Here is a 63,205-nt window from a genome sequence, read left to right on the forward strand (position 1 = left end):
ACACTTAGAGTACAATCTCGCAAACAAAATAGTTCCTCTTCAGACATCTTTTTCACACTTGCAGTACAATATCGCAAACAAAATAGTTCCTTTTCTGACCTCTTTTTTCACACTTGTAGTACAATCTCGCAAACAAAATAGTTCCTTTTCAGACATCTTTTTCACACTTGCAGTACAATCTCGCAAAAAAATAGTTCCTCTTCCGACCTCTTTTTTCACACTTGTAGTACAATCTCGCAAACAAAATAGTTCCTCTTCAGACATCTTTTTCACAATTGCAGTACAATATCGCAAATAAAACAGTTCCTCTTCACACATCTTTTTTCACACTTGCAGTACAATCTCGCAAACAAAATAGTTCTTCTTCCGTCCTCTTTTTCACACTTACAGTACAATCTCGGAAACAAAATAGTTCGTCTTCCGACCTCTTTTTTTACACTTAGTGTGCAATCTCGCAAACAAAATAGTTCCACTTCCCAATATTGCAGCTATTATCCAATATTTTAGTGGGTTGCAGAGCACCACACGATGAATCTCTATCCCTAGGATGCCCGATATCATAGTTATTCAGTTGGACAAACATGTTAAAAACATTGCGAAAGCTATCTTCTGTCATCCACCTTCTTGACCGAAGACCAATCCATACTGAGCTTGGTAAACCTAAAATACTCATTTCACGATGTATCACATATATCGAAGACAAATTTTCTTGTCTTACAAAAAATCCTGTACTTGTATAATGATCAAATTTGCTATATGTATCACATATTCTCGATATTTTATTTAATTTATGATGTAGAATTTTTATCTTTTAATGAATGTAAATTTGAATTGTAAGGATATGTGATATGAACTCCAATGAGAAAATTATCCACAACAGCCAAGAATGTTTTTGAAATAATCTTATCATAAACCCCTTAGGCCATTTTTTTGTTCCTAAGAACAGAACACTCATTTGTTATATGTCTATTAATAAACTCAAAAATATTTCCGTATACCTTACAACACAGTTGTTTATTTTTAACTGTGAACATTGTCTTATTTGGCTGGATATTGTCCAAAGGTATGGTTCTTTCTGATGTCGTTTAACATCTCACCTCTTGTTTTATTAATTTTGTATTTACATTGTATCATAGATAAAATTGATGCGTTCAGTGTATGTTCACTTGTTTGTGTTAATATGTCGTTTGTTTGAGTCAAGCCATTTTAATTGATATTTAATGTCTTTCTATGTTGTGATGTTACACTATTGTTTCAGGTAAGGATGAAGGTTGGTACATATCAAAGCGTTTGAATCTGGTGCATTTGTTTGCACCTGTCCTAAGTCAGGAACCTGATTTTTCACTGGTTTTCGTTTGTTGGTGTCGTTAATAAAAATGGACGACAGATACCAGAGAGACAGTAAAGTTCATAGATCGAAAATAAACTGACAACGCATTGGCTAAAACATATAAAGACAAACAAACAAATAATAGTATACAAGACACAACATGGCAAAACTAAAGAATAAGCAACACGAACCCCACCAAAACTGGGGGTTATCTCAGGATAAGTAATTACTGCTCCACATGTTGCACGCTTCGTGTTGCTCATGTTATTACAAACCCGGTAAATAGTCTTATTCGGTAGGTCACATTCGTGTTGAAAAGGGAAGTGAATTAGAGTTACGATATAAGGAACATATCCGATATCATCTGTGACACGGTTATTCCATAACGGTCAACCAACTCATGAAAGCATAAGTAAAATTTACGAAGGTCTAATTTTAACTTCACCATTTGAAACTCTTGGTTTAAAAGCTTTCTTGTGAGTAGCAACCCTATCAACAAAATCATGATAACAAATACAAGCCCGGGAATTTCGTATCAATTGGGAGATATATGCTTCGTATGCAGCCGCTGCAGGAATGTTGCTACATAGAAATGGAAATGGAAAGTTCACAATTGGGAAGCTGAAATCATCTTTTTTGTCATTAAGTTTTGATTTCAACGGACCCTCATTGAGAATTTTTTATTTGAATCAGAGTAAACACATATGGTTCTCGTTTTTTATATAGATTAGAGAGGGCCCTCATGGGGTTTTTGATTATGTGATTACTTGGCCGTTTTTTTAATGATTATTTGATTATTAAGCCAAATATTTCATGATTATTTGATTACTAAAGATAAGCAAATATTTAATGATTATGTGATTATATTGGCAAAAAATGGTGATTATGTGATTACTAGGACCCCCCCCCCCCCATGAGGGGCCTCATTAGACGGTTGGTTTTCCTATTGGAATGGGTTTACACTAGTCATTTTTGGGGCCCTATATAACTTGCTGTTTATTGTGAGCCAAGGATCCGTGTTGAAGACCGTACTTTGACTTATAATAATTTACTTTTACAAATTGTTACTTGGATGGAGAGTTGTATCATTGGCACTCATGACACATCTTCTTATATCTATAGTCTTCAACAGACCAAATGTGATATTGTTTCATTTCAATGCCTGTATGCATATATTCACAATGCAAAAAAATTTAACATTAATTACCGTTAATAAGATTCAATATAACATTCATTTTCTCCAACGTTGTTATACTGACAAGATCCGCACCTTCATTCAGACATACTGTCCTTGCACCTGTCCATGTTATACCTGATGTTGAAACCAACCTCAGACATGAATTTGCCTTTGTAGAATATATATATCCGCAATGTCCACACTCTGAAATGTATATTGTTTTCAAATTGAAGATTTGTAGAGTTCAAAAGCAACATCGCACACACATTATATTTTTTTTTAAATGTAGAGCACATGGTGGTTTTCAGCACACTACACAAAGCTGTTTTAAACGCTGATTCGATCTGTCATAAACTATAACTTATCTATCTTGGGCACCAGAGATTTTTCATGCATCACAGCAGAACAGAAGCGTGTCATTCGATTCTACACGAGGAAAAATACCCCAAATGATGCTGTGTAAGGTGATATGGGTTGGAAGCCATCTTATGTTATCCAGTAGACACATATATTTAGACACTGGTCAAGATGAACTTATATGGATATATTAGAATACATTATATTGTTTTAAAATGGACGTCAGTGATGAAAAGAAGTTGTAAATTGAAAAAAAGTGTTGCAAAGATATAGAAACGTCAGGAGCGGATCCAGCCATTTTAAAAAGAGGTTCCCAACCCAGAGTAAAAAGGGGGGGTTCCAGCTATATGCTCCCATTCAAATGCATTGATCGGCCAAAAAAAGGGGGTTCCAACCCCCGGAACCCCCCCCCCTGGATTCGCCAATGAACGTTGAAATCATTTGATAATTATCTTATTACAAGCATTAACACGTTTGTATTAAAAAATGTTTAATAGAGTACAACATTTAAAATGTTCCAACTATTCACTTACATATATAAGTAAGCAATGAATGTGTTGTTAAATTTAATAGATGCTTTTTATGCTTCTTTGTTAAATATTTGTTTGTTTTTGTTCTTATTGATATTGTGACACAGTGATTACTGTTGTACCCCGTATTTTGACAATTTTACCTATTTTGTCTGTTTTGTTCACGCATCGTTGTAAATATAATGGAACTTGATGCGTCTGTCACACAAGTGAGAGGTTAAGCGCTATAAAACAATGTTGATCCACCGTCTTCTACATTCAAAAATCACTGTACCAAGTCAGGAATATGACAGTTGTTTGGTGTGATTTATCATTTGATTTTGCCATTTGATTAGGGATTTTGCGTTTTGAATTCAGTATTTTTGTGATTTTACTTTTTAAGAAATAGTTGATACAAGCTATACTTAATTGTAGTTTTAACATGGGTAGGCATTATATTCGTGATTATTTTTGCCAGAGCGATATGGAGGGCTAAAATAACACGAATATAATGCCTACCCATGTTAAAACTACAGTAAAGTATAGCTTGCATCAATTATTTCGATTCTTGATAGGACAATTTAGGTGTAAGGTAAAGTATAAGTGTAAAAGCGTTTGTGTAGGCTCTTCCATGAACCTCCCTTTTTTGTTTGTAAAGAATCAAACGGCTGGCACTGTGATTTTTTAGAGGGAGGAGTTTGAACAGCCAACATGAACGGTTGTCGTATCTAGGTCAAATATGTCGATTTCGGAATGCAACACATTACTGTAAATGAATTAGTTACATCATGTACACCATTTAAGAGTTTGAAAGTGTTTTAAAGTTAAGGAAATATCCTAAGTTCACGATAATTTGATAAAATTTATTATTCTGAAAAAGTCAACATACGCATGTGCAAACACATTTTATTTGATTTAGAGCATGGGTTTGTTCACAAAGCGAATGACGCACGTCATATTAGTATTATTAATAAAACATTTACACAATGTTATGATGGGACTTAACAGACTGTAATGAGAAAACATTTGATGGATGACGTATCAATCGATTTAATACACAAATCCATTAAAATAATTTTTGGTTCATTTGGCAATTTTATAGATTGATTGAAGCAGAAATAAATCAGCTTTTTAACTTTACGTTCAACTTGGCGAAACATGTATAATAAATCGCAAGTTCACTTCCCTGCAATTTTATTGAAATTTATTTTCAATTAATCTAGTTTCTACTACTATCTTTAGAATATGAAACGTTGTAGTCTCAAAATCTCTTTATTATTCTATTTGATTTATTATGAATACAAATAGAAATCTGTGGGAAACTGAAATAATCTGAGGATATTTCATGTATGCAGTGACTTTCTTTGTTGTATTGTTGTTACCTGTCCTGAGATATCTTTTCAGTAGCATTTCTCATTTACTGTTTGATTGATAGTTTAAACGATACATATTGTAATATAATTTCCTCAGTTGGTGTTATATTGCGACCACGACAATTTGAATTACCATATTCATTGTATGGATGATTCTCTTACTTTTCAAAAAAAAATACCATATATCATAAAAGTGTATTGAAACACAAATATAACTTGCATTGCACTTAATTATTTGTGTGATATACCGACGAACAAGCTATGTATAAAAAAGAAGATGTGGTATGATTGCTAATTAGACAACTCTCCATTAGAGACAAAAATGACACAGAAATTAACAACTATAGATCACCGTACGGCCTTCAACAATGAGCAAAGCCCATACCGCATAGTCAGCTATAGAAGGCCCCGAAGTGACAATGTAAAACAATTCAAACGAGAAAACTAACGGCCTTATTGATATAAAAAATGAATGAAAAGCAAAAATGTAACACATAAACAAACGACAACCACTGAATTACATGCTCCTGACTTGGGACAGGCACATACTTACATAATGTGGCGGAGTTAAGCATGTTAGCGGGATCCGAACCCTCCCCTAACATTGGGACAGTGATAAAACAGTACAACATAAGAACGAGATATAACAATCAGTTGAAAAAGGCTTAACTCATCAGATGGGCAAACATACAAGAGGACGTGACCGGGCACTTGTACATCCCAACAACAAAAAGACACTAGGAACAGACCAGAGAGTAAATGTCAATGCAGCGAGGAAGTCATTGCACTAATCAGACAATCATTATCTTTTTATACAACATTCATGAACAATTTTTATGGGAAAGTCATTTCGAAAATATGGTACTATTCTTTGTAATCGTTTACAGTTTAAATAATAAAAAAAGACAAACATCGAGCTTTCAAGCAATCATATCTATTGTTTTCAGAACAGAAACACAGGAATCACATTTACATGATTGAGGAACAGACATATTTATGAATTTCAATGGCGCATCCACAACTTTACAACTTTTTGTTAGGGATACCAACTGAATGACCTAAAAAAGGGGAGGTTACTCCAGTCATGCTTTAGTGATTCCCTATATAATTAACCAGAATTTTCCGAAAAAAAGGGGAGGATGCCCCAGCGCACCTGTGATCCGCCTATGGAATAACACGACGAATGATTCAACACTGCATGTATATATACTCTATAATTCTATTTAGTTATTATAAGGAAACATGTGTATGATGCACCTAAATTTTATCCATCTGATGAGTTAAGCCTATTTCAACTGATTTTTATAGTTCGTTCTTATGTTGTACTTTTATACCGTTGTCCAAGGTGAGGGGGAGGGTTGGGATCCCGCTGTCCTAAGTCAGGAACCTGTAATGTAGTAGTTGTCGTTTGTTTATGTGTTACATATTTGTTTTTCGTTCATATTTTTGTACATACATTAGGCCGTTAGTTTTCTTGTTTGAATTGTTTTACATTTGTTATTCCGGGGCCTTTTATAGCTGACTATACGGTATGGGATTTGCCCATTGTTGAAGGCTATACGATGACCTATAGTTGTTAAATGCTGCGTCATGTTGGTCTCTTGTGGAGAGCTGTCTCATTGGCAATCATACCACATATTTTTTTTTTTTTTTTATAGTATACCATTTTGTAATGTTGCTTAGTTTCATATGTTTGTAGATGGTATATTTAATAATATGTTATCTTCTTTATATAAATTTTCTGTTACAAAACTTTGATTTTTTTGAAAAACTAAGGATTTTCTTATCCCAGGAATAGATTACCTTAGCCGTATTTTGCACAACATTTTTGGAATTTTGGGTCCTCAATGCTCTTCAACTTTGTACTTGTTTGGCTTTACAACTATTTTGATCTGAGCGTCACTGATGAGTCTTATGTAGACGAAACGCGCGTCTGGCGTACTAAATTATAATCCTAGTACCTTTGATAACTATTTACACCACTGGGTCGATGCCACTGCTGGTGGACGTTTCGTCCCCGAGGATATCACCAGCCCAGTAGTCAACACTTCGGTGTTGACATGGATATCAATCATGTGGTCATTTTTATAAATTTTCTGTTACAAAACTTTGAATATTTTGAAAAACTAAGGATTTTCTTATCCCAGGAATAGATTACCTTAGCCGTATTTAGCACAACGTTTTGGAATTTTGGGTCCTCAATGCTCTTCCACTTTGTACTTGTTTGGCTTTAAAACTTTTTTGATCTGAGCGTCACTGATGAGTCTTAGGGACCGTTCAATATTTATCAGATGGATGGGCCGGTGCAAAATGGGGCGGGGCAAGCACTTTTTTTGTGGAAATATATGGATGGGCAAGAACTTTTTTTTAAATATTTAGTGGATGGGCCAGAACATATTTTATAGGAAAAATTTTGCTATCAATTTTATTGGTGTGTAGGATATTTTTTATGCGGGCACTCAAGACATTTCTCAACAAACTGGTAGCTTGGCTCATTTCTGTCAATTTTAAGGATTTAATTAAGGAATAAAAAGCTAGAATTTTCTGTTCATACTATCTTTTAGATTATTTTGACCTTATAGAATACCAAATTGTTTAATAGTTTGGTGTATTGCTGTAAAATTTATGGATTTAATTAATAGGTAAGAAAAAAAAGCTCAAATTTTCAGTTTAGGCTAAATCCAGATAGTCATCTTTAAATTTTTTTATAACTTTTTCAAATCAACATGGATTTTCATAAAACTTTACAGCTATTTCATTTATATACTGATCTTATAGAATGCCAAGTTTTTTGGTAGTTTGGTGTATTGCTGTCATTCTTATGGATTTAATAAAAAGGTTAAACAAAGCTCAAATTTTCAGTTTAGGCTAAATCCAGATAGTCATCTTTAAATTTTTTTACAACTTTTTTAAATCAACATGCATTTTTCGTAAAACTCTACTGCTATATCATTTGTATATTGATCTTACTGAATGCCAGGCTGTTTAGTACTTTGGTTTTTTGCTGTCATTTAAAGGATTTAGTTAATAGGTTGAAAAAAAGCTACACTTTTAAGTTTCGACTAAGTTCAGATGGTCACCTTTCATTTTTTTTATAACTTTTTTCAAATCAACTTAGATTTTCATATAACTGTACAGCTATCTCATTTATATATTGATCTTAAAGAATGCCAGGTTGTTTTATAGTTTGGTGTTAAGCTGTCAAATTTAGGGAATTAATTAATAGGCGAAAAAGGCTGCATCAAAGTCAAAAACATGTCTGCCTATATTTGCTTAAAAAGACCATAATAAATTTCTTTTTTGAAAAGTAGAATAGATAAAGGGACATTGATATTTGAACTATAAACATGTTCTGTTATTAGGACAATAATTAGTAATTCAGTATATGATAATATGTTTACTAGTCCAAGAGTTATTGTCCCTTAATTTGAATTATTTCCTTTATTTTAAATCAATATTGTATTTGAGGCTACACATATAAAATCAAATCTGTACATGTATATTCATACTGGTTTTCAAAATCAATAAAATGTATGGTTCTGATACACACATAGATATATACATATATAATTAACTAGCACATTTTAAATTTTGTATAAAGTCTATTCTTTGATTTCCAGACATAAAAATTTAAAAACTTTAAAATAGAAAAAGAACCTAAATCATTTTTGAATGTCTTAGAATTTTAGAGGGGCAAGGACTTTTTTTATAGATTTTTTTAGATGGGCAAGGACTTTTTTTTCACAATTTAAAAGGATGGGCAATAACTTTTTTAATAAAACAATATTAAGAATGCACCGGCCCATCCATCTGATAAATATTGAACGGTCCCTTATGTAGACGAAAAGCGCGTCTGGCGTACTAAATTATAATCCTGGTACCTTTGATAACTAATTATATAAAGTATGTAAGTATAGATGTGTGTATGAATAAACCCACCATAGATGTTTTAAGGTTTTATTATCATATTTTGCTACAGTCAATTTCAGATACTTTTTATTGTTAGTTTTACTTTAAAATTATAAAATCACAGTGTATTTTTTATGATAGGAGGCATATGGGATAAGCCAGAAAATATAGTTAAAACTGAAAACATCCCTGTATGCACTGATGTCTTTAATAAATGCCGTATCATTTGTTTTGGACACAATTTGAATTTCTATATACAGCAACAAACGACAACCATTTAAGGTGTCGTGGTTAAACCATGTTTTTTTGGCGCCCAAACTCTTCTCAAACTTGTACACTTGTGTAAAAGCACAGCATATGAGCAAACTTTAAAAATCAGTTAATAATATGCTGAACTCATCAGACCAATAAAAGCAGAAAACAAGTAACAGTAACACATTCTAGATGTGTCGGTATTTTAAGCCAATGACAACTAATAAAAGAAGTAAAATATCTTAGACTGACAAATCAATCAAAAGCTATTTAAATGGCACCATGTATCTACAAATTAAGAGCAAACATGATGAAATGTGATAAAATATCAGAAACAAAGAAATAAACTTACAACAAAATGGCAAAGACGGATTTTTGTTTTATTTTACGGTGCTTAACATAATGATGATTTCTTAAAATTAGGGATAATGTTTGGAAATTTCGAGACAGTAGTATTGGAATATACAATTTTGAATGTCTTTCTTTTGTTTTAATTTGACACGCTTTTACAAGGCGAACGTTAATTTACATGTAAATTTGAATTGTAACAGGGATAAAGATAAACAAAAATTATTTTGTCTTTAATTTGTTTTTATATCCCACAATAAAAATTTCCTCGGAGTTCGGTACTTTTGTTATTTTACTTTTTACAATAGAAACAATCATTAAAATCAAGAACAAATATCATAATTCATTTGTATTTGAAACTCAGTAGACAAATATAACAATACATGTCAACTCGGATTTTTGTTATTGTCAAACATTAGCGCCTATAATCTAGCATAAACTACATAAATTGTCATTTTACTTATCAATATAAAGTGCGAAACTGCAGCTACCCCAAGAATACAATCTCTCGTACACTATGTTGAGGAAATACACAAAAAATGAAGCCAAAAATTTGGATAAACACAAGTTTGTTCAAGCAGTTTTCAAAAATTGTGAGATAAAGTAAGTACATTAAAATAAACAAGTCAGTTTTTATGTTAACGTTTGTTTAGGAAAATATTTTAACTTTAAATTTCTTGTATAAATCACCTTCCTTCTGAAAAATAAATCATAGAACACACGTGCACCAATATATTAAACTAAGTTTGTTATAATAAGGTGTATTTCGGAGGGCTACACATCATAACAAAAAATGATGTGTTGCTCCATGTATGTGTCCTATATTGTTTGAAGAAAAACAACTTAGCGAAGTTAAGATTTTCATCATGAGAGTGAGGAATTCTTAAGTCATTATATTATCACTGAAATAAAATGTTTTGAAAAAAATCGAATTGCACGTTATATCTATTTACCGACTTAAAAAAAAACGTATTGCATTTAAGGACAAAGAAAAACAATTTAAAAGAATGAAAAAGTAGCATAAAAACTCAATACCTGATATTCTGACAAGTGTCGTTGAATTCGTCAAATTTTCCGTTCCAGATGGACAAACGTCGCTTAAAATGCAGGACATGCTTTCCTCATTGTAGCTAGCAGACCAATATATATCACCGATAGTAAACAAAATTGCACATTCTACTTTTGACTTGGCCTTTGAAGATACCTTACTCGAAGCTATTCCTTTATTCTTCTCAACTTTAAAAGCAACTCCATTGACACGAAGGAATATAGTAGAAACTGAAAGTGTTTTTGTCAATAAATACAAAACTATCGTCAAATACGGTTTGAACATTTTATTCCCGTTTTGAAGATATGCGATATTCGAAATGTCAACTGATAATAGTGTGACGTTCGAGGATATAATTTACATTTTTTATAAAAGATACTGTAATTCTACCTGATTGACATACTGCAGTTACAAGATCAATTAACCAATCAGATTTGTATTATTTATTTCTGAGTTGTCTTATAGTTTCAAATATATTCTATTCCACGTTGGAAAACGGGCATACACTTAAATTTTTACTTCTAAGTTACATCATTATATTTTGGTCAAAAGTTAGTTCAAATAAGACCTTTATTGCACCATTTTACTTATACATCATGCATTAACATCACTAAAACTACTACGGTTTACGTCGGAATTACATTCCCCTTACATTTCATAAATGTGACCTACCGAATTAGACTATTTACCGGATTTGTTGTAACATGATCAACACGACGGGTGCCACATGTGAAACAGAATCTGCTTACCCTTCCGGAGCACCTGAGATCACCCCTAGTATTTGGTTGGGTTCCTGTTGCATAATCTTTAGTTTTATATGTTGTGTCATGTATACTATTGTTTGTCTGTTGTTTTTTTTTCATTTTTAGCCATGTCGTTGTCAGTTTAATTTTCGATTTATGAGTTTTACTGTCCCTCTGGTATCTTTCTTCTCTATTGGGAGAACAAAATCATTCTTTTTTTAAGACTAAATATAATTGGGTTGCCCGCTAGTTTTTGTGAAATGATGAGTAAATATACTTTGAACATACGAATTAATGCTTAAAGGATGAACTATACAATTAAAAACAAATCAAGACATTATAGTTGATACTTTAAGAGCTTTAGTTTAGAAACAAAATAAACTAAAAAAAATATTGAAAGGATATAGAACTTCTTTTCGAGAATTTGGATTTGAAAGAATGGCGGGAAAAGGTTTATATTTGAATTAGTATTATTTGGGTCTCAATCGAAAGAAAAGAAATGTAGAATCTGCTTAAATTATATTATAATATGAAATTTTATGAGTTATTGAAGTCTTACACGACAAGAAAAATGGGTAAAATGGGGCAATATATTTTGCCCTGATATAAAGAAGAAAATAACCCCAAGAATTCCGAACATCGGACACAAACGCCCAAACATCACCTACTGCCATCCTTAACAACATAAAAGATGGATATATTTTATATTGTATTTTCATAGTAATGACAGCCGTGTTGGTTGAAGGACCAAAAAAACTATTTACTATTATGAGGACCAATCATTACAAGTTATGTATGAAGTAGTAAGGACGATGATTTCACTCGATAAAACACTTTAAAATGTTATAGCTTGTAGACGTTTTTAGTCACGGCATTGCGAGTTTTTTTTTCGATATATTAGTTCAATGTCCATCTGGTATCTTTCGCCACTTTTTTTTGTAGCAAAGATAAAATGTTACATTTGTTTACAATTTACGCTTGTTCAATAGTCACACAATTTAAGAAGAGTGTGGTAAGTACCCGTATGATTCTCTGATTAGTATTAGAATGCTTGACAGTGTTGTCTTCAACTGATTTATGAATGGTGGTGAATCCTCCAAATTGTTTTTCCTGACAAAAGGCTTGTTTATGGCGTTCTCATGGGATCCTGTGGTAAGCTATGCTTTATCCATCTGAAATTCAAAACAATGCTGTCCATCATTGTTTCCGACACATCCTCAAAAAACAACCTTAGGTTCATTTGTAAAGCTTTCACTTTTTGAAATTATTCTTTTAATTTAAAAAAACCGACATAATTTTCATTATAAGTTTTGGTTTGTACTGCAATTAATCGGGCGGCAATTTCCATGTGTTCTTTCTATTAATTTACTATAAACTCATAAACACATCATATATATATCAGAAATACATTTTGTATTTACACCAGACGTGCGTTTTGTCTACAAAAGACATCATTGACGCACAAATCCAAAAAAGTTAAAAAGACCAAATAAAGTACAAAGTTGAAGAGCATTTTTGAAATTGGCACTTATAACAACATGGATGACATTGACAACTTTCCAACATTTCAATTAAAAGGATTTGCAAACGTAGAAAAACATATCTGGTATTATTAACGGATAAACCGTACCTTGTAAAAACCACACTAATATATAAGAAAACTACAAGAGCATCATTAAGAATCTTGATTTTCTTAACCACTTTTTGTGACCTTTTAATGACGTGTTTTTCAAGAAATAATCGGCATTCCGAAACAACAATTTAGCTCTGCTTGAAAACTTGTGCATTTATTCATAAGAGGCATATATCACAGAAAGGAAGCAAGGAAGTTAGCATTGCAATTTACAAATGTATTTCACGTTCATCTATATGAATATATAATGTTCTTGTATTAAATAATTCGAAATTTGTTGACTTTGTTAAACACATTTATCCCATCGAATGTGCAATAATGTACATTTCAGGTACTGTTAAGTATGCCCCATAATAAAATACATTGACTGAAATATTGAAATTGACTAAAAGGATAATCTGAGTACAATACATTACAACAAAAGACATGGTTTTATCCCTCCAATTCTGAACATCCTTTTCTCAGTAGAACTGCCTGCATTAAGAGTACTATAATATATATATATATACCACCTAGAAAAAAAAATATTCCGGGGCTTGTGTTTTCATATGGATAGCATTGCTTTAGGTTTGCTGCTTTAAAGAAAGCTGTTGAATCAAGGGTTTTAAGTGGTGAAGCTGATGTCTTTCCATTTTTTTATAAGATTTTGTCTCAAAAGAGGGACGAAAGATACCAAAGGGACAGTCAAACTCATAAATCTAAAACAAACTGACAACGCCATGGCTAAAACTGAAAAAGACAAACAAACAACAGCACACACGACACAACATAGAAAAACTAAAGAAGAAACAACACGAACCCCAACAAAAAACTAGGGGGGATCTCAGGTGCTCCGGAAGCGTAAGCAGATCCTGCTCCACATGCGGCACCCGTCGTGTTGCTTATGTGATAACAAATCCGGTAAATAGTCTAATTCGGTAGGTCACATTCATGAAAGGGAAGGGGATTTTAGTTACGACGTAATGAACATATTCAATATCATTTGTGAAACGGTTATTCCATAACAGTCAACCAACTCGTGATGGCGTCCGTAAAATTTACGAAGGGATGATTTCAACTTCACCATTTGGAACTCTTGGTTTAATAGCTTCCTTGTGAGCAGCAACCCTCTATCAAGAAAATCATGATAGGAAATGCAAGCACGGGAATATCGTATCAATTGGGAGATATATACCCCGTATGCAGGTACTGCTGGAATGTTGCTACTTAGAAATGGAAAGTTCACAATTGGAAAGCTGAAATCATCTCTTTTGTAGTAAAGTTTTGTTTTCAACCGACCCTCATTGTCAATTTCTAGATGTAAGTCAAGATATGAGGCCGACTTAACTGTATCTGTAGTATCCTTTATCTCTAGCTCGATTGGATAGATGCGTTCCACATAGTCACCAAATTTTGAATTATTTAGTGAAAGAACAACTTGAACATGGATATGTATCAATATTTTTTCATGGAGTTGATAACATGTATATATATATATAAATATTTTATTCATTTTGATACAATACATATTTATTCTGAAACAAGCAAAAATTACATGAAAAATTGGGAAAGAAGACTGTTTTATAACAATTCTATACTGTCTTTTGTACATCAGAAATCATTGAATTTACGGATTCGTCTTGTCGATCTTCCAAATCTTCCCGTATATTGTTCTGTAAATCTTAGGTTGTCCACCACTTGTTCTGATTACAAAACTGCGATCAGTTCTTTCACTTCGACAGACGTCATTATCCCTTGTACTATCAGCAATAGAAAAAACACACAAGGTTTGGCGACCTATTCCAGTTTTAATTCTAACGTATGTGTAAGGTGCGATTTCTCGTGTATAAGTATTTGTACCCTGCACCAACTCAATCTTTATAGTATTACCGGTTCCGTTTGCAATATGTGTGTAATGGTAAGCTTTAAGGAAAAAAATATTAAAAAAGATGTAAAAAGTCTTCAATGTGGACAAAAGTATTCTTTTTTTCTTCATATCTACATGACAAGAGTAAGTAGTAATAGACCTTCTTTACAGTTACTTTTTTGCCAGATTTTTGGATCAAGCATGAATTATGAGACAATGTCGAAATGCGCATTTGGAACTGTATAATTGATATGGTATATTGTATCATGTTTAACATATCATATTTTGTTTATCATATACTCTTATTATATAAAGTAGTTGGAATTCTATACAATTGATATTTGCTTTATTTACGCTTCTCAGAGGAGTTTAAGAGTACCAAAGATTCATTATTCGGAGACATACTGTCTAGATATGGTGACCTGTCGTCTTGTTTCTTTTATTTTATTCCTGTTTTATTCTTGTTTTGGAATATCTGTTTCATTTTTATTATCTTCGATAAATCTTGAAAAAATATGTTTATGTTCATTTTAAACTCGTTCTTTTATTCATCCGGAATAAGACCGAATTGTAACCCTCGTTGTATCATAAATAGATATATCGTCATTATGAAACAGACCATCTTTTATTACCTCGTGCTTATTTTTCTCCTGATCGATTATGATTGTTTTACCACATATTGTGTCATTTCTAGGTAATTGACAAATTGCTTTTCAACCATTGAAGTACATTAAATGTGGCCAATTGGTTACCAGTCGAGTAGTTTTGTTGACACAAAGTATCAGTTATTTTTTGTGTGTTATAATTTTTATGATTTTTACTTACAATCTGCTCCAAGACATAAAAAGCTTAATAGAAAAATAAAGGATATGGGATTTAAGCCGTGTTTTTGGAACGAAGATTTTTGAAAATGATGGATTTCAATGCTTTTTCAAATCAATATTTGATTTTTATTTTAATTGAGGGCGACATAGATGAGTCTTGATTAAACGACACGCGCGATTGACATAAAAATTAAAAAAGATAATATTGTATCTTTTATCAGTGTTTTCAGGAAGTAGTTCCTACGGATGACAAGAAATTATGACACAATTGTTGGTATGGAATATTTAGATTTATTTGATCGCACCCATTACAATATGAGTTGACCACGTTCAGTATCAAAACATAATAAAATAGACCACATAATGATCAAAAGATGGAGCACACCATTTTTATTTTAACTTTCAAAAACAAGGAAACTTTCTATCAATCGACTTACCTCTCCACCAGGCCCATACATCAGCAAACATTATACAACATATCAACAACAGTATTTGTGGTTTCTTTTGTAACATCCTTCTTGATATCGATATTTCCTGAAACAGTTATGGTGTCCTTTTTTTATCTATAGTGTAGTATAGGTTTTGCTATAAAACGTTTTTATGAAAATGATCTTACAATTTTTTTATTTGAAATAGGCCAACTAATATGCAAAAGTCCGCACCAGCAGTCTTTGTTTTCAAATCATTAATAGTTAATAGTTCGTCACTTATCAATATTGTTTCAAAAAAATAAATAAACATAATTCCTCCTCCCCAAAAAGCAAATCAAAACAAAGAATATAACAATGATAATACTTATAATTAACTAGACTGTAATGTTCGCATGTCTTTATGTCTAATTGTCTTAATGAGATTAAGACCGTTAAAAGTGTAAATAGAAATATTGTTACTAAGTATTTACCTTGAATCAGTCTTGTGAATTTTGACTGGCCTCATTGATAATCTACCCACTTTGCATTCATTTAAATAGTCGTAAAAAGTTGTCATTGTCCTTTTCTAATTATATTTTTAATCTTGTTTTGTTCGTTAAAGATGTTACAGATCAATAAGACAGATACTTATTACTATTGTTTTGTCAACAGCTTACGTTTTAATTTGCATAAGGAGTTTATTTGAAGATCGGTGTGTCAATTTTGGTGAATTTATTGCGACTGTTATACAAGTGAGAGGTTAGGCTAGCTATGGAAATAGGTTCAATCAACTATTTTCTACACAAGAAGATGCCTGTACCAAGTAAGGAATATGACAGTTGTTATCCGTTCATTTGGTGTGTTTGAGCTTTTGAATTTGCCGTTTGATTACGGACTTTCCGTTTTAAATGGTCTTCGAAGTTCGATATTTTTGTTTTTTTTACTTTTTGAAGTTGTGTGGGTTAAGATTGATTGCCGTTGTAAATATTATTACTGATTTATAATCACATATTATTGTTACCAAACGGATATACAAAGAACTGATTTTATGATATGAGACAAATATTCGTTTAAAATATAAAGCAATTATATGTTCTAAAGCCAAATATTTTAAAGTATAGACAACTGTATAACCCTGTTTTAAACATTATTTATGGTTAGACTAAAAGTGATTTGTAAAAAATAAAATAAATGGATAAATGGAATGAAATATTCAAAACTTATTTTTCATACCTGCTTTTTCGGTTTAATTGTTCTGAACCATGACAACCAGAGCGCAAGAAGATAATTTTCATTTCACTGGTAGACTACGCAACCGACGACAACTTAGATAAAAAGGTTTACAGAGAGAACTTCAGAAACGAACCTAGTCAGCGTGGTTAATATAAAGAGAATTATCGGCGCTTCATCCCCACAAAAAATATACATTCGGAATAGAAGTAGGAAAATATTTATATCAAAACGTTATAGATAAACAACCTATATACATATTTTTCAACTGCCGTCGTCTAAGTTATACTGTTATAACTTAATTTTGGATGTAACGCGTCTTCTGATTATTGGCTGACGTTATTCTGTTATGAGCCCATAGACATAATTTAGTCATGTGACCGTGACGTCATCAACTTTTTTCATGGTTTTCTACGGTTTAAAATGGAATTTAGAATTAAATTATAAGAAATGACTGTAATATTTTTTCTGTCTATTCGAAATAACATAAGAAATGTGGTGCACACTGTTAAATAACCCGCTGCGCGCGTTATTCAGTGTGCACCAAATTTTTTATGTTATTTCTTCATAGACAGAAAACATATTACAGTCATTCCTTAAATATCAACAATTTCCAAAATGTGACAATTTTGACATATTTTAAACTCAAATAGTTAATGGATGTGTTTCACTATTTACATTGCGAAATACATATAAAGTGTTTAATATTTTAACCGGATCAATGACAATATCTTGACACTTTATTGATGAGTCTATCCCAAAACACCTGTCTATAGATGAATTTGTCTATGATAAGCGAACCTTTTGAACCCTACCCAGTCAAGGGAAATAAATTAGTTAATACTGTATAGTAAACCTTTTACTAAAAATACCATAACATAAAACGCCTTTATTAAATTAAATCCAAAGAGTCAACTTGATTCAACCCTATACATTTATAAATACAATTCTTACCAACCGTGGATCCAGTAATATGAAATGTGTAAGTGTATTAGTTTCATAATTGCAGTTTGTAATTCAAAGAATTTTTCCTTTGTTTCATTTTGCATCTCTTCTATAGCAATTTTTATTTGATAACTTAAACAGATGTAATTTTTACTGCACCAGTTAACATCACAGTATTTGTATTTTTGTTCGTTCAACTGTTTACACTTTTAGATCATTTAAACAAATCAGCAGATAAATGAGCTTCGGTTAGTTCTAACTCATTTATTGAACTTGGAGCTTTCCAAAACAATACGTCATGGTTTAATACTCAGTCCTCACAAGTAAGATAAACCAAACCAAAAGTAACATTTTAACATTTTAGGATTACATTATTTTTTTGTTTAATGTTGAAACGAATTAACGAGTTGGATTCAATTTGAATTGGAATTTCAACAGATAAAAGATAATAAAAGGTTTTTATCCAGCTTGTTATTTGTTTTAAATTCTAACAATTATACACATAAGGAACCGAACCAAGAAAATCGAAATTCATTCACATAAATTTTGCATCTGCATAGTGCTATAGATGTACACAATACTTCTCAACTCGTATTAATTCAAGTCAACTCGTATTAATTTAAGTCAACTCATATTAACTCAAGTCAACTCGTATTAATTCAAGTCAACGCGTATTAATTCAAATCAACTCGTATTAATTCAAGTCAACTCGTATTAATTCAAGTCAACGCGTATTAACTCAAATCAAATAGATGCGCATATCATCTAGCATAACCTATAAACAATGCCATCAAACTCAAAACTTCAGTGATACAAATGTATGATCCTTTATATAATATGTCGAAGCGATACATTTGTTTTAATACCATAGGTGTAACATCCTCGAGGGTTACTGAAATATGGTCACTTGGTCTTCTTCCGACCGGCAATACAACTCTTGCGAAAGTGTGGTGTCCGTTTTGCTGTGCGGGATCAAGTTTGCGGTCACGTCCGGTCAGAATTGACGTTAAATCCAATGTCTCGTGTACAAAGAGTTCCAAGGTCTTTGCACGTTAAAAACCCTTGCAACAACTCGTCGAGGGGTTCATAGGTGACCTATTGCAAGGCAAAATGTTCTGTCCAGATCCAATATACTCTCAATTTCCAGTGACAGTCCAAATTTCCCCGACCATCATACCGGATTACCTCTATTATTACAAGACCTACCTATTATATTTATTGTTAACTTGTTCTCGTCGTATGCATTTGCTACTGGACGTTTAGAAACCAACAGTCAATTAATCAACCATAGGTGTAGTACCAGAAAGATTAAGATAATATTTATAAGCTCGATATTTGCCGCATTTTGTTCGTCATAGTTTCTTTTAAAACACAAATAAGTGAAAAATTGAGCATACAAAACTTAATTTTGTCTTGATGAACACTGCATATATATGCATAATTTACATACCAATAAACTTTAGTATAAACCCAGTCAAGGACATACGTAAATTCTTCAGTAGTTAGTACTTCGGTACTGACATGATAATAAAAAATCTTTGTAAAATTGTCCGTTGATTAATTATGAAATTATTAAAAAACTAAGATTTCAACTTCCTCAGGCAAAGGTGACCTTAGATGGATTTGGCCTTTTTTATGTATTTTTTGTCATATAGCTCTTCAACTGTTTCGGTACTTATAAATCCTCGGTTTACAAATATTTGGCTTTGAGCGTTCCTTATGAAGGAAAATCCAGAAAAGCACTTTGGACGCATGAACTTATAAACGCGTTGCTTTCTTTTTTTTTTCTTTAACTCAGACTTCACGTGGTTTATTAGTATGATACATGTGTAAATGGACCACTTTCGAGTTCGTCGCATTTCCGTCAAAATCTTTGGTTTAAACGAACATTATTCGTGTGTGTAGGTTCACTTAGGTCACCCCCTTCCGATGTTGCGCGAACGATTCAAACCTATTGAAAAAATACTTCTGGATACTCCTGTATAATGAAGATCACGAAGACGCTTGATTAACCCAATATCTAATTGCTACTGTGAAATTATAACCTACACACATTTATTTATTTAGAAAAATAAGTTTTTGTCAAAGTTTGAGGATAGGAAAATTCCACATCGATAAATTTTTATTTAAACAAATTGAAAATTTGAATTGGTCCAAACAGGAGCAAACTCAAACTTCCAATGCGAAAAAATCGGCTGTACCTGTGAGTTTAATTATTCTTGGGTGTAAAATTGAAAAATAATAATAATAATTTGTAATTTTCAAACTTTAATAAATATGCATCTTGTATTATGGCAGATCATTTATGCTGGTCGGGGTTTCTGTATATCTTTTTAAGTTTGAAAGTTACAAATTTAAACTAAAAATTTAAAACTTACGATTATTTTTTTTTTTTGCTTTCTTTGTGTTCAAATCAAGTAAAATGGGTTCAAATCAGGTATCAAGGTTTTAAATCAGGTAACACGTGTTAGAATCAGGTAACACGGGTTCAAATAAGATATCACTGGTTCAAATCAAGTAACATCGGTTTAAAATCAGCTTAAAGCAAAAACATGATTGCTGTATTCCGAAGAGACCAGTATTTCAAGTAAAACAAGTTCACAATGACACTTCAGTAAAGTGAATGAAATCGGGATGAAGGGCGGGAATATAATATTTGTTTGTCACTTTGAAAAGGTGTATGTTGATTAGGGAATATTATTCCCTGAAAAAAGACAGTTAAGTGTAATGCGATGGGTACATCATACAACGCAGTCATACTTGCCATGTTACAAAAGCATTACTTCATATTCTCCAAGAGGAACACAATCACATCAACTATAAGAGGAAACAAGGAAACAACAAAAACACTTAACTGCAAGGAAACAAAACAAACGCCAACATATATAAAAACGGACTATTTGCTAACAACAGCTATTTTTCTGAATTGGTGCAGGATATTTAAAGAAAAATGGTGATTTGAACCTACATTGTATTTCTATTGCTAGTCAAACCTTCAACTTAGATGGCACTGTAATAATTTCAGCAAAAATGACAACATTACATGACTGGGATGCAATTTAGATAAATACAAGGACACTCAGGGCAGACAAATAAATAAACAAAGACGAACCGCGCGTCTGGCGTAGATGTAAAATTTTGATCGTGGTATCTATGATGAGTTTATCTACAACCACTGGGTCGATGCCACTTCTGCTGGAGATTTATTTCCCCGAGGGTATCACCAGCCCAGTAGTCAGCACTTCTGTGTTGACAAAAGTTATCATTGCTATGTTCATAATTATAAATTAACTGTTAACAAAACTGAGGCTTTTTCACCTCCGGAATAGATTATCTTAGCTGTATTTGGCAAAATTTTTTTGGAACTTTTGGTCCCCACAGCTCTTCAACTTTGTACTCTATTTGGCCTTTTAAACATTTTTTGATTCGAGCGTCACTGATGAGTCTTTTTTAGACAAAACGCGCGTCTGGCGTAGATATAAAATTAGGATCCTGGTATCTATGATGAGTTTATTTGTAATAAGAATTTTCAATATGTAAACTAAAAAATAACACTGGTCATGTCCAATGCATTCACGACAGTAAACCAGGACATCAGTTATTACAGCTTACAAGTTTTACCTTTAAAATTTGTAAATCCGGTTATTGGTTATTGGAAGTAATGAAGGTATTCAGCCGGACAGTTCCGTGTGTTTTCTATGTTAACTGACGAACTATTGCATATTTTTAAAATCATAAAGTTGTGTTACGTATGACAAATGGAGTCAAGTTTCTTTATTACATATGACTAGGCTCTGTACTAATACATCCCGTCATTGTGTTATTGTCTACGATACATATTGTATTCTTTTCTCTTATATTTGTTAATATGATTTGTTTGTGTGCCTTTTAGTGCTTTTTTTCACACATGACGTGGCTTTGTACATCCTGTTATGTATTGTGTAATTGTTTTATGATAAGTTTTGTAGTTTTGCCTTTATTTTTGCTAATGTGCTGTGTCTGCATGCCTTGTGTTTCTTTGCTGCATGTGACGTAGATCTGTGCTGATACATCTTGTCATTGTGTTATTGTTCCATGGTAAATGTGTTTTTTTACATATTTGTTTGTTTTATATTGATTTGGTTATAACACAATGTTGACTGCTATACCCCTATTTTTGACATCTCCACCTATTATATCAGTTTGTTTTGTTCACACGTCGTCGTCAATATAATGGAACATTTCTGTGAATTTCATACAAGTGAAAGGTTTAGCTAGCTATAAAACCAGGTTTTATCCACCATTTCCACATAAGAAAATGTCTATACCAAGTCAGGAATATGACGGCTGTTGTCCATTCATTTGATATGTTTGAGCTTTTGATTTTGCCATTTGATTAGGGACCTTCTGTTTTAATTTTCCTCGAAGTTCAGCATTTTCGTGATTTTACATTTTATAATGTAATATATTTTTATTCAGTCTGATAACAGAAATATTTATTCTGAAACAATACAAAATTTGAATGAAAAAAATCTGGAAGAAGGTAGTTTTAAAACAACTTTATATTGTCTTTTCAACATCAGAATTCATAAAATTTACGGATTTTTCTTGTCGATCTTCCAAATCTTCCCGTATAATGTTCTGTAAATCTTAGGTTGTCCGAGCCTTGTTCTGATTACAAAACTACGATCACTTCTTTCACCGCGACAGACTTCATTATCCCTGGTGATATCATCGACAGCAAAAACACACAAGGTTTGGCGACCGATTCCAGTTTTGATTCTAGCGTATGTGTTAGGTGCGATGTCTGGTGTATACGTATTTGTACCCTGAACCAATTCAATCTTTATGGTATCCCGTGTACCGTTAGCAATATGCGTGATATGGTAAGCTGTAATGAAAAACATAGATTGAAAAGGATGTTACAACTCTCCTTGTATGTCCTCAATGTGGAAAAATTATCTATTTATCCTATATGACTTGACATATCAATGAGTATGTAGTTAGAGACCTTCTTTACAAATGATTTTATCAAGTTATTCTTGTTGGCATTTTTTTTTTTACAAATGGAAGTATGTTCTTAATACTAACGGTATTTAAAGACTTAATCACTTACTAGGTCACTATTTTGAATTCCTCATGTCGGTGAGATAAATTCGTTACATAGTGTACTAGCGACATAATACAATATATGGGGTCAATAAATTGCATATGTGGATTAGAGCTTCCGTCTCACCCCATATGGAAATCACTGACCCCGTATTTATCGTGTTAGGTAACTTGTACACATTGTAACCTAATTTTATATTATGTGTATTATATGTATACATTTCATTTATATAAAGAAGCGGAAATACAATATTCCTAGACGATTTAAATCAAAGACTTGAAAATTGATATTCGCTCCTTTTCCGCTTTGCAAGTAAGTTTGACTGTTCCTCTGGTAACTTTCGTCCCTATTTTAAAGGTACATCAAATACTCGTTATACAAAGACATGATGTCTAGATAGGTTGACATGTCTACTTATACATTATATCTGAACAAGCGCTATATATATTCGAAGTATTGCATCAGTGTACAGCTAAGTAGGGATCACTATCATATATACGCGGATTAATCTTCAAATTTATGTTTTATTTGTCACTTTATGTTAAACATCAATCAATCAACATACTGTCTGTGTATATTAAAAGATAAAAATGAATAAGGGCTGTGTTTTAATTGGACAGTTGAGCATTGATAGCGCGATCCAATTGTGTTTGTTATTCAAAGAGTAAACACAAAGTCACCAATCCGAATTGACTTTTTGTATTCCTTTTGAAAAATATCTGTATTTTATTGACTATCTTGAAAACTTTAAAACCAGATTTTTGTTCGTTTCAAGCTTAAAACTTAAAAGGAGGCTCGCGGGTATAAGATTTTCAGAAAAAAAATAAACATTTATTTTTTATTACAAATTATACTAATTGCCTTTAGTATTTGTTATTTAATTAAATGGTACAAAAATCTTTCCGAAAAATCAATTCGTGTTGGCCCCAGGTGACTTTTAAAATGTAGATATGATTGAAAAAGCTTCAAATTTTCTCCCTTTTGTGCAAAACTGCCATTTTGTGGCATTAAAATTGAAATATCATTTTTAACTCGCCGGGGACCTATATTTTTTATTGTTGTTTTCGAATAAGCTGTACATAAATTAAATAATTGTAAAATTTAAGCGATTTCTGTAATTTAGTTCTTTTTTTATTTCAATATTACCGCTTTTTCTCCTTATAGTTCAATAGAAAAAAAGGACATTTACAAAAATGTATGCTTCTTTCGAAGGCAGATTGTAAGCGTAAATGAACGGTGACCCCATTTTTTTTATTTCATTTTTCTATTAAGTATAAGATAAAGTTCATTTATAGAAAAATATAGCGAAATCCTATGACAAATAAAAAAAAATCATTTAGACCCGCGATTAAGCCGGAAAAGATCGAATGAAATAAAGTTTAAGGATGCAAGTTATATCATAGATGTATATATATCGTCATTATAATATAATCCCAATGATCATATGCTTATGTTTTTCCTGTTCGACATGGTTTCGTCACATAATTCAGAATAATTGACATATTGCAATACAACCATTAGAGTCTGCTGTGGTTACCCACCGAATATTTCTGTTGACATGAAACATCACATTGTTGATAAAATGCTATTCTTAAACGTGTTCTTACCTCTAATCCTCCCCAAGTTACAAAGAAAAAAAATACGCCGTTTTTTGAAGGAATGGTTGGAAATATTGGAATTCAATGCTTTTCAATTTCATTTTTAGCTCACCTGGCCCATAGGGCCAAGTGAGCTTTTCTCATCACTTTGCGTCCGTCGTCCGTCGTCCGTCGTCGTCCGGCGTTAGCTTTTACAAAAATCTTCTCCTCTGAAACTACTGGGCCAAATCAAACCAAACTTGGCCACAATCATCATTGGGGTGTCTAGTTTAAAAAATGTGTGGCGTGACCCGGTCAACCAACCAAGATGGCCGCCACGGCTAAAAATAGAACATAGGGGTAAAATGCAGTTTTTGGCTTATAACTCAAAAACCAAAGCATTTAGAGCAAATCTGACGGGGATAAAAATGTTTATCAGGTCAAGATCTATCTGCCCTGAAATTTTCAGATGAATCAGTTAATCGGTTGTTGGGTTGCTGCCCCTGAATTGGTAATTTTGAGGAAATTACCGTGTTTTTGGTTAGTATCTTGAATATTATTATAGATAGAGATAAATTGTAAACAGCAATAATGTTCAGCAAAGTAAGATCTACAAATAAGTCAAATGACCAATATGGTCAGTTGACCCGTTTAGGAGTTATTGCCCTTTATAGTCAATTTTTAACCATTTTTCATAAATCTAAGTAATCTTTTACAAAATCTCCACTGGAACTACTAGGCCACAATCATCTTTGGGGTATCTTTTGGGCCATTCAACCAAGATGGCCGCCACGGCTAAAAATAGAACATAGGGGTAAAATGCAGTTTTTGGCTTATAACTATGAAACCAAAGCATCCAGAGCAAATCTGACAAGAAGTTAAATTGTTAATCAAGTCAATATCTATCTGCCCTGAATTTTTCAGATGAATTGGACAACTGGTTGTTGGGTTGCTGCCCTCCAATTGGTAATTGTTAAAGAAATTTTGCCGTTTTTGGTTATCTTGAATACTATTATAGATAGCGATAAACTGTAAACAGCAATAATGTTCAGCAAAGTAAGATCTACAAATAAGTCAACATGACCTAAATGGTCAATTGACCCCTTAAGGAGTTATTGCCCTTTATAGTCAATTTTTAACAATTTTCATTAATTTGGTAAATTTATGTAAATTTTTACCAAATATAGTTCTCTGTTACTAATGGGCAAAGTTCATTATAGATATAATTGTAAGAAGCAAAATCGTTCAGTAAAGTAAGAACTTCAAACACATCACCTTCACCAAAATACAATTTTGTCATGAATCCATTTGTGTCCTTTGTTTAACGTTTCGTCCCCGAGGGTATCACCAGCCCAGTAGTCAACACTTCGGTGTTGACATGAATATCAATAATGTGGTCATTTTTATAAATTTCCTGTTTACAAAAGTTTGAATTTTTCGAAAAACTAAGGATTTTCTTATCCCAGGCATTGGTTACCTTAGCCGTATTTGGCACAACTTTTTGGAATTTTGGATCCTCAATGCTCTTCAACTTTGTACTTGTTTGGATTTATAAATATTTTGATATGAGCGTCACTGATGAGTCTTATGTAGACGAAACGCGCGTCTGGCGTACTAAATTATAATCCTGGTACCTTTGATAACTATTTAATATGCACATAGACCAAGGTGAGCGACACAGGCTCTTTAGAGCCTCTAGTTTTTTTATTTTATCTTCAAACCACGTTAATTCGAATCAGTCTTGTTTAACCGACAATTGCGATTGACGTACAAACAAGTTAAACAATGGTTCGAACTAACTATTAAGGGAGGTTACGGAAGAGCCTACACAAAAGCTCTACATTTATACACATCGAACATATAAATCACCATAATTGTCCTAATCGGATCCGAAATAATTGATGCAAGCTATACTGTATTGTAGTTATGATATGGGTATGTATTATATTCTTGGTATTATAGCCCTCACTATCACTCGGGCAAAAATTATCACGAATATAATGCCTACCTATGTCAAGACTACAATAAATAATAGCTTGCATCAATTATTTCTAAAGTAGTCATGACAGGAAATAAAGACACAACTGTTAGTAAGGAACATTATTTGCATTGAGAATATCACACACATTACAATAGGTGTCTACCACCAATTCACTCCCTCAAATTTAGAACTTATGTTAAAGTAACCCTACGCTGACACAAAATAGAGCTACATGGGATGAAAATGGCCATGTATAAGGGTAACACATATACATTTCAGAATATACCTGGTTTCTAAGTTAAACTTAAGGTAAAATATTGAGACAGCTGTGGAAATTAGTTGAATAGATGGGGATTTTTAATTGCGAGTCTGACACCAATCGCAGGTGTTAGTTTACAACATAATGCATACAACAAAAAATGAATAGACATCGACAATGGTAAATAGACGGAGCACACGATCATTATGTTTATTCACCAAAACTAGAAAAAACTGCAATAAAAGGACTTACCTCTCCCTCTAAACCAAGCCCCAACATCAACAAAAATTAAACAACATATCAACAACAGAATCTGTGGTTTCTTTTGTAACATCCTTCTGGTAGGCGGAAGTTCCTAAAAAAGGTTATGAAGTTTTTTTTTATGAATTATTGTATAGTTTTTTTCATAAAAGTTTCTGTTCGAATGATCTAAAATCCCTTATCTGAAACGTTCCAACGAATAAAATATAGTCTGTTCAATCACTATAATCTTTCAAATAAGAATAGCTCGTCACATTCAAAAGTTAGTTCACACACAGAAAAACACAATTCATACCCTCTCCTCTTCAAAAAGAAACCAACAACAAAACGAAGAATATAACAATGCTAATAATAATCATTTACTAGACTGTTATGTTAGCATACCTTTGTATCTGTTTTATAAAAATGAGTTGAAGACCTTTTAAAGGGTTAATAGAAATAATGATGCGAATTACTTACCTTGATTCAGACTTGTAAGTTGGTCTAATTGATATGGAATGAACTTTGCGTTAACTTATATAGGCGTCACATCGTGTCCTGTTAAATAATATTTTAAGCTTGTTTCATGCATAAAGGATTTTACAGTTCAATGATACGGATCTTTTTACTATTAACCTTTTTTATGTTAAAAAACATTAAATGTTTTTAAAATAGAATATAATAGATAAACTTGTTTCAACCCATATATGTAAATACTATTCTTACCAACCTTGCGTCCAGTAATCTGAAATGTTGTTATTTCTAAGTGTATAAGTTTAAGATTTAGTTTAAAGAATTTTTCCTTTCTTTCCAGTTGCATCATTTTGATATTGTTTATCTTTAAAGCAATTTTATTAATATTCATATGTTAACATGAACCGTATCAATTTATACTGCATCAGTAAACTTCAAAGTATTTTGATTTTGTTGGTTTAACTATTTAATCAATTTCAATAATATAATGTAATCCATTATAGCTGGAAAATGCTTTTTATGCTTTGAACTTGTAATTGGTCAAATCAATAGGACAATCACGTCGTGTTGAGAACATACTTTAGTCTAAATGTACTGTAATAATCATTCTAATCATTCTAATTTCCTGTGCTTTATTTTGTGATTCATTTGAATTATTGCTCAATTTTGAACAATGAATTGTAAATGAATTATCTTATCTTATCTAACTTAACAATTGAAGTTTCAAGAAAAGGTTTTACTAACTAGTTTTTCGATTTCAAAAAACCTATTACTAGTTATTAAAGGTACCAGGATTATAATTTAGTTACTAATTTTTCCATTTAGATCAAACAAGTGAACTTCTTGTTTATTAAGTTTTTTAAAATATATTTATTTCGTTTCGTTTAGTTCCGTTTTGGTAAATTTAGTTTCGTTTTATCCCTAATCATTTCGTTCATTAAAGGTATAAATGAGCTATAAAAGAGAATCGATGGTACCTAATATCTTAGGTCGAAAGTAAGCTGAAAAAGAGTGCTATATTATAATAAGTGATACAGTATAATAGTAGAATGATGTAAATTAACAACAAAATACAGAACTTCAAGGAAAGTTCGAAAAGGAGAGTCCCTGAGAGTCAATCGATTTGAATACAACATACAGAAACTTATAGAACAAAGGAGTATGTCTGGTAAGGGCCCATTTTGGCCTCAAATTTCAGGTTCATCTGATGAAAGATTTTGTACACTTTTTAAACACTTAAGTGTCTACTAAAGTCGATTCAATTAGTTTGTGTGAAAGATTTAAACTGATTTATAGGCATAGATTACCTTAGCCGTATTTGTTACAATTTTTTGGAATTTTGGATCCTCAATGCTCTTCAACTAAGTACTTGTTTGGCTTTGTAAATATTTTGACATGAGCGTCACTGATGAGTCTTATGTAGACGAAACGCGCATCTGGCGTACTAAGTTATAATCCTGGTACCTTTGATAACTAATTCTACATTTCAGACGCTCATATTCAAGGTTAAATATGGAAACTCTATCAATTATGCCATACCATGTTACTTTTTAGATAGTTTTTGTCAAAATATGAAAGTGACCGCATCCGTGTTCACCATCAACCTTTATATATTTTATGCATTATCATCAAATACAACTTACATTTGAATATTAAGAATGAACACGAATGCGGCCATTTCCATTCAAGACGAAAACCGTGTAAAATTTAACTCAAATGCTAAAATTGTGAAGAGTTCAGTAATTTAGCATGACTTAATGATGCTAGCAACCGATATATGTACATTAACGAAAAAGGAAAGTATGCTAGATACACTTACTGGAAATGTGAGGATATGATTGAAGCTTTAAATTTTCTGCTAGATAAGATTTATGTACGTTTCAGCGATAAAGTGTATCGTCAGGTAGTAGATAGTCCTATGGGCACTAACTGTGCCCCTTTAATAGCAGATTTTATTTCTATATTGCTATGGATCTCAGGTTATGACCAAACTCAGTAAAGACCCATCATTGTTATATTTGGTTGGTACATTCAAAAATACCTACCGTTATCTGGATGATTTTTTTCGTTGAATAATCCATAGTTCTCTAAATATACTTCCGAAATTTACACAAAAGAACTAAATCTAGCATATTAAGCAGCAGTTGTCCTTTTCTAGATTTAGACATTTCAATTTCAAACGGGAAACTTCATACTAAAATTTATGACAAAAGATAAAATTGAGAATGGAAATGGGGAATGTGTCAAAGAGACAACAACCCGACCAAATAAAAAAACAACAGCAGAGGGTCACCGACAGGTCTTCAATGTAGCGAGAAATTCCCGCACCCGGAGACGTCCTTCAGCTGGCCCCTAAACAAATATATACTAGTCCAGTGATAATGAACGCCATACTAATTTCCAAATTGTACACAAGAAACGAAAATTAAAATAATACAAGACTAACAAAGGCCAGAGGCTCCTGACTTGGGACAGGCGCAAAAATGCGGCGGGGTTAAACATGTTTGTGAGATCTCAACCCTCCCCCTATACCTCTAACCAATGTAGAAAAGTAAACGCATAACCATACGCACATTAAAATTCAGTTCAAGAGAAGTCCGAGTCTGATGTCAGAAGATGTAACCAAAGAAAATAAACAAAATGACAATAATACATAAATAACAACAGACTACTAGCAGTTAACTGACATGCCAGCTCCAGACTTCAATTAAACTGACTGAAAGATTATGATTTCATCATATGAACATCAGGCACAATCCTTCCCGTTAGGGGTTTAGTATCATACCATCATAACATATATGAGAAGAACATAATCCGTGTCATGCCAACAACTGTTTTTAGAATAAATGTGTTTAGTTCCGATGCAAAGACCTTATCAGTGACTCAATATTAACGCCAAAATATGCAATCTTTAATGACTTGACAACAGTATCGTAATTTTTTAATCGATTTTTCATTTGTTATTGTTAATTTTACTGTTTTAGACGGCGATGTGCATTTGGCTCCATCATACGGTGTTTATATTTCCCAACTCGTTCGGTTTGCCCGTGTGTGTTCTGATGTTATAGATGTTAACGAACGTAATGAATGCATCACTAGGAAATTATTGTGTCAGGGATTTCGATACCATAACTTACTTAAAACTTTTACAAAATTCTTTCATAGATACAAAGATTTGATTAGTAAATTTGGCTGTACTTGGAAATAACTTATTAAAAATGGTATTTCACATCCTAAATTGTATGGAAATATTGTACTTAAAGCGAGGAAATCACTATGTGATCCGTGTACACTCATCGAACCTTTAAACAAACTTATAGGTAAGGGTTATTGTACCAATATTGTAATTAGATCTCTGAATATAGTTTACATTGACACTAATATCGATTTTGTCATTAGCAAATTAAAACATAACTAAATTGTATCTTCTTTTGAGGCGGGATGTATAGAGACACAGACATGTTAATTTTTATCTCTAAAGAAGTTGCTCCTCACTATCCTACTACCTGTCGATACATTTATTTTTGGCATTGCACTAGTCATGTCTTCTCTGACTGTTCATGACGTTAAAATACTAAATACCTGGGATGTGTTTTAGTTGATTTTAGTCACTGATGCATGATTTTTTATTATTAATTGTTTTTTTAACTAGCTGTCAGTAACTGCGAGTACTCTCAAATCGTATTTTCTTGTTAATTCGACCTGTTGATACTGTTTATAATGCTTTTTTGTTATTTTATATTAATATGGATCTTGTCTATATACCAGCTTTGATTATTTGGAATATCTTCTAATTTTCACTTATTCGTTCTACATTTGTATAAACTTCAAGATTTACCTGTATTATTAAAACCGGTTTTTTTCTTCAAAAGTGATCATTTTCGAAGGGTTAAATATTTTGCAGTGGTGTCTTACCATGGCTTTGTTTAGACTTGTTTGTTTGTTTTTTGGCCTTCAATGTTTGTCCCTAATATTTTATTAACTGTGCATTTGCATTCAGATATCGCAGAACAAATTTATTCGTTTATAGTGTGTTAATTTACGTTTTTTTTTTATTGAGTTAAGCCTGCCAATTGATATTTTATCGGGTGTTTTTCTTTGTTGTGATTTTATACTATTGTTTCAGAAAAAGGGAGAAGGTTTGGTACCATTAAAACGTTTAATCCCTCTACAAATGATTGCACCTGTCGGAAGTCAAAAATCTGATGTACAGTAGTTGTCGTTTGTTTATGTAATTTATACGTGTTTCTCGTTTCTCGTTTTTTATATAGATTAGACCGTTGGTTCTCCCGTTTAAATGGTTTTACACTAGTAATTTTGGGGCCCTATATAGCTTGTTGTTCGGTGTGAGCCGAGGCTCCGTGTTGAAGGCCGTACATTGACCTATAATGGTTTACTTTTATAAATTGTAATTTGGATGGAGAGTTGTCTCATTGGCACTCACACCACATCTTCTTATATCTATTGTATTGTCAAAAACAGACCAAATTTGTACAGCAGAAGTATTCTACTTTCCAATATTTAGCTAAAAGTTTACATTATAACAATTCTGTAAAACGGATATATTTTGGGGCTGAAAAGGGGTCTTACTGAACATAGTCCTTTTAGTTTTTCACTTTGCACATTCAAATGTGTTTACTAAAATACTTGTAGGAAATAACTGATTCGGAGTTAGTTCATGCATATGACAACACTTTTTTTTACTGTAAAGTTTATTCATTTCAATGAAAAGCGATGTACAAAAAATGAGTTTGAGAGAAAAAAAACAAAAGCAATCAAGAAAAAGTTTTTGATCTTATATTAATAAATTTTGTATATGTAATGTTATTCTTGATTTATTTATATCTGATACGCGTCCGTTATTTCATCGTACACCGTAAGTGTCATTCAGTGAAATAGAAGGTTATTTAAAAATTGCTAATGGCAAAACAGAAGATTATTAGATTTAAAAATTTATTATTCAAAGTTTCCAATATCTGATCTTGATATATGGACTGAAAGATCAGACATTTCATAAATATTTTATCAGTGAAGGACGGACAGTTACCTTTATTTGTCTAGAAGAATTTATTGAAGGTCATATGAACTACGTGTATTCTGAACTTTAATTTATAAACAATCAGTTTTTAGTCATGTTGTGAAACGAAATTACTTTGCCACTTTTTTTCTGTAAAAAGCAGTTGGTTTAGATTTCAGTTATTTGGAACGCCCAGGATTATTCCGCATATACCTTCACATGGCACATGTGCGTTTGAAATACCCGGAACAAAAGAGCGCTTCATAACAGATAGTCGTCTTACCTATTGTTCTATTTACGAGTATTTTGATAGTTCGGTTAGTCCTAACACTCGTTGATATCCAAACACGTCTTTAAAGTTTCCAAATACTTTATAACAGCAGTCTTTCAAGATACTACGGAGGAATAGTGTCAACGAAATACATTTTAAGATATTCGATTTTTAAGTGAGAAAAAAACTGTAGGGTAACACAAAATATCTGAACATCATCTTAGGTATTTTATCAACAAGAATAACAAAAACAAAAAGAGAATCCATCACAGGTTTTAATGACACCATAACAATAAAAACGTTTCCTTCATGCAACAATTTTAGAACAAGATACTGAATCCAGTAATAAACAAAGAGAATATGCTGGATAAACGCAGAAAGACTATAGCAACTTATCGATAAGTGTTAAAAGCATGTGTATAGTTTCACATGATTAACCTCGTTGTCAGTTACAGTTCTGAACATAGGTCATTCCTGCACGAGTAACCTCAGTTATTGTATATCTAAAAATTTAGATTTGCCTCTTCTGTGAGCATTCAGAATACTAAGATCATCAAATATGTAGTGCTTTTGTTGTTACTATATAACAGAAACAATAAAACAAAAAAATCAAAATAACCTTTGTTTGTAAAACTCCCCTTAGAGTTTCTGGTGCAAGTAAATGCGATCTGGACGTATGCAATTTATAAAGTTTTTTTTCTGTGTTTACAGGATGCAAATCATCTGTCTGTCCCCAACTTGTCACCAAAAATATAAGTTTGAGTTCTTACATTAGTCACCGAAATTTCTTCCAACATGCTAGAGAGGAGCGGTTGTTAGATTTGTTTTTACCTTAGAAATTTGATGCACCAACATTTATTTCATCTCTCTCAATAGTTGAATTGCAATAACCCTATAGTTGTAAAAAAATTGAGTTCCAAGCGTTTGCTTTTTTCTAAGGAGTAGGGGGTGGAGCATGAGAAAACATTCATCTTTTATTGGTTGCGAATTTATTTACCAATTTTGTTTACAAATGATTTCGTCATTCTGTGTCCATCATTTATTTTACTATTGTGTTTCCGTGATGTATTTTGCAATATGTTCTTATTTCTTATAAGCAGAGAAAATGAGCAACCTTTAATTATAACAAAACATATTTATAAACTGAGAAATATTTATTTCATTAAAACAAGCAATATTATCCAGATTTTCTTAAATTTATATTCAGATATTTAATAATATATCATTGAAAACACACTGACTAATTAATATACCACGAGTGGGTATTTCTAAATACAGATTATATACATTTCCAAATCAGCATTGTTCATTTTTTAGACCAATCTATTGAATGAATGTCTCCATAGACAGATTTGAAAATCCTTAAACTTCCTCTATACTCATCGACGATAAAGCTTCTGTCGGAACCCGCATCAGAACAAATAGTATAATCTACGCATAAAGTTATACCGGAGGTTGAACGATATCCGATTTTGGTATATGATCCAGGTCCGACTGTTCTTGTTGTTGTATGACCACCATGGCGTAACGAAACATGTATAGATTGGTCTGATCTATTGACAATGTAACTGTTATCTCTGCCTAAAAAACCAAAATACAATTAAAATTAAAATATAATTGAAACAAACCCAGATTTTTGTTGTGTCTTCTATTTCTGTTATATTTTTTTTGTTAGTGTGCTACTATTTCTGTGTATAAGTTTTTATTTATGTTTAACAATTATTGAGCTGCAACGATCGTCGTGAAAATAATGGTAATATTGTAGGACCTATCATGTTGTCTACGGTATTTTTTCGGTATTTTTGTGTCTTAAATGCTATGCAACATCGTACAATATTTGGCCTTTGAGTCGGGTTTAAATGAAAAGTGCGTCTGGCATACAATCATGAAATAGTCAGCTGATTATGTTCCACATGCACCACCCTTCGTGCTTCTCATGCTTTAAGTACGAACTAAGAAATAAGTAAAATCCGGTACGTCACAAGCGGGAATACGAGACGGCACTATGGTACGACACCCAGATACAATCTGATTTTAAAAACAAATAAAACTATTTATAATCTAGGAAAAAGGTTAGTGGAAGGAAAACTGGACATTTATTATATAGACTTTACAGCTGATTTTATGATCAAACTGAATTGTTAAATAGATAAAATTTATTAACTATTGATAAAGAGGTTATATAGACTAAAAACTTTCAAACTTTTGCTTAATTTAAATGTAACATATTGCAATCGGTCAGTTTAAAATTAACCACTAACGTTAAGGATTACTTGTATATATTTACGTTAATGTTAGCACATCAATGTCACGAATAAAATTTGGAACGGCACCGTCATGGTGCGGGTGCCGTATACGGTGTAGGAAATGCTTACCCTTCCGGAGCACCTGATTTCACTCCCGGTTTTTAGTGGAGTTCGTGTTGCTTCTTAATTATTATGTATAACTGTTGATGTAAATGTCCTTTGGTTTTGTTAGTCTTTGTTAACTCCTTGGTTTTGATTGTTATTGTCTTATGCTTAAATTACTTTAAGTATTTTGTCGTCCTGAACATGCATAACATTTTTTAAACTGAATGTTGAGCAACACACAATCAATCACTGAAGTTCAAATAAGTCCGATCAGAATTTCCATTTTAATTTAAGATATATGTATTTAATTAAAAAAAAATTATAGACAAAAAGACAAAACAAATGTACCATTTTTTAAGTTAAGAATGATAAATACTCGAGTAATAGGACAGGGAAGTGACATGCTGCTTGGAACAAGACTAAGATTCATGAAAGGGAAATAAATAAGAAATTTTACTAATTTCAAATAATTCGGGAAAATGTTTATTGGGAATGTTATTCTTATAAACCGACATATAAAGAAACAGCTACAAAGTACAAAAAGTCTTAAAGAAAACAGGTAAGTATTGAACAATAAGAGGGAGAAAACTCGAGAACTCATTATGAAAACTTACTCCACCAGGCATTAGTATTCTCTAACCAGAAAACACAGACTAGCACAAGCACAGTAAACAGCTTTGACGACATTCTACCTGTGAAGATAAAATTCTTTATGGTAAGGGAATTTTATCTTATATTATATTATATCATATTATATTATATTATATTATATTATATTATATTATGTTATGTTATGTTATGTTATGTTATGATATGTTATATTATATTATATTATATTATATTATATTATATTATATTATATTATATTATATTATATTATATTATATTTATATTTATATTATATTATATTATATTATATTATATATTATATTATATTATATTATATTATATTATATTATAGGGTTATTGCATTAATATTGGGGAATATTGTCCCGAGTAGAATTTTATATTGCACGAGCTTGCGAGTGCAATATATGTTCTACGAGGGACAATATTTTCCAATATTCATGCAATAACCCTTTTATTGTATAGCAATATAATATTTGAAAGTAAAAAATGGTTTAAACTAAGATTGTGTCGTTGATGACGTCATGAATTTTTGATGATTTATTGCACTAGTACAATATTAGAATTTATTGCACGCTAACTTTTGGTTACTTTCTGTTGGAAATATTATATTGCTATACAATAATATATTATATTATATTATATTATATTATATTTAAGAAATAATTCATGGGGCTTGAATATATCGTGATTTTATCACGGGTTGGCCCTTTATGACAAATATTTTACCCTGAGCGATAGCGAGGGGTAAAATATCGGCATAAAGGGACAAACCGTGGTAAATTGTAGATACATTCAAGCCCCCATGAATTATTTCGATTCTAATAGGTCAAATACGGCAATTCTTTTGGATCGAAGAGCTCTAGGTAGAGGCAAATATTTGACATTCCCAGAAATAAACACACTATTAAATTGGCGTAAAAGAACGGAGCAAACTGAATTAGTGACATGCTTAAACTATTTAAAATAACGTATATAGATAGTTTTGAATTAATTTAAATGATAATTTACTTATATGTATTAAATGTTTAAACAAATATGGCTTATAACACATTTTAGCACCGTTTTTTTACGTTTCCATGTTGTGTATATTATATTATATTATATTATATTATATTATATTATATTATATTATATTATATTATATTATATTATATTATATTACATTATATTATATTATATTATATAGAGAATAATACATCGCAAAATCCGTATCATATGTCGTATCATCCCGAGACATCAATATCAGCCCAAGGGCCTTTAGGCCCGAGGGATGATATTGGTCGAGGGTGATACGGCATGTGATACGGATTTTGTCATGTATTATACGCTTTATCATATATTTCAACAGAAGAGTATTATATTATATGAAATGTTTTCTGATCCATAGCACTGGGTTACCTTCAGTTTTACTTTTGTCTTGTTTCAAAGGCCTTAAAAGAACTGCTCAATTACTTATCCAAAGCACCTTACAATTTGCGTGCTGTTGTTTTAAAAAATATATTTTGTTTATTATTGTATTTATTTGTGTGTATTGTACTTTTTATAGTTGCATTTAGTGTGCCAAAAATATGAAAACTTGACGTTCGTGACATCACATACAATATAGAAAACTTGACGTCCGTGACGTCACATACCAAACAATGACGTCATTGAAAAAATTGACCTATTTTGAGGAAAATTTTTCTTGAGCAAAAAAAAATAAAACTGACTTTATGTAAAAAAAAAAAAAAAGTAGGGATGTGATAAAGGGTCGGGGTGCGATAAAGGGTATGCGATAAAGGGTAGGGGTGTGATAAAGGGTATGCGATAAAGGGTGCGCATCAAAGTTGCGCGATATGGATTAAACACCAGGCTATTTATCACATATGCAAAACTACTATATTTATTACTAAACATATGATAAATTATATTATATTATATTATATTATATTATATTATATTATATTATATTATATTATATTATATTTTATTATAATATATCATATTTTAGGTAAATCATATTGTTTTTTATATTAGTTATATTAAATTTCATATTAATTACATTATATTTTATTTTTAACATATCATATTTTATATTAATCATTTGATAATTTATATTAATTATAGTATATCTTATATTAATTATATAATATCTTATATCAATCATATTATATTTTATACTAGTTACATTATATTTTATATTAACTACATTAAATTTAATATTAATCATATTAAACTTTATATACGTTTTATTTTATTTCATATCAATTATGTTTTATTTGATATTTATTGATTTTTACTTAGAATCAATTAAATTTTATTTTATATAAGTTATATTTTATCTTATATTTATTTATTTTTTATCTTATTTCATACCATATCAATTATACTTGACTTTACATGAATTGTGTTTTGTTTTATGTTTATTTTATATCAATTATATCTATTTTTCAATTATTTATGTTTTATTTAATATATGTTCTATTTTATATCAGTTATATTTATTTTTCAATTATTTATGTTTTATTTCATACATATTCTATTTTATTTTAATCATATTTAATTTTGTGGTAATTATATTTTAATTAAAGTAGACGTTATATATTACATTTTATATTAATCATATTTTACTTTATACTATTTTTTCTGCTGCAATACGGAATTGGATATATATTCGATTTCTTTTGTATATTTTAAACTCAAAAAGTTAACAAATCAAAATCTTATTTGTTAGCCTTTCTATCGCGAAAAATTGTTGAGCAGTTTTAATTTTAAACGCATGTCAAAAAAGGTACAAATGAGGAAAAACTTACCAGAGTTTGTTAATCAGCAATATCTGTAAATATATTAATTTCACAAACACAGCAATATAAATAGTTTAGTTAACAAGCACCTCTTAAATCAACAACGGAAATTGGTAGTTAAATTACATATTATTATACAAATAAGTGCTTTGATATAATCATCTTTTAGTGTTCTCGGAACCGAATGATGTCAAGTTTATATTAAAAAGTAGTTGAAAACAGCACATTACCCAGTATAACACTTGGAAACCAAAATAATTTCTTTTTAAATTCTATCAAATGGTATCACCAGCCCAGTAGTCAGAATTTTTGTGCTGATATGAATTATCATTGCTATAGTCATATTAACAAATTAGCTGTTAACAAAACTTTTGAATGTTTTGAAATACTAAGTTTTTCTACCTCAGGAATAGATTACCTTAGATGTATTTGTCACAACTTGGTCCTCAGTGTTCTTTCACTTCGTACTCAATTTGACCTTTTGAACTGTTTTGGATTCGTCACTGATGAGTCTTTTGTAGACGAAACGCGCGTCTGGCGAAATTACAAAATTTAATCCTGGTATCTATTATGAGTTTAAATACTTACTCATTTCAACAAGTACATGCTATGCAATTATATAAGAATCAATTTAATATGTCTGTAGTGGCATATACCTTAACATAATGCATGATCAACTCGGAAGATTCATATTCACACATTAGATACTCATATAGATTTTCAATTAATGTCATATAATAAAGTTTGTTTCGCAAAGTCAGTAATAAATTTCTACTGATAGTAATAAGTATTAGATTCCTAATTGTTTTACCCTTAAAACACAAAAAGGAAGACATTTTTCGTCATTATCAACACAAAGTTCCATTCAATTAATGTATAAAAAGCAAATATGCAAAAAAACCGAAACTAGGCAAAATTCAAAACGTTTGTCAAAATCAAAAGCACATCAAACGAATAGAAAACAAGTGTCTTATATCTGAATTGTTACAGGCAGTTACATCATGTAGAAAATGGTGGAAAAAAACCTTGTTTATAGCTTAGCTAGAAAAACCTCACACTTGTATGATAGTCGTATAAAAATCCATGATATTGGCAACAATGTATGAGCACAACAAACAGAAATAATACATGTAATAGGTCAAATTGTCAAAAAATCTTAATCACTATAAATAACTCATGCAACAAAGAAACCAAAATGACTTAAAGGCACCCAAAGAAAATACGCAAAAATGCAAGAAAATATAACAAAACATGACTAAAGCGCAATAACACAATAGCAGGAAGTATAAGGACCCACCCAACTCCACATTTTATTGCCAAAAATGGAATAAACAGTATAATTTAAAATATACAAAGACATAAAAAAAAAAATACTAAAACAATTCAGATGATAAACAACACCAGTTACTAAACACTTTACTTCAAAACCATCATGTAAAGTTTGTGACATTCATACGGAATATTTATCAACAAGGTCAGGAATGTTCCGATGCACTACTGTAACATGTATGATAATGTAAATGCGAAATCTATCAAAGCTTATAAAATGTAGGTTTAAAATCTCACAACACTTTTTTCACATTTGACGAGAAATTATTTCATACTTGTTTGTATGTTTTGAAGACTCTGTATTGCCTCTTGTAATGATATAGTCGGTAATATGTTGTTTTCAAATAACACGCGTGTCCTTGGGTATTAGTGCATGTTATTTATATAAATGTTGTGCTTGACATATAAAACATTATCCCACTTTTCCAAAGTATGTTCAAGCTATTGACATTAGGATAATTTTTCTTGGAATGTTCTTGATCCAGTAAATATATAATTTTAAAATATTATCTGTATAACATGTGAACACTTGAACGATTTTATAACAAGTGAGTGTTTGGACACCCTAAGGTCAAGTCCGTCGAATATCTGATGATTATTATAAGGACGAATGAAAGGGGCGTACACAATTTGTAGCCCGGTTCCTTTGATGAGTGTACAAATGTAATTAGATAAGTTCAAATATATAATTTTACTTGACAACGGCAACCATGAAAATATCGGCGACTCTTTTCACAAAAAAAGTTATGATTCAAATTGATCGTACGTTATACTGAAATGTTTATGCCTTACGAGTAATTTCACTCGTAAGATTTTTTTGTGAAAAAATACACAGTTGTATTCTTCTGTAAAATGTGTACTAGCAAACTTTATTCACCAAAACAAGTACAATAAAGTCTGCTTTTTGGTTGGGTTGTTGTCTCTTTGACACATTCCCTATTTACATTCTTTATTTTATTTACAATTACATGATTTATCACACCAATGTCTTTTTTTCCTCATCATTGCATATCGTCTATAGAGGTGCATACCTTAATATAATGCATCTTTTGCAATGCTGGTCAATACACATCACCTAACAGAGTTTATTTTGCAGGTGGTTATATGTGTTCGTTTCTTCTAAATAAAGGCAACAGTAGTGAACGCTGTTCGAAGGTCATCAATCGATTTAGAGAAAACAAATCCGGGTTTAAAGCTAAAACCGTTTACAATGCGATTTATTTATCATAAAAGAAAAGATGTGGTGTAATTGCCAATGACCAACTGTCCAAAAACGATGAAAATGACACAGAAATTAACAACTATAGGTCACCGTACGGCCTTCAACAATAAGTATATCCATACCCATAGTCAGCTATAAAAGGCCCCGAAATGACAATGTAAAAGAACTCAAACGAGAAAACTAGCTGACTTATTTATGTAAAAAGAAATTAACGAAAAACAAATATGTAACACATAAACAAATTACAATCACGGAATTACAGGCTCCCGACTTGGGACAGGCACATACATACATGATTGGACGGGGTTAAACATGTTAGCGGGATTACTTTGACAGGGGAAATGAAAGTTAAAAGGAACACCAGATTGGTAATCAATGTTGAAAATGCTCCAATAGGCTCATATGTTATGTTAATGTCAGAGCCATATAAACCAATACTGGCAGGAAAATCAAGATTAATAATTTTCTACAACAGTTAAATACAAGGGAATATTTTTGGGACTCATTTTTGTTCGAAACCGGATCTGACGTACTATGATTTGGCGGAATTACACCTGAAGAAAAAAGACCTTTTCATTGAATGTGTTTATTTAGGGAATTCAACTTTTCTGTGGAAAGGCTTATTGGGTTGATCCTGATTAATTTTTTTCTTCTACCGCCTTATTTATTTCCGTGTACATTTTGTTTCGCAAGATGTTTGATGTGTGATATCGCACAATTTAAGCGACTTTGAAATTGACCCTGCTTAAACGAATATGTTTCTCTGTGGGGTAAATAAACTCATCAAAGATATTAGGATTAAATTTATAAATACGCTAGACGCGCGTTGGATATTCCCCCACAAAACACTCTTTTCCTTGTTATAGCGTCTCCTCCGTAACCGTAAAAAAGCGACTAATTCATTTTACCAAGTTGCTCGCTGTATCCTCAGGATTTTTTCACAAAGGAGAAAGTCCGGTAAGGGCCGATTTTGGCCTCAAAAATCAGGTGTATCTGATGTAAGATTTTGGACACCTTTAAAACACATGAGTGTCTACTTCAGTCGATTTAATTAGTTTATGTGAGATCTAAATTTGAACTGGTTTATTCATTAAAGACGCTCAAATGCAAGCTTAAATATGAAAAATCTATCAAATATGCCATAATATGTCACTTTTCAGATGGTTTTTGTCAAATATGAAAGTGGGCGCATCCGTGTTCATACTCAATCTTTATATATGTTATATATTATCAACAAAACAACTTAAGTTTAGACATTAAGAATGAACTCAAATGCGACCACTTCCATTTCAGACGGAAACCGTCCAAAATTAACCAAAATGTTAAAATTTCGAAGATTTCAGTGATTTAACATAACTTAATGACTCCAGTACACGATACAAGTACGTTGTATTGTAAACAAACAGCCCATATTTATGTAACACAATAAAAAACTAAAAGTTTACATTTGAAACATTTTTTAAAACTGCTATATTTTGGAGCAAAAAAAGGGTGTTACTGGGCTTACTCCTTTGACGAAGACTCCATATGAGAGTTATTTCTCCTTCTGTATTTGACAAAAGTGATACATTTATGTAAAGCATGAATGATAGGTGAAAGTAACCAAAGGTATATGTATTTCGGGTTTTTGGTTCACTAAAATGAAACTGCGGTCAAGGTCATTAAGACCTCGCCTTGTTTTGTTATCTTCTCTGTCACTTTTAAAGATATCTATTATACTAAAAGAACAAGGTATGATGCGTAAGCCGTCATGGTGAAAAAAAAACGACAAATCAAAGAATTCAACTTTATGTAAAGCTAAAAGAGGGACGAAAGATACCAGAGGAACACTCAAACTCGTAAATTGAACATAAACTGACAACGCCATGGCTAAATAGTTATCAAAGGTACCAGGATTATAATTTAGTACGCCAGACGAAAAATGAAAAAGACAAACAGACAAACAATAGTACACATGACAAAACATAGAACCCAAAAGAATACCCCTTCCCCCCACCCCCAACAAAAAAAACCAAACACAAAACAACTATGTGTGATCTCCCGTGCTCCGGAAGGGTAAGCAGATCCTGCTCCACATGTGGCACCCACCATGTTGCTTTGTGATAACAAATCCAGTAAATAGTCAATAGTCCAACTCGGTAGGTCACATTCATGAAAGGGAATTGGATTGTAGTTATGACGTAAAGAACATACTATAGGATTCTGGTGTTGATTAAAAATTACACAATTCAAGACCCTTTTGTTTTCCACATAATCTATTTTGCCAATAGTTAACAAGTTCCAGGTCGAATCCGATACCGATACCAATAGTATATTCACCTGATACCTATTACCTTATCTGTACGTTCCGCATCTGACAGGCGCACCATTAAACGGTGTGTTTAGGATTTTCTATATACACGGGTCACAATCTGAGGGTTGACACTACTAAATTCATTCATTTTGACATTGTTTCCTATTGTTGTATTTTAATCAGCATGACTTTATAGGACGACAATACGAATACTTAAAGTCTAGACTTAAAATAAGGGGTATAGGTACAGTTTCCAATGTGTTAGCCGGCATAACGTAAAACGGCGAATCAAAGAATTCAATTTTATCTATGAATAATACAGGACAATGCTGTTGATTTAAAATTACTCTATTCTACGCCCTTTTGTTTTCCAAATAATTAATGTTACCAATAATTGAAAAGTTCAAAGTTGCGGGTTCAAACAAAAAGATTTTGAAAGCAGAGAAAACTGTGCATCTTATAATCAGCATGACTTTCTCAGATGACAATACCAATACTCAAAATCCAGGCTAAAATAAGGCCAACACATAGTTATATACTTTAATTCAGTCACGAACACGCAATATCGCGTTAGTGTTCTAGTATATATAAAAGAACTAGTGCCTCATTGTGATGAATATATGATACATTTGGTCTAAAATAATCCTTTGATATCTAATGGGAGGTTTTTTTCCCTGAAATGATTTAATTAAAGGTTAATTGCTTATTACTCCAACTTTATTCACAATAAAGCCATATGGTCTTTCAAACTGTTGGTTGAGATAGTACCTTGAAAAATATCAACCTGAAGTTACCTTAAAAACCGGAAGTTGCCATTTTACACTTTTGTTTTTATGAAAAAGCACCTAGAAACTATATATAAAACCCATATGATACGCATACATAAACCTATCATTAGAGACCTGAAGTGATCCTCAATAAACAGGAAGTACCTGATATCTCCCTTATTTTAGGCAAAAGTACATAGAAACCATATATTTTTTGAATCAGTATGACGAAACCTATGCTTGGACGCCAAAAGTAACTTTGAGTAATCTGAAAGTAGTTTCTCATCAATAATTTAGAAATTTTATGTGACAAGACCTTCAATTGTTCCAGACTGAGATTGTTTCATTTCTCTAGTATTTCACTGAAATAGCATACAAATTTAACAAATGAGAATACAAACTGAACGAAGGGATTATGCTTAATATTTATATGATTAAGACATAATCTTTAATTCAAACAGTTTAATTGAGGTCTTGAGCTGGTATGTCAGTAACTGCTAGTAGTCCTTTGTTATTTTAAGTATAATTGTCATTTTGCTCAGTTTTTTTTCTGTTATATATTCTGACAACGGACTCGGACTTTAAGTAAACTGAGTTTTACTGTGCGTATTTCTGTGTGTTTATTTATTCTAAATTGAATGGAGGTATAGGGGAGGGTTAATATTTAAAAAAAAAACATATTTAACCCCGCTGCATTTTGCGCCTGTTCCAAGTCAATAGCTATATAGCCTGTGGCCTTTGTTAGTCTTGTATGTTTATTTTACTTTTAGTACATTTATATGTTTTTGAGTTTTGTGTGAAATCGATTTTCACTTAACACAATTGATGGGCCAGCTTAGGCCCACCTCCGATTGCCAGATTTTTCGCTGTGTTGGCCTTCAGCTGTGACAGATTACACATTTACATTCTCAATTTTACCATTTAGAACAGGAGAGGAGGTATCATTCCGGAAAGTAAACATTTGGCAAATAATTGAAAGCTAATAGTGACAAGTCCAGAATGAAATTTCTAACCATTTTCATACTTTTACTAGAAATAAGTACTAGTATTCGTTTTTAAGTTCTGCAGAATATTATAACAAAACTATTAAAAGAAACAAATATTTAATTTCAGTAAAAAAGCCTTTTATCATACGAATCTTCTAGATTGCATGGATATTTTGAAACATGTCATAAATAAAACATTAAAGTGGTTATTGTAAATACAGTCTTACTGTTTATATAGATTTTCAAATCAGCGTTTTTAATGTTTTACCAATCTTTTTCATAGATGTCTCCATATACAGACTTGAAGAGTCTTACACTGTCTCCATATGACTCGACGATAAAGCTTGTGTCGGTTCTCTCTCTACGACAAACATCATTCTCTACGCATAAAGTTAACCAGCCTTTTCCCGTTTCGATTTTAGTGTATGATCCAGCTCCAACTGTTCTTCTGTATGCATGCCCACCATATGCCAAAGATACTCTGATTGAATGATCTGTGTTATTAACAACATAAGTGTTATCTCTACCTAATATAAAAACAAAATCAAAAGATAAAGATTAAAATTAAAATATTATATAAACAAATCATAATATTTTTGTCTTCTGTTCGTGTTATATCTTTAATATCGTGCTCTTTGTCAGTGTGCCATTATTCTGTGTAATAATTTGTTTATATTCATTATTGTCAAGTTACAATAAAAATCGTATTATATTGGTCATATTCCCGAATGTCTTGGGTAAACAAATCGAAATTTTGTGTCCTCAATTCTCAACTTGTGTTTGCCTCTAACCCCTTTTTTAATGAGGGTATTTGTGTAGCCAAAACGCGCTTCTAGACTTCTAAACTGGGTATTTTTGTGCGCTTTTTTAAAACGACACCAGCATTCAAGGTGTTTTCATTTTTCGAGGTCTGATATATTGACCTATTTACAAATGTACTATTTTTGAATGAAAAACACTTGTGTAAAAGACAACGAAGAATAAGACTAAGATTCAAGAAGAGGTATAAGTATATAGAATATCGACGATTTAAACAATTCGGCAGACTTTTATTTGAGATTGAAGATGTTGAAGTTTATCCATATAAACAGAGATTTTTATAAAAAAAAGGTAACAAAGGTTTAAAGGTCAGAAGTTGAACGGGAAACTAAAGTCTTTATGAAAACTTACCCCACCAGGCATTAGTATTTTCTAACCAGAACACACAAACTAGAACGAGCGCAGTAAACAGCTTTGACGACATTCTTCCTGTGAAGACAAAGTTTTTGATGATAAATAAGATTGTTCGGAAATTTTATTTTACTTTCTATCAATTCCGCTTTACTTTCTTAATTGTATTCCAATATTCTTTACTGCTACACTGATTTATGCATATGGAAAATAAGAAGTATGATTGTAAATGAGACAACTCTCCACAAGAGACAGAAATGACACAGAATTTAACCACTATAGGTCACCGTACGGCCTTCAACAATGAACAAAGCCCATACCACATAGTCAGCAATAAAAAACATTTTTTGTAAAACAATTGAAACGAGAAAACTAACTAACACATCAACAAACGACAACCACTTAATTGCAGGCTCCTGACTTGGGACAGACAAATACATATAGAATGTGGCGGGGTTAAACATGTTAACTGGATCCCAACCCTCCGATCCCCTTCTCGGGACAGAGCTGTAACAATACAAAATAAGAACAAACTATCAAAATCAGTTTTAAAAGGCTTAACTCATCAGAAGCATACAAATAGAAATAAATCTAACTAAACAGAGTGCATGGACGCGGCCGGATATTTGTATAACCCAACCAAAAAAAGACACTAAGCACTAATCTGAGAGTACTTGCAGTTACTGACAGCTAGTTGAAATCCATTAACATGTATGTATATTTGCGTTTTATTAAATCACATTTCACTATCAAACTTTCAAGACAAAATCATTCATTTGACCATCATATTTAACAAGAGAATTTTTTTGGCAATTTTCATTTTAAACTTTAAAAGTTACAAATGAGGAAAAACTTACCAGAGTTTGAAGATTAGCAATTACTATAAATGTATTAACTTCACAAATACAGCAGTATAAATAGTTACGTTACCAAGCACCTCTTTGGTTACAAACGGAAATTAGTAGTTAAATTACTTATCATCAGGCAAATAGGTGCTTAGATATGACCTTCTATTAGTGTTCTTGGAATCAAATAATGTCAAGTCTGTAATTAAAATAAGTTTAAAATAGCACATTACCCCGGACAAATGTACTACCAACCCTTGTAAACAATAATTTCTGTTTGTTGTCTTTAGTTAAAATAGTTCTACCAGACACCTACCCATTTAAACAAAGGCAACATTAGTATACCGCTGTTCAAAACTTATCAATCGATTGAGAAAAGTTACAAACTAAAACTGAGGGAAACGCATCAAACAAGTTTTAAGATTATTTAAGAACAGGTATGATTGATATCACCAATTATAGTTTTGTCCTTAATTTACCTCGTCTATAGTGGCATATACCTTAAAATAATGCATTGATCAACTCATAAGTTTTATACTAATATATTTATGTAATTAATGTCACTTAAGAAAATTCATTTTTCAAAGTCATTACAAAATTTCATGACTTCTAAAGGGTGTTATATTAAAATTCGTACTTTATTTGGCCTTTTTAAAGGAGTAGGTTCAGTAAACCCCTTTTTGGCCCCAAAATATAGCAGTTTTACAAAATTGTTAAAATGTAAACCTTTAGTTATTTATTGGACAGTAGAATGCTTCTGCTATATAAATATGGGCTGTGTTTGGCAATAAAATGCACATATATCCGGTACTAGCACCATTAAGTCATGCTAAATTACTGAAATCCTCACAATTCTAGCATTTAAGTTAAATTTTAGACGGTTTTCGTGTAAAACGAAAGTGGCCGCATTTGTGTTCATCCTTAATATTGAAATGTAAGTTGTATTTTATGATAATACATAACATATATAAAGGTTAAGGATGAACACGGATGCGGCCACTTTCATTTTTACCAAAAACCATCTGAAAAGTGACATTTTTCGGCATATTAGGTAGATTTTTCATATTTGAGCTTGAATCGGATCGTTTTCAATGACTAAATCTGTTAAAGTCTTTCACATAAACTAATTAATTCAAATAAAATAGACACTTAAGTGTTTAAAAAGTGGTCAAAATCTTTCGTCAGATGAACCTGAAATTTGAGGCCAAAATCGGTCCTAACCGGACCTACTCCTTTATTTGATTTGAGCGTCACTGGTGAGTCTTTTGTAGACGAGACACACTTCTGGCGCAAATACTAAATTTCGATTCTGGTATATATGACGAGTTTATTTATAAAACTAATAATGGCAAGTATTTGATTCCTAATTGTTTCACCATAAAGAGAGACACCTTCTATTATAATCAATTTAGGCTTTAATTAAATTAATGAATAAAGAACACTAAATCATATTATACTATATATCGTTACTATTAATTCTCAAAACTCAATAAAGTAGATTTAGTATGTATATGAGAGGCTCCTGAAGCTCAATCATATATGTGTTTTTAAATAAATATGAATATTTTATAAAACCAGTTTGATAGTTCGTGCATCCAATGTAAATATAGAGTGTTCTCAATTTCGATTTGATATGCAATATAGCCGGTTATTTTCGCGGATAGTACAAAATCGCCAAAATAAATTCCTCCAATTAAAAAAGGTATTGACAAAAGTTTTATATCCGACAAAATGATAACCGCCAAAATATTTCGTATACCTTATTCAATGAAAATCGCGAAATTAATCTGCTGTACGATTTTGTGCGCTTACATCAGTTATCACGCTCTAATGGGCCCTGTTCAGAGATATAAGTCTTTCAAAATGGGAAGTGTTATAAGGCTATATTTAGATATGAGTTTGATTTTGTGGAAAGACTCCCGTTTCTTTCGAAAAATCATCACAATATTGCATTATCCCTGACGATCGATCGTGATACCAGCAGAATTACTGATGTCATCACAGTTTTGTGAAAATTTTAATCCGTAACTCCGAATAAACTCATCGGGCATAAAGTGCTTATTTTGCGCCTTACTAGCATTTCATCTACAAAAGATTCATCAGTGAATCTCAATTAACAACAAATAAATAGGCTAAAAAAAATATCAAATTGAAGAGCATTTAGGACCCAAAATATAAGATATCGACAATTCTACTAATTTTATTTTAATTTGTTTTTACTTTTTGCGTAGGTTAATAAATTTTACTTAAATAAGTATATATGGACAAAAAAGAAGGCTGAAAAGGAAGGCAGTAATAATTGTGATGAAAGCTGACTTCCTTTTTAAGTTGAAACAATCAAGAATAAGGACTATCTCAAATATTAAACGTGATAGGAGAAAGTAATTACTTTTATACGTTTAATACATTAAACACTAATAAGTCACATAATTCGATACTGACTTTGCAAAACAAATGTTGATCAAATATATAACTTGATGTGGCGTTGTCAGTTGTTATAGATTTATGAGTTTGACTGTCCCTTTGGTATCTTTCGTCCCTCTTTGGATACCATTCGGGTGGTTTTTTCGTGATTGAGCTTTTGATTTGGTCATTTTATAACGGAATTTCCGTTTCGAATTTCCTTTGGAGTAAGCATTTTTGTTATTTTACTTTTTCCAAAATATACATCAGTCTTATGACTTGATAAATACAATGTAATGGCTATGCAACTGTAGACATTGAACATATATAATATAGGTGAAATCAATGAGACTTTTGTTTAAGTGAATAAGTATTTGGTAAAACATGCTTAACAGAAAAATGATCATGGTGTTAAATGCTAATATACTAATAATAAAGGTTACTGTAACGCAAAGATACATATTTAAGGAATGACTGTAATATTTTTTCTGTCTATGAAGAAATAACATAAAAAATTTGGTGCACACTGAATAACGCGCGTAGCGGGTTATTTAACAGTGTGCACCACATTTTTTATGTTATTTCGAATAGACAGAAAAAATATTACAGTCATTTCTTATAATTTAATTCTAAATTCCATTGTTAATAAACAGTAGAAAACCATGAAAAAACGTTGATGACGTCACGGTCACATGACTAAAATATGTCTATGGGCTCATAACAAAATAACGTCAGCCAATCAGAAGACGTGTTACATCCAAAATTAAATTATTTACAGATCATTTCCGAGAGCAATAGAAAAACCCAGAGACAATCTTGAGATAACTTGGATTGAGTTTTAAATGTGAGGAATGTTTTGGAAAATTTGATTAGGTTAGTGTTAAAAAACTATCCCACTCATCTATAAAGACTGGACATCTTGTTGATACACACACGTATTACATGATTATCAATTATATGGTCATTTCATATAAATTCACTGTTAGCAAAAGTATGAACTTTCGAAACGATAATTATTTTCTTATCCAAGGCATAGATCACCTTAGCCGTATTTGGCACAACGTTTTGGAATTTTGGGTCATAAATGCTCTTCAATGCTTTTCAACTTTGAACTTGTTTGGCTTCATAAATATTTTGATATGAGCGTCACTGATGAGTCTTATGTAGACGAAACGCGCGTCTGACGTACTAAATTATAATCCTGGTACCCTTGATAACTATTTACACCACTGGGTCGATGCCACTGCTGGTGGCCGTTTTGTCCCCGAGGGTATCACCAGCCCAGTAGTCAACACTTCTGTGTTGACATGAATATCAATAATGTGGTCATTTGTATGAATTTCCTGTTTACAAAACTTTGAATTTTTCGAAAAACTAAGGATTTTCTTATCCCAGGCATAGATTACCTTAGCCGTATTTGGCACAACTTTTTAAAATTTTGGATCCACAATGCTCTTCAACTTTGTACTTGTTTGGCTTCATAAATTTTTTGATATGAGCGTCACTGAAGAGTCTTATGTAGACGAAACGCTCGTCTGGCGTACTTAACTATAATCCTGGTACCTTTGATAACTACTTCAACTTTGTCCTGTTTGGCTTTCTAACTATTTTGATCTGAGTGTGGCTGATGAGTCTTATGTAGAGGAAACGCTCGTTTGTCGTAATAAATTATTAGCCTGGTACCTTTGATAACTAATTAAACAAATCAAATTGTTATACATATTTATTAGACATAACTGATATAAATAGTTACAAACTTTCGACTCAGACTGTAAAACAATGTTAACTGAAAAAAGGTCAATTGACAAGAATACGAAAAAAAAGACTGATCTTCTATTTTTGTCCATCCGATGAGTTAAGCCTTTTCCAACCGATTTGTATAGTTCGTTCTTATGGTGTACTGTTATACCACTGTCCCGTGTTAGGGGGAGGGTTAGGATCATGCTAACATATTAAACCCCGCCACATTATTTATATATATGTATATATATATTATATGACTGTCCCAAGTCAGGAGCCTGTAATTCAATGGTTGTCGTTTGTTTATGAGTTACATATTTGTCTTTCGATCATTTTGTTTTTTATAAATAAGGCCGTTAGTGTTCTTGTTTGAATTGTTTTACATTGTCATATCGGGGGCTTTTATAGCTTACTATGCGGTATGGGCTTTGCTCATTGTTGAAGGCCGTACAGTGACCTATTGTTGTTAATGTCTGTGTCATTTTGGTCTCTTGTGGACAGTTGTCTCATTGGCAATCATACCACATCTTCTTTTTTATATGAACCTAAATGTTTACCACGCCATTATTGCAGATTAAATCTATGATGGCCTGTTCTTGCTTCCGAATAATAAAACCAGATAGATATGCTTCATATTTTTACTGGATGTGATGAACTAATTAAAGCTGTAAACAGGATCATTGGAAACATCTAGTTGAAACTGCTTCCGGGTGCAGGCTGTTCTTCCTGTATTGAAGTTCCATGTGTGGCCTATGGTTGCTGCTTTTTACTTTTTCGGGTTGTTGTTTCTTTGACATCTCCCCCCTATCCATGTTTCAGCAGTTTATTATGGGCAGCAATTGCACTGCTGTAAAAGCAGACTTTAATCTGTACAGTTATAAATCCTTTTACGGCCAAACGTAGAAAAGATCCATTTTCTAAATAAATTCAATTAACACCACCTTATTCAGTTTTATGTCCACCGTATTATGAATCCTAATGACTATATTTCAAATCAAAACATGGATTTTTCTGGGTTTTTTTAATTTTATATTATAAAAAATAGCAACTATACAGTATATGGAAACAACTAAAAATTGGAATGAGTTAGTAGAAAAACGAGTTGGTAAAAGTACGACTGTTCGCATATTTCAGTGTCCACACCTGTTAGTTCTTGTACTTACTTAGAGACGACGTCAAAAATTCAATGTAGGATTAAAAAAAAATCATATAGTTTTTTCACTGTCCCCCCTCTTTACTTAATTTGAGAATTTTTTTTTTTACCAACAAGGATATATGTAAAATTGATGTCAATTAAACAAAACTTGCAGCAATTTTAAAAGATAAAACCATAATAGGTCAAAGTATGGTCGTCAACACGGAGCATTAGCTCACCCCGAACAGCAATATTAAGTACCCCAAAACTATGCGGTATGACTTTGCTAATTTTGAGGCCGCACGGTGACCTACAATTATTAATTTTCTGTCATTTGGTCTATTGTTAACAGTTGTTTCAATCATACACATCTTCTTTTTTTATAGCAAAATATTTTGAGGTTTTAAGTCGAAAATTGTTTGAAAAATTAAATAACATTATATTATATTTTGTTTTTAAATGGCAGGTGTTTTGTCAACCATATTCACTGATCAAATTCTATTTCCTTTCTACTTGTAAAGACACTACTTTTTAAGAGTACTTATTTTTAGTAGGTAAGTGTTAATATATACATATCAAAAAGGATATGATACAGTACTGTTACTTAAGTATTTTATTTCATATCAAATTTAGTCGATGCATATGGCGTATGTCACTTAACCTGACTGTCCCTCTGGAATCTCTCGCCCCTTTTTTAGTGATCGAATAAATAAAAAGTAAGAATAACTTGATGACCAGACTAGGATATCATAATGTCATATTGTCTAATAACCAGTCCCCGAGGATATCTTCAGCTCACTAGTCAGTACTTCTGTACTGACATGATTTAACAAACTTTTCTAAAATTATCTGTTTATACATTTTGAAATTATTAAGAAACTAAGGTTAAAACTCCCTCAGGCAAAGTTGACTTTAGATGAATTTGGCTATTTATTTTAGGTATTTCTTTGTCATATAGCTCTTCAACGGTTTCGGTACTTATACATCTTCGGACTTCAAATGTTTGGCTTTGAGCGTTCCTGATGAAGGGGAGTCCAGAAAAGTGCTTCGGACGCATGAAATTATTAAACGTGTTGTTTTCCATTTTTTCATATTGTTTTTGTTGATTTGGTTAAGTATAGTACATATATATAATTGAAGCAAAACAAACTAGAGAAATTAATTTTTCAGATTATTCAAATTCACTTTGAAAAAACAAATATTTCAACCATACCATCAAATTGAAATACTTAGTAATATAATATGCCAAACCAAGTGCACCATAACTAATACATACTAAAGTACAGCGGTACTTATATATTGTGTTCAGAGCATCATGTCTTAGCACATACCATACAATGATTTACAATATACTGTATAAAATACACATCTCTTCATCATATATGCACACCCTCAGCCCAATATTTATTTTCAAAAGAGGTATAACGTTAGTATGTGTCAACCAATAATAACAATATCCTTTATAAGTAATGGAAAATATGCAAAAACTTGACAACACAATTTCTGCGTGACAATTAATTCCATATCTAAGGAACGATAACAACTATTATTAAAATATTTCGTATAACACGACATGAGTTGTATTTCTTGTATAACTTTTTTATGAAGGTTATTTTCAAATAATATGTTGAATGTCGGAATGTGCATCTGATACTATTTACAATAGAGCTTCCAATTTACACTAGAGCTTACAAAGACAAAACTATATCTTAGTCCGCTACTTTCGGGAAAAGTTTATATTGACTCGTTCATGAAATCTGTTTTACTTCAAAGCACAAAAATACATTATTATCAGGCCCAACTTTGACAACTAAAACTTCAAGCATTATAAAATATCTTCATTGTAGACGTAAAAAGAATTATTTTTTGTCTGATTGGTAGTAGGGCACTCTCCAGCATAGAAAGAATTACTTGATTTAAGCTTTACGATTAGCAAATCGCATATTTATATAATGATGATTTTTAGCATTCTAAAATATCATAATGATAATAGCAATTATAACCAATCAATGAGTCTCGGATATATTAATGATAAATAAAATGATAATAGTCATGAGGGATGTAATACTCTCATTTGGAAATGAAAGCTGGTATACGATTTATTTCATCGGTTTCTTTGTGTACTTTTAGACCACATGACACCAAAAGGTCAGTTTTATTAAGTTATTTCAGAAAATCTTTTATGACAAAGCATGAGCAGTGATGATAAATAGATAAAAAAAAATAAAAAGGCAATACAAAAATAATTTTATTATGACAATGAATTCAGATGATTCAGATACAAAACAGTCAGTCAAATATAGACAATCGTAGTTTACCTATGTTCATTCTCTTCAAACGAAACATATTCATAACCCGAAAAATAAAAATAAATTCCGCTCTTTCGAAGAAATTCACGAAAGAAGCATTCAAAGCCATGCTACATAAATTAGGCCGTTAGTTTTCTCGCTTGAATTGTTTTACATTGTCATTTCGGGACCTTTTACAGCTGACTATGCGGTATGGGCTTTGTTCATTGTTGAAGGCCGTACGGTGACCTATAGCTGTTAATTTCTGTGTTATTTTGGTCTCTTGTGGAGAGTTGTCTCATTGACAATCATACCACATCTTTTTTTTTTATTATATATAAGTATGTTTTCCTGTTTATAATGAGAAAAGAATATAGTGAGGTCAAATATGTTTAAATGCCTGCCATTAGACTGCCTGTAGATTGACAGTTTTAATAAGATAAACTGTTAAAATTAATAGAAAAGGTTATACGGTTTGACTTTTGATCATGGTTGAAGAGCGTACGATGACCTATAGTTGTCAACATCCTTGTTCTTTGGTGGATGTTCAGTCAGGACTCTACTTCGTCAAAATTATCTCCCCATTACGCCAGTTCTTTTTCACAATCGTAGAAATGGAAGCCATTGTAGGGATGACGCGCTGCCAATTTTCCTCTCGGCAACCGATAAATTTATCCACATTGCACCATTACGATCCTTATATGTCAGTTGTAATTTAAAAGACAAATGTATCAACTAGCTAATGAGCATTAGTTAATGATCTTGTCTGCATTGATTTAACTTAAAACTATTGTCTGATCGGTTGTCAGGTGGAATTTTCGAAAATTCATAAACATTTAAAAAAAAATTCTAATTAAATATTTCCTGGAAGGGCAGACTAGATTTTTTTAGTGGTTGAAGACTATAAACCCTAGTTTTCACACACAAAAAATTATAATTTTTCGAAGATATGCATTTTCATCATCCAACTTGAAAGACTGTCGTCAAGTACTTTCAGTAAAAAAATAGCTATTCGAACACACCTACTCTGTTTTTGTGATTCATTAGATAGGTTTTTCACTTGACCCATATATTTCATCTTTTAGTACTGTGATTTTTTTTATGTTATAAAGTCAACCTGTAGCTTTGATATATAAAAATGATAGAATCTGAAGCGAGACGATGTATGAAATTTTCTTGCTTTGTACGATATCAAGACAAAATATTCAACTCAAACACGCCGGAACATAAAAAGGTGCACTCGATTTTCTCTTTTCGATACAATTGTTACCCATTTTTTGGAATTTTTTCTTGAGTCACATAATGGAAGGGCAGACACGAAAATTACTGAACTAATAGATTGATATGTTTTCCGTCCGTGGTAAATTTTTTTTTTAAATCGGAGGTTATGCATTTTCTACATCCAACTTGAAAGATACCCATGTCGTCGACTTGATATCTAATGTTCTGCTTAACTATGTACTAAATAAATTGAAAACTTATGCAAATGGTGTTTTCAAAATAAAACTTTTGTCACTATAGTAAACATTACAGTAAGCATTTATCGCCTTCTCTAACAAAGAGCTTCGATTCTTTTGTTCTATTTCAACCTGGTTTCCGACTGGTTGTCAATCATACAACATTTCCTTGTTTACATATATTTTTAAATGCCAATTTAGAGATTTTATCCTATTTTCACGGTTCACTGAACATAGAAAATGATAGTGCGGATGGGGCATTCGTGTACTTGGGACACATTCTTGTTTTAGATTACTTTTATTTCCCAAATTACAGAAAATCACTGATTTTTTTACTTATTAACCTTAACATAACACGTTATTTAGAGACAAGATCATGTGTGTGAAAAGGATAACTCTGTGAATGCAAAATATAGATATCAACAAAATGTTCGTCCAAATGTGTTTATAATTGGGTGGAAATATGACTTGTGTTAATTAAGTTATGGGTGGAACTTTTAATTTAGAATTAAATGTTTCTTTTTGTATCTTCATTTAGATTTAGGTACAGCTTAACAAATTAAACAAAATAATTTTATATATGTTATAAATAAAGGCAACAGTAGTATACCGCTGTTCAAAACTCATATATATCAAGGTTAGAATCAATTGAACACAATTTGAAGGTTGTATGGCTTAGGTCAGGTAGACAATAGATACAACGAACCTTTAAATGTTCAGAGGATGTGGCCCTTGAATGATGAAGAAGTTGTACTTTCATTCCTTAAAATCTTCGAAGTAGTACCGTATATATAGCGGGTTATTTTCGCGAGTGTAAAATTTCGCGATTTTCATTGAATAAGGCACTAGTATACGAAATATTTTAGCGGTCATTATTTTGGCGCATTCAAACTTTTATCAATACCTTTGCATGTACACTTATAAATTTGTGGAATTTATTTTGGCGATTTTGTTTAATCTGCGAAAATAAGCGAAAATTTACACCCCGCGAAAAAACCGGGTATACGGTGATTACGCCATCTAGTTAACTAGTTATCAAAATGATTTACGATGATGCAGGTGCTTTGGTTTGAGGCAACTGCATATAATCAAACTACGTTTATCATTGTTGAAAATAATTACTTTCATACATATAAACATCAGGTCAAAGGGGCTTGTAACTGTACGTTATAAATTACTTAAGATACATAATAATCCTTCGGCAAACATGAGGACACAAGATGTTCTCCTTATCTGTTTTATTTGTGTTTGTATATCATATACAAGTAAGTATCTATTTTATATCAAACTGGCATTAGTAATATGTGATAGTAGTTCTTCTTTTGGAATAAGGTTAAATGATTAGATAGTTTAGTTATAACTTAAGCACATACTGAAACAATATTTTCGTAGACATTGTCAGATATGTGAAGAAAAAATTCAGTGAAGCCATAAGAATTTAAAAATATATAGGATGAAAAGAGAGTATATCAAATTAGTCTCAAACACAAGCGATGAACTGCTTTATTATGTTTTGCTTATAAAACTTTTTTCGGAACTATTTATTTTTAAAATATTCCATTGAACTTTGTAAAAAATAATAACATTAGAAGATGATTTTAAAACACACATTATTAAAGTATTTTTCATTTATTTTTTAGGAACAGTAAAAGATTTGCCTAGCCGGGATTCATGGGAACATTTTGATTCAGAATCCTGGGAAAGTTCTGATTTTGATTCGTTTGAGAGTTCTGACTCAAATATTTTGGGGCGGTCTGCAAATATAAATCACAGAACACCAGACTTGACCTCCAGACGAAATGTCGGGTTAGATATTTGGGAAAGTTCTGATTCTGAAATATCGGACAGTTCTAACTCAAATAATTTGAAAAAATATGCATACCACAGTTATGATTCCGATGATAAATCTGATAAAGACGATTCTGGTTCTTGGGAATGGGATTCAAATGAGGAGTCTAATGAAGTCCGCAAAAAGTCGGTAACGTCTGATTTATACGATAGTGGTAGTTGGGAAGATTCTGATTCTGATTCTAGTGATTGGAGACAAGTAACAGACGGCTCAAGACATGTAATAAAGATAAATAAAAGAAAATATAAAAGTTTCGATTCTGATAGCATAGACAGTGACAGCTACGATTCTGATGAAGAATTAAATGTTCTTAAAATAGGGTCTAGGAAGAGATGGAGGGATCAAAGATTAAGCCGGAATCCAGAGTTTGGTGAGACTGAAATCGATGAACCAGCTGTTTCGATAAAACATACTATTATCAAACAACAGTCAAATAGGAAAAGGAAGTTTAGAGATGATGACAGTTTTGACATGGATTCAGATGTTAGTGACAGACGTAACGACCGAACAGATAAATTGTTTACACAAAACGTTATGAAGCGAAATCGTGAAAATAACAAAAAAGATAGATTTAACTGGAATTCAGAAAGTAGTGACGATGGCAATGATTCAAATAAATGGGGAAAACAAACCAATCTAAAACAAAGGTCTGAAAGTGACGATGAAGATGATAGCTTTGATTGGGATTCAGATTCAGATTTTTGGACGAAGCCAAACAAAATAAGATGGTCTAAGAAAGTAAATACTGTAGAAGAAAATAACAGATTTGATTTCAATTCTGACATAGGTAATACGAAAAGAGACGATTCCGTTGACCTGATTAAACAAAGCAGTCTGATTCGAATAAAGAATAACGGAAATATCAGACGAAATAATAAAAGGGTAGACATGGATTCAGACAACATTAACGACAATTCAAACAATGAGCTATACCCGATCATCAGCCAAGAATCAAATAAAGAGTATAAAGAAATAGAAGATAACAATTCGAACAATCGGTTAAACGCGATCAACAGACAAGAACCAAATGATGGGCATAAGGATATAGGCAATCATAATGCTAATAGAGGTGTAATTAATATCGTTTTGCCTCACTTGAATATTCCGAAAAGGAATGGAGATAATGGCATGTTTTTCAGGAATAAAAAAATGAATCTTTTTGAAAAGGAAAGTGAAGAAAGAGGAAATGACAAGCGTCAAATAATTCAAAAGCGGCCGAATTTTCTTCATTCAAGAAATAACAACTCGTTAGTTCGTGCGTCAAAGCTTGGTAAATTTATGTTTCCAAATTTGGGACGGAATGAGGGAGAGGAAAATGAGATCGAAGATGACTAACGCGATTTAGAAGACAACGTCGCATGAAATTTTTTTTTAGCCATGACATGCATATACCATTTAGATAACAGCAACTTCTAAATTCTGTAAAATAAATGGGAAAATTAGCTTGATCCTTTTTTTCTCAATATTAAGTCGAATACATGCTTCACAATAAACGAAACACCCAAATAAAGTTACAAATATATTTTTTTTTTATATTGGTGCCATTTGGAAACATGGATTGATAAGGATATCGTAATCGATGCTTGATTAAAGTTATATTCTGATAAATCATATTTGAAACCCCTCACAGAGTACTAATAAAATTAGAATGTCTATTTGGTTGAATGCACCAAACTCAACATGATAAAAAAAAGTCGCACTGTCAATAAAGTCACAACTGATATTTTTGTACAAAACTCTCCAGATTCTAATGTCCCTCTTATTTACCGATCAGACTTGAAAAAGGTAAAATCATAAAAATACTGAACCCCCAGGTTTCAAAACGGAAAATCCCTAACCAAGTGGCAAAATCAAAATAATTGAAAAGCTCAAACACATCAAACGAATTGATAGCTTTCAGATTTGATACAGACATTTCCTTATATAGAAATTGGTGGATTAAACCTTCAAGTTCGTTTTATAGCTAGCTTTGAAAGGACTGAAGAATTCCTAATTTTACAATTTAAAGGCTATACTTTGACTGCTGTCAAATGCACCCTTTGCCATTCGCATAAAATAAATAGATTGCATCAATTATAATTATAAATAACTGCTTATCGTTCAAAAACAATTGTGTCATGTATTTTTCATGGCTTAAACAAATTCTGATGGTACAACTAAAACGGTTCTGTATTTTTTTAAACAGACGTACAGAGTTGAAAATCAATGCTCGATGTAACTGGATCTGTCATTGTTTCACTCCTTAAAAAACAAACGATAGTATATGTTGATCGCTGCCTGAAAAACCTATATAAATGTATAGGGTATTTAAATTACGCTGCCTGAAAAACCTATATAATGTAAAGGGGTTTCAAGCTAAAAAAAAAACCAATTACTAATCTATGTACCAGCAATAGTAAATCAATGAAAAAAAAATAGTATTTATCAACACTGATTCCGCTTTGCAAACATCAGTCAACTATTTGTCGGTTCTCATATGCCATACAATATATCCCTTATTTCTATCCGGTTACAATGAAAAAGACCGGTGACAACCATTTCTTTGAGAACATTTTTGCCTCCAGATAAAGAATTGTCAATGTCAACAATATGTTTCTGCGGGGTTTTTTGGTGTTTTTTTTTTAAATAAAATTGTTATTACCATGTATTGCTATTTGTTTATTTTGTTTTGTGTGTGTGCTGTGTACAATTTCCTTTAAGGGTACATCAGACAGACCGAAGTGAAGAAGGATATGATTTGTATAAATCATTGATTCTTAGTTATCAATACACTCATCATAGATACCAGGATTAAATTTTGTATTTACGCCAGACGCGCGTTTCGTATACAAAAGACTAATCAGTGACGCTCGAATCTAAAAAAAATTAAAAAAAAACACCCAAGTAAAGTACGAAGTTGAAGAGCATAAAAATATAGTATATACCAATACACATAATTAACATCTGCCTCTGATGAAGGTCCTTTATGGACCGAAACCGGTCAGGCTATCAAACATCACCAGGCGCTGTTAATTATGTGTATTGGTATATACTATATTTTTATGCTTTTACATTTTTCTCACTGATACACATAGTTAATATGGCTTCTACTAACGAAAGCTCCATGGAGCTAATGTGTTTAGAGACTACTTATGTCAGTACACCTTTCCTATATTGCCTACGAAGTTGAAGAGCATTGAGGACCAAAATTCCTACAAGTTTTGCCAAATACAACTAAGGTAACCTATTCCTGGGGGAAGAAAAGCCTTAGTATTTCAAAAATTTCAAAAGTTTTGTAAACAGTTAATTCCTAATTTTGTAACACCTTTCGATAATTCATATCATTGTCTTGCTTGTCCCAAACATACGACCTAATTATGATTGTCGACTCATTAGTATTTCAAAAATTCAAAAGTTTTGTAAACAGTTATTTCCAAAATTGTAACACCTTTCGTTAATTCATATTATTGTCTTGCTTGTCCCAAACATACGACATGATAATGATTGTCGGCCGATTAGATACGATAACAATTTCTTTTTGTATTAAGCTTGACATTTTTTTAAAGTCTAGCAATTTTACAGTCGGTATGTAAATGGCTCCAGGTTGAATTCGTATATGTTGTCTGACAATGATTAGGTTTTGTTTACCATATTTTCATGATTAATAAACTGCATTAATCAAATTATTAAAATATCTAATAACGTCGCCCTATATACAATGGTTTTTTTGTGTGTATAGAATCATGGCAGTATACACCTTTAAGCTCATTAAATTAGTATTATTTTTTGTGATTAAAATCAATCTAGTCAACGCTTTTAAATGTGAAACTGAACAACAATTCGATTAATCTGTACATTTCACATTATGAAAATAATTGACAGTTTAACGCACTAAAATTTTAAAAGATTTGCCTAAAGCCTAGCTCTACCTCCAAACACTTGATTGGTCTTGATTGTATTTCATTTTTTCACTGCTACTAGATTATTTGCCAAAACAATATGTATCTTTTGTGATCTCATTGTTATGTATATGACTGTGGTATGTTGTTATGAAAATATAATTGATAAGCTTATCCAAAACACTGTTCTTGTCCTATACAATAGTCACGAGGTTCGCAAAACACTGACAACTTGGACAAACTTATATAAAAAAAATCAATTGTATACCATAAAAAATTGTACATAAAATATCTGGATTTATTGTTTAAGTAGACTTAAGTGTAACTTCCTTTGTACCTTTTTATTTAAAACTGTGACTGATATACTATGAAGTATTAACCTAAACATACTCCAGCTCAAGGCAAAATGATTCATCAAATGTATTTTAGGTCGTGATATCATATCCTTATATCGTACATTAAACAATTGACAAAACGAGTGGACAGACATGAAAGAACATGAAAAAATGCCAGGTCTGATCCTACTTCCCTTTTGAAGCATAGCTGATGAATTTGGTTTAAAAACTATGGAATTCACCTAGTACAATAACTATCGTAAATTTTCAAACTATCGAAAAATACGAAGTAGCTACACGGCAGATTTCAAATTATCTTACATTCTACATCTCGAAATCACAAAGCTGCAGAACAAATATAAAATCATTCCATTTCATAGAAAAATTTCTACCCATACAGCGTCTTTGAGATGGAAAGACATAATGATAGACAGCAGTTACTAATCCTGCTTTAACCGATGTCGACGTAAGAAAACACAAAACAAGAAATCCAAACAAAAAATTAACCAGGTGCTCCGCAGGGCGCAGCTTTATACGACCGCCGTGGTCGAACCCTGAACAGTTGGGGCAAATGTGGTCACAATATTCAAGCTTGATACTGTCTAGATTGGGATTGTGATAACAAATTTGACATAGTATAGGTTTTTGTCACAAAATAAATGTGGTCAAAGATCTAACAAATCTATTGCACAATACTGTACAATTGAAGATTTCTTCTTGAAAATTCGAAATTTGAAAAATTTTGAAAAAAAGGAATCCCTTAAAAAAATTGAAAACAACCCCAACCCCACTTAATGAAACCCCCCTTGGGGCAATTACCTTTAAATTCAATCCAATCCTTTCCTTTGTAGTGGGGAACATTGTAGTACAATTTCAGAGAGATCCATACACTTAAACAAGTT

At 31.8% G+C, this 63,205-nt stretch overlaps 1 protein-coding gene and 3 long non-coding RNA genes across 6 annotated transcripts; 1 reads left to right on the plus strand and 3 right to left on the minus strand.

Moving 5' to 3' along the window:
* Window positions 1-22,456: 22,456 nt before the first annotated feature.
* Window positions 22,457-27,691, minus strand: LOC139482312 (uncharacterized). Its single transcript, XR_011654827.1, has 3 exons — window positions 27,561-27,691; window positions 27,093-27,195; window positions 22,457-22,804 (listed from the first exon to the last, which is right to left on the minus strand). It is a non-coding gene; the product is annotated as an uncharacterized lncRNA (long non-coding RNA).
* A 6,286-nt stretch (window positions 27,692-33,977) lies between these two features.
* Window positions 33,978-39,048, minus strand: LOC139482315 (uncharacterized). 3 transcript variants are annotated; one of them, XR_011654830.1, is made up of 4 exons: window positions 39,025-39,040; window positions 38,616-38,638; window positions 35,808-35,885; window positions 33,978-34,423 (listed from the first exon to the last, which is right to left on the minus strand). It is a non-coding gene; the product is annotated as an uncharacterized lncRNA (long non-coding RNA). The 3 variants fall into 3 exon arrangements; XR_011654831.1 differs by lacking the exon at window positions 38,616-38,638 and having other exon boundaries at window positions 39,025-39,048; XR_011654829.1 differs by lacking the exon at window positions 39,025-39,040 and having other exon boundaries at window positions 38,616-38,723.
* Window positions 39,049-45,303: 6,255 nt separating this feature from the next.
* LOC139482314 (uncharacterized) lies at window positions 45,304-47,365 on the minus strand. The gene is made up of 3 exons (XR_011654828.1): window positions 47,231-47,365; window positions 46,374-46,451; window positions 45,304-45,730 (listed from the first exon to the last, which is right to left on the minus strand). It is a non-coding gene; the product is annotated as an uncharacterized lncRNA (long non-coding RNA).
* A 10,083-nt stretch (window positions 47,366-57,448) lies between these two features.
* On the plus strand, window positions 57,449-59,425 carry LOC139483442 (dentin sialophosphoprotein-like). The gene is made up of 2 exons (XM_071267465.1): window positions 57,449-57,506; window positions 57,882-59,425. Exons 1-2 carry the CDS (start codon window positions 57,449-57,451, stop codon window positions 59,423-59,425), a joined length of 1,602 nt encoding a protein of 533 aa, XP_071123566.1.
* The last annotated feature ends 3,780 nt before the right edge of the window (window positions 59,426-63,205 follow it).

This window comes from Mytilus edulis, chromosome 7 (genome assembly GCF_963676685.1).
Source record: "Mytilus edulis chromosome 7, xbMytEdul2.2, whole genome shotgun sequence".
Lineage (NCBI taxonomy): Eukaryota > Metazoa > Mollusca > Bivalvia > Mytilida > Mytilidae > Mytilus > Mytilus edulis.

Coding starts and splice junctions, on each gene's coding strand:
- LOC139483442 (XM_071267465.1), top strand. CDS start 57,449: ATGAGGACACAAGATGTTCTCCTTATCTGTTTTATTTGTGTTTGTATA. Junction 57,507..57,881: donor TGTTTGTATATCATATACAA/GTAAGTATCTAT, acceptor TTTATTTTTTAG/GAACAGTAAAAGATTTGCCT.